Source organism: Syzygium oleosum, unplaced genomic scaffold (assembly GCF_021117445.2).
Source record: "Syzygium oleosum isolate NSW1041296 unplaced genomic scaffold, Sole_v2.1 Sole_v2.34, whole genome shotgun sequence".
Classification (NCBI taxonomy): Eukaryota; Viridiplantae; Streptophyta; class Magnoliopsida; order Myrtales; family Myrtaceae; genus Syzygium; species Syzygium oleosum.
The window spans coordinates 400461-471485 of NW_026607518.1; the positions used below are offsets into that span (position 1 = coordinate 400461).

The 71025-nt window shown below is 38.4% G+C and overlaps 4 protein-coding genes across 10 annotated transcripts; 1 reads left to right on the forward strand and 3 right to left on the reverse strand.

Annotated features, from left to right (window-relative positions):
- Positions 1–3265: 3265 nt before the first annotated feature.
- Positions 3266–16570, forward strand: LOC115685680 (uncharacterized). Of its 6 annotated transcripts, none has more exons than XM_056305045.1 (20): positions 3269–3491; positions 3627–3699; positions 3826–3948; positions 5582–5751; positions 6569–6730; positions 6951–7094; positions 7850–7910; positions 9146–9459; positions 10819–10950; positions 11478–11591; positions 11784–11870; positions 12131–12253; positions 12427–12547; positions 12629–12754; positions 13290–13424; positions 13506–13657; positions 13840–13980; positions 14451–14774; positions 15133–15268; positions 16214–16570. In XM_056305045.1, exons 1-19 carry the CDS (start codon positions 3435–3437, stop codon positions 15244–15246), a joined length of 2673 nt encoding a protein of 890 aa, XP_056161020.1. In that variant the 5' UTR covers positions 3269–3434; the 3' UTR covers positions 15247–15268; positions 16214–16570. The 6 variants fall into 6 exon arrangements, with proteins under 6 accessions (XP_056161022.1, XP_056161020.1, XP_030466626.2 ...); XM_030610766.2 differs by having other exon boundaries at positions 3270–3491; positions 13503–13657; XM_056305046.1 differs by having other exon boundaries at positions 3270–3491; positions 10819–10932; positions 13503–13657.
- Positions 16571–31449: 14879 nt separating this feature from the next.
- Positions 31450–32599, reverse strand: LOC115667085 (cyclin-dependent kinase inhibitor 6-like). Of its 2 annotated transcripts, none has more exons than XM_056305061.1 (4): positions 32233–32599; positions 32023–32069; positions 31660–31851; positions 31450–31533 (listed from the first exon to the last, which is right to left on the reverse strand). In XM_056305061.1, exons 1-4 carry the CDS (start codon positions 32569–32571, stop codon positions 31464–31466), a joined length of 648 nt encoding a protein of 215 aa, XP_056161036.1. In that variant the 5' UTR covers positions 32572–32599; the 3' UTR covers positions 31450–31463. The 2 variants fall into 2 exon arrangements, with proteins under 2 accessions (XP_056161036.1, XP_056161035.1); XM_056305060.1 differs by having other exon boundaries at positions 31660–31854; positions 32233–32597.
- Positions 32600–36654: 4055 nt separating this feature from the next.
- Positions 36655–47569, reverse strand: LOC115685691 (presequence protease 1, chloroplastic/mitochondrial-like). Its single transcript, XM_030610778.2, has 19 exons — positions 47240–47569; positions 46921–47104; positions 45269–45443; positions 45052–45184; positions 44865–44935; positions 43719–43802; positions 43345–43435; positions 42401–42921; positions 42116–42280; positions 41823–42041; positions 41611–41738; positions 41118–41307; positions 39540–39623; positions 39370–39467; positions 38179–38443; positions 37936–38098; positions 37674–37854; positions 37474–37545; positions 36655–36996 (listed from the first exon to the last, which is right to left on the reverse strand). Exons 1-19 carry the CDS (start codon positions 47532–47534, stop codon positions 36855–36857), a joined length of 3261 nt encoding a protein of 1086 aa, XP_030466638.2. The 5' UTR covers positions 47535–47569; the 3' UTR covers positions 36655–36854.
- A 14935-nt stretch (positions 47570–62504) lies between these two features.
- Positions 62505–64743, reverse strand: LOC115685696 (probable carboxylesterase 12). Its single transcript, XM_030610789.2, has 2 exons — positions 64189–64743; positions 62505–63090 (listed from the first exon to the last, which is right to left on the reverse strand). The coding sequence occupies exons 1-2, from the start codon at positions 64648–64650 to the stop codon at positions 62605–62607; spliced, it is 948 nt and encodes a 315-aa protein (XP_030466649.2). The 5' UTR covers positions 64651–64743; the 3' UTR covers positions 62505–62604.
- Positions 64744–71025: the final 6282 nt, after the last annotated feature.

Consider the following 71025-nt stretch of genomic DNA (forward strand, 5'->3'; position numbering starts at 1 on the left):
GCGGGATTGGATCTCTTATTCTAGGAAAAGAGATATTGTCAATATTGTATTTTTTATCTTACTACCTATTTAGGAGTGTTTTCCTATTTCAGGTTGCTTGTTACCTTTGTTGTAGCAACCTAATTCTGTATAAAAAGAAAGAATAATGGCAAAGCAAAACTCACGACAAAAAGGAGAGAAACACCGTGAGAGATTTGTCCGAGGACGTAAGCTTATTGCTGAACCTTGTTAATTCTTGTGTGTTATTTCTTTTGTGATTGTCTAAAATTCAATAGTAATGAACGCAACAACAAACCTAACGAACGGTCCTAGGAAAAGCTTGAGATTAAGAATCAATTGACTTGAATCGAGAGTATAGAGAAGCACATCTCTTCAGCAGAGACGAAGACCTCGTTGTCCTTCTTTTCTGCATCCTAACGGATGAATCTGACCATCTATGGATGAATCGAGGATTGGGGTGGAGGAAGGAGAGATGGGCCCTGTGGAAGAAGGCATCGATTGGGAGGGTTTCACAATCTGAAAGTGAGTGGGTCTAATTTACTAAAAACCCTCAATTTTAGGTTCTATCCTAATTTTGTTCCGAACTTTTTTTCTCTAAAAAAAATCCCAAACTTTAGCTTCGGTCCTAATTCTGCTCCAAACTTTTTTTGTCTGAAAAAAACCTAAATTCTAATTCCAGTCCCAAAATTTGCCCCGAACTATTTTTTTGTCTAAATAAAAATCAATCACCAACTTTCGATTTAATCTCAAATCTATCCCTGTTAACCCTTCATCTATAAATTGTCATTAGTTGTTTGAAGTGGCATTTCCACGTCGGTTACAAATCCACATTAGTAAGGTGACGTGGAAAATTATTTTCAAAATGAAACCATTCTTTGATATGAAAATTACGGAAATTAGGGATGACTAACGACGATTTTTGGACAGGGGTTACCGATGGTAGATTTTGGACTAGAGTCAAACTCAGTGATTTATTTTTAGACAAAAAAAACGTTCGGGCAGAATTGAGACTGAACCTAAAGTTGAATATTTTTAGGGAATTAGGCCTATGAAAGTGTGTTTCGGTTTGTTTGAGTTTGACCCCGAACCGGATTGAATTTTCTTAACACATTAGCCGAACCGGAAAGAGACCCAAAATTTTCAAGGTCAGTTAGTTCGATTAGGGTTTTTTTGACACGCCAAGAAAGCCACAACCAAAGAGCCCAGGTCATAAATTATAACAAGTATGCATTGGATTACACCTTGTTTTGGCCCAAGTTCAAAAGCCCATGTCACAAGACTAGTTTGCATTTGGTTCAACTTTTTCAAGTGGTTCCGGGAAAATGCAAAGGACTTTAACCTAAAGGGCTATTATTAAAAAAATTGTGTATTAGGAAACAACTTTGAGAGAAATGCCATTTAGTAAAAACACATTTGAAAAGTGGACAAAACATAATGTTTAAAATTGAAAAAAATAATGTCTGCAACTTTAATAATTTAAATGTGGACAAGAATGTTAAAGATATGTATTAAAAAATTTATAAATAAAAAATAACATTTGAATATTTTTGCTAAAAAAACTTCAAATGGAAAAAATTCACATCAAAGTGAACTCTTCAATTAAAAAGAGAGTACTACAATAAGTATGGTAACATATGCCCCAAGAAAAACATTTCTTTTTTCGCTAAAAAAATTCAAATGGAAAAAATTCACATCAAAGTAGACTCTTTCTCAATTAAAAAGAGAGTACCTTCAATACAATAAATGTGTTAACATATGCCCCAAGAAAAGAAATTCATTATCCTTAAAAATTGTAAAAATCCTTAAATATTTCCTAAACTTATGGGTCATAAACGTGCCATTCAAACGTTACAGTTACAGTGCCCTTCTCATTTACATCATCCAGATCCACCGTATATAAATTGGGATCCAAATCTACTCTCGCAAAATCTATATCTTCATGGCATTTCTTTGTATATGAGCTATCAGAATTTTCACTTGTTTTTCATCGCCATCCAAGTTTATGAAGATTTGCCTATTGTTTTTCTTTTCCGCAAAATGAGTGAGTGCAAAAAAGTATAACTTTCGGTATTGCTTAATTTCAGGTATGGCTTTTAACGTCTCTATGATTTTCTTGTAAAGATCAAACTCCTTTCTCAAGAGTTGCCGCAGTGCTCCTATTATCAATAGTTGAAGTCAATTTGAATTGTTGGCTTAGTAGCTGTAGTCAATTTCTTTTCTTTCCTTGAGCTTGCCACACCGAACTCTGTGTCGCTCTTTTGTGGCTTCGAGCCTCAATTGGCTCTATAATTTTTTCATCTATATTACACTTTATATTATCATTAGTAGATCCTGCACCATCAGCGAAATCTAGTTGCGTGGCCATAATATCCTCATCAACACGTAAATCTTGTGCAGGATTTCATGTGATACTTCCAATAACAACGTAACTTTGAACATTCTATCCAACAAAACTTCAAGATCCGGATATATGCCTTTCGTTCTAAAACTCTAAGCGTATGATTGGCCTATTATAATAAATATGTTCATGAGTTGTATCATAAAACACGAACTTTAAAAAAGTAACAAAAGAAGGAGAAAAATCTGAATTTTCCTCTCCCATCATTTATCACTTGCATAAATAGCTTTCTTCTTTGGATCCCATCCTAATTCTATTTCCTTCTGAACCAATGCTTCCATTTTTTCCATTTTTCCCGCCACTTACTCTTTATTTGATTTTATCATACTTTTTGCCCTTGAACTCTTTAAACTTGTTAATTATGGCTGTCCATCCTTCTCTTTTGTTGTTTGCAGGATGATTGCCTTTTTCAATGTGTTCAATGCACAACTTACAAAAGGTTTCCACATCTTCCAAGTTTCAAAATGCCTTTTCTTCTGATGAACTTGCCATCTGCTAATACAGTGAACAAATTTGAGAAGTACAAACAAACGAGATTAATAACGAACCAATTCGAATGAACACATGCATTTCTTAACACACAAATAAAGTCCTAAGATACTATTGCAATCGACAATTAACCAGTCAGTTAACTCCCCCTCCTCATATTCAGGCTGTGTTTGGTTTAGCTTTTCGAAGGGAGATGTTAATTTTTTCTTAGACCCCTTTGCTCAAATGCTGGCATTGGCAAAATCGAAAGCTGCTTTGGGCTCTCAGAATTTTCGGAAGGCAGTTCCCATCGATTAATTAAATTTGGTAAATTACCCTTTTGCCCTCAAAACCTTACTAAAATTCCGGAAGCAAAAATTGACTCGTGCTGCTTTGAGTGTTTCTAGTGCTCTAGGGTTTCGCAGAGGGGCGGGGTTTCTGGTAAACCCCCTAGCTCGATCCACCTCCACTGTATCGGCTCCATCGTCGCCTCTCGTCGCATTCGAAGATCAATTCCTCGGTCGTCGGAGCAAGCCGATTCTGTCCTCTCCGGCGAGTTGCAGCGAAGATGGTGCGCCCCAAGGCTCCGTCGAAGAAGCAGCAGAAGAAGGGCATCGACTTCAAAGTAAGAAACAGGCTTCTGAATCCGCACGAGCGCGCCGATACGCGCACGCGATCAAGCGCGCGCGCGCGTTCGTTTTCGATGTTGAATCCCGGCCGTGCTCTGTAATGACGTTGATCAATGCAATGTTTGCTGCAGAAAATCAAGCGCAAGGTCGGGAGGAAGCTGCCGCCGGCTAAGAATGCTACGAACACCGAGATCAAATCCAAAGGTATGGGAGCTTTTTCGCCCTGGAGTTTCGCAGTTTCCATGTGGCGTGCGCCGCGGGTCTGTCGGAAAGGGACTCGGTGGCCTATTGAGTAACCCATTGAAATTTGATGTGTTTTTTCCGCCGCAGCAATCGTTCTTCCCGAGCAAAGCGTGGCGTCGGATAGGGCGGGGTTAGCTGTGAACAAGAAAGGTCTGACTTTGAAGGAGCTTCTCCAGCAGACGTCCCACCACAATCCGAAAGTTCGTCGGGGTAACTTACTAGCAATTGAATACTCTCGCTAGTTGGGAGAATGCAAGTGATCTTGACTTTTGGCGTTGGATTTAGAGGGAGAGTTTTGTGCTAAGTGCCAGTCGCACGTCCTAACACACTGCGGAGCTCCTTTGATAAAAGGGCAGATTGAAACATGTCAAGATTGTTCTTTTAACGATTATGTATGCCATCTAGGACAGGGATACGTAGATGATTGGATCAGACTTTAGAACCTGAATCCAGCTGAGCTGGACTGTTGGCATTGTATTCAAGGGGACACTTTGGAATGGTAGAAGTGAATCACTTAGCATTTCGTCGTGAAACACGTATAGTTATTAGAGTACTCCGGTTGATGTTGATGTCAAGTCTACTGAGTTTTTGCTATTGTTTCGTTAAAGTTTTTGCTGTGGGTGATCAATTGTAGCAAATTGTTCTCCTCTTTCTTATGGCACTTTAATCAAAGCTCTATTGAGCCGATGGCTTTGTGAGATTAGCTTCTGTAGGCGGGTTCTCTTTGGGTGAAAGTTGTCGAAGCAAAATATAACGATGATCTCAATGGTTGGTGCACCAAGGTTGTCTGTTCTGCTTATATGAGGTTTGAGTTTGGAAATAAATTAGAAATAAGGGGAGCTCTTTTATCTGGTGGATTAAATTTGAAATTGGACAAGGTAGAAGAGTTTACTTTTGGAATGATGTTGTGGTGTAGTGAAGTGCCTTTTAAGTCAGTTTTCCTTACAGCTGACAAGGATACCATGGTTTCTGACTCTATGTCTCTGAAGGATGGTTCAGATTATTGGTTATCGGAATCCAGTTTCATAAGGAGTTTTAATGAGTGGGAACTTCCCTCGATTGACTCCTTTTTAGCTCTTCTTTATTCTGTTAAAGTTCGCGGCTCTGGGGATGACAAGATGGTTTGGGACTCAGCTAATAACAAGACCTTCAGTGTTAAGTCTTGTTATAATGGGGAATTCTTCTGCTTGCTCGTACCCTCAAGAGCAATCTGACTGTTCAATATTTCTCCTAGAATTTTTTCATTTGCTGCACGGTAGCTTGGAATGAGATTTTTACAATTGACAATCTCAGAAAATGGAATTCCATTGTTACGCATTACTGTTGGATGTGTAAGCATTCAGGTGAATCTGTTGCCCATCTCTTTCTTTATTGTAACTTTGCCCTCAAGCTTTGGAATCGTATCTCTAGTTTGTCTTAGGTAGTATGGGTCATAAGAAGACATGCCATCCAGCTTTTTAGTTGTTGGCATGCCTATGTAGGAGACTCAATTTGTAAAATGTCATGGATGTTGTACCTCTTTGTCTCATGTGATGGATTTGTAAAGAACGCAATAAGAGATTGTTTGTGACAGTTTTCTATTCTTTAATTGGGCTTTGGTCTTCTTGTTTTGATTCTAGATATTCTTATAATCTTTTCCTTTTGCTTGGTTTTGCCAGGTTATTTTCCTTTATCTTGGTCTTTGTACATTTCTAATGTACTAAAAGTTTTCTCTTTATCCTTTACTATCTATAAACAGCTCTAACATCATAATTAGCTCATGAGCTACTTGTTTCTTCTGCTATAATGTTTATGTCTTATCTAATGCTTATCTTAACTCAATTTACATTTATTGTTGGTATAGATGCGTTGATGGGCATAAAAGATTTATTCCTGAAGCATCCTGATGAGTTGAGGCTACACATGTATGCTGTTATAGAGAAATTGCGCGAGCGAATTGGTGATGATGATAAGTTGGTTAGAGAGGCACTGTATCAACTTTTTAAGTCTGTAATATTTCCCAGTTGTAAAGAGGTAGGCTGTGAGTTCCCTTGCATCATTTTGATGTTTGCTGCATAATGCAAGAGAAAGCACTATCCTAAATAGGTGAAAGAGTTCCATTTATCATAGCTAGCAAATCTTTGATTCTTCCATATATTTGGACTGTAGGTTAAGATGTGACATTAAAAATGTGAATGACCAGTGGAAGTTCGAAGTTAGATATGGAGGGATGCACATTGTCTGACTTTTGTTTTCTGCACCTTATGACCTCATTGATAGTTGACAGACGTTTCGACTTTCTATTCTATATTAATTGTAGTTGCATGAAACTTGTATTTACAACTAAATGAACTTGTTTTATCTTTGGATTTTCTTAGAATGTAGTAAGTTCTTAACTGAAGAATGTGTGCTTTTGTGGTTGTCATGCCTTATGAGATGTTATTATGGTCTTCATGATTTGACTGTCTATTGTATGCCAACAGCATGCATTTTCATGGCATATGGCCATATGATAGGGGAAGATGACCTTAGTGTAACGATTAGGATATTGTGATCGAAAGGTCACGTGGTTCAGTGGTGTAAACAGTCTTTTTGCCAAAAAAAGTAAGGGGGAAGGCTGTGTATGATAGACAACCATCCTCCACAGAGGAGCTTCGTGTGTAGGGGGATGAAGTAGGGATCCCTCTTATTCTAATACCTGAGTAGTGAACTCTTTGGATTAGATTGGACCTAACTCTTATTCAATAGTTGTTAATAAGGGAGAAAGTTACTTCCAAGTTCAAATATTCTCTTTGAAAAGTGACAATTTGTCTAGAGTTTATTGGTGCATTCTCTTATGGAACTTGTTCAGTTGACATCGCAGGGCAATCAAGGGCCTTTCGTTTCTCTCATGATGGCGTATATTTTCAATGCAATGACACATCTGGCAGTAGATGTGCGGTTGATGGCTTTCAGATTTCTTGGCCTCGTTGTTCTGCACTATCCCCCAACGTTTCTTTTGTATGCTGAGAAGGTATTTCAATATACCACTCCCAATAGAGTGGAAGAAAACAAAAAACGTGTATGAGAGGGAGAGAAGGTCATACTGTAGCTGCTATGTCAGGATATTACTGTTGGAGTGTATTTTACTTATTGTTAGTATCCATTAGAACATTAGGTGTTGCTCAATAATTTGTTTTCCTTTAATCCTGGATTTTTTTGTGGACTCCTAAAAGTTTCGCATTTATTGGCAGATTCTGCAAAACTATGAGGATATACTTTGTAAGCATCAACTTTTTGCCCAAGATAGGAGCAAGCTGAAGACTGCCCTTGCTGGACTTATGTGCTGCTTGTCATTATTGCCATGCAACGACCAAGAGGATGATTCATCTGAAAAGGTATCTTCCATTTATTTACTTTAAATTGTTCAGCTATATGTCTTTCTCTGTGGATGTCTGTTGGTTTTTGGTGGAGAAAAAGCTAGCTGAATCATTTTAAGTTTATTATCATCTCCTGTGTCAAAAGTAGCTACTTTCTTGATGCTTTATGTTTTAAGCATTACTGATCTGTGACTGGATGCTTAAGTTGGCTTTATTTTTCTGAAGCTTGCTTATTGGGGGAGTTATCTTATTAATTGTATGTCCTGGTTTATGTGGACATTAGGATTTTGAAGTGAGGATACAGAGAGGTGAAGTGGAAGTTTGGAAGAATATGGTTTCATAGTGCCATTAATGTTATTATTTTTGTATTTTTTAAACAATTATTGAGGTCGGTTTGGGCTAATTGGGCTTCATTGTCTCAGGCTGGTTAGCCCAGACCAGCCTGTATCATAACCATATCAGGCCCGAAAGACTGGCCCGATCATATCTCGGACAAAAACGGTCTGGGCTTTTTGGGTTTTCAGGATTACTCTTACACCGCTACTAATATGTATAAGTGGCCCAAACAAGAATCTTGAGTGAAGTACTTTCTGAGAGAAGCAAAACAAATGTTCCTCTTGTAGGTCAACGCATTTTTCTTCAAATGACCATGTCTTTATTCTCTTAAGTGTTTCGGGGGTGCAACTTACTAGCGATTATGTTAAGGCTTGTTTCAATTTTGAATATGCACAGACATTATCTTTGGTTCCTAACATCTCTGTAACATTGATCAGAAAACAGCTGGAAAAAGGTTATTGCATGGGTTTGAGCAGGATGTGAATGCAAGTTCTTCCGGTTGGTAAATGTCTTTTGCCCAGCCTTTAGTTTCTCATTCCTTTATTTGGATGCAAGCAGATTTTGATAGTATGTTGTAGGGGTACTTAATCTTGCACCTGTTGGAGCTTTTGCATTGAAGTGTCAACATTCTCTTAATGATTAGTGAGTCTTTCATAGGATCTAGAGAAACATTCTTACAATGTCTGAGCACACTGGTTGTCAATGCTTGTCAAGGTGGCTCCTGGTGCTATAAATGGTAAAGGAGGGAATAGTATTCTTTTCTTTTCTTTTTTTTTTTTTGGGGGGGTGGGGTTGCTCAAGTGTCTTTTGTTTAGATGGTGAAATCGTGGATCTGTCATGTACATATCACCTCCAAGAAATTGAGGTGTTAGACATTTTCTTCTTTAGAAGTTTATTTCTACTTGAGTGTCTTGGGTTGGAGTTAACTTGAGTTTAAAATTTACTTTTAGTTGCGCATCTTGGATTCGGGTTTGAGTTTAAGGGATTCATAAAGGACAGGGAAGTGTTAATGAACTTTGGTTCGTCTAACTTTTGCGTGATTTCATTTCTGTCCCTGCATTGTGAACTTTCACCATTTCCTAGCCACACTTCGTCGGTTATCTAGTTTTGATTCTTCGGAAAACTAGATTTAAGATTGCTAACTGATATGCAGAGTTAGCTCAGTTAAGAGGACCAATGATGGAACGCTAAAATTGCTTCAAGGATTGAGAGTAATGCTAAAATACTTGATAGACTAAAGTATACTAGATTATGCTCAAGGTACTGGAATGAAATAGTCCACTTGCATTTTGTGTGGCTGCTGATATATGACCTCGGAAAGGACTGGTCGGAATTCTAGGGAATTAATTTGACGAGATTTGCAGTGGGAAACAAACAATGAGGAGTAATAAAAAGGAATCACGTGTAAATGCCGAGAGACCTAGGTTTTTCCCCGCTGTATTATGTTAGTAATTTTTGCATGTACTTATCCATCATAGTTTTCAACCCTTTTTGGGATTCATGTTATTAGTTCAGACCCACGCCTTCTGATATTCTTATTGTGAAAGTGATCTAGAAAAATTGTCTATGAAAAAAGAATAATAATAATTTAGTCATAATGAGAAGACATCAGTGACTCTGTCCATACTGTGTATTTAGATGTCGTTTTTGTTTTTATCTTTTCTCTTTCTGTTATTGCGATTTAGTTATTGTAATTGTAAGTGGTAACACCAACCCTTACGTTTTTCTTGTAGGATACGCTCTTGTCCTGGAGAAATTAAAGGATCTGGTGCCAGTTTTGATCAATTGCCTCAGGGAGATTTTATCTGTGGTTAATTCGATGCCTTCACTGGAGTTCCAATCATTTGATTGTATGCTGTGCATACTTCAGAGCATAGATCTTGCTGTTAAGTTTTTTATTTCTAGGATTGGTAAGGCCGAGTCTGATTTACAAGCTACTCTTGGAGGAGCCACCTTGACCACATTGGATCAAGGTGTGGCATCGGTTATATTGAAGAGGCTATGTGTACTGTTTCCGCTGAATGCAGCCCACTGTGTTTCGCAGAAGGTAAGACTCATACATCGAACATAATTTTCCCATCCCAAGTGAGTGTGTGTTTTTCTACTTTGTTAAGTTTGATTCACATTTGATGAATAATTTCAGATTCTTTCTGTTACTGAGTTCAACAACAGAATTAAAGCAGTTAAAAATTTGGTGGCACTGGGAAATCTATAAATGTAATTTAGTGGGATCATCGAACGATATATTTGGCAGATGAATGGTTTTTGCAACACTGGAATGTCAGATAACACTGCATATAATAACATGACAGAGAACTCAACCATCCAATTAGGGGAAACTGTGATATGACCTTTTGAGCTATCACATTTAGTCCAAGCTTAGTCAGATTTTCATTGATAAATTCCTCTGAGGTTAGTCAGCTTCACTAGCTAAGTAGCTCACTGACTAAGTAAATGATACATTATCAAACGATATCCAACTAGGATTAAATATCTTTATATGCTTTGCATGGTATAATAACCAAATGTGTCTCTTGGGCCGTACCGGTTTATGCTCTTTAGAGCTACTTGCACATCATATCTCTTGCCATCATGTCTAGATTATGTATTCAAATTAATAGAGTGAGTATCACAATACAATAATCAGTTTATCATGTCCACAGTAAAGGGAATTGCTTTACTTTTACACTAGATGATAAATAAGAAATGCTTATGGTTTTAGCCGAAAGTATCAAAAAATGGAAAACCATTTAGACCATAGATTAGCCACTATTGAAACTAATGCTCTCAATTTGAATTATTTATCCCACCTTGGATTTCTGACATGTATTCGGGCCAAATCCATCTTGTCGTCCACCAATCACTGTGTAAAGCCAAATCGATGTGCCCATGGCTTGGACATGTCTATTGTCCCCATTCCACAAAATCCTTACTTTTGGAATCTAATAAGCCATATGAAGGAAATGGAGAGAGAATTGACTAAATAAGCTTGTTTCCAGATTGTCAAGCTGATGAGGGGCTTTGCAAAAGACATCCGAGCCCAAGTTAGACAACACTTCTAAGCCCAATGCCAGAAATCTAGTTTTTTCCAAGTATTTAAATTTTCTCCTTGGATCTCAAGTAATACATTCGCAGATCTAAGTTGTTACAGGAAGTTGCTCTTTTCTACTTGGATTTGATTAATGCGTATTGTGCCCTCTGCCTTAACCTTCTACTCTAACATAAGCAGGGCCCTATTCCAAGCTTTTAATACATATCAAGAGACTCAATTAGTTAAATAGCTTCAAAATATAGGTTGTCTTTTCATCTGATGACATTTCTCATGTGAGTGTACTCATGACTGATGTTGCATCGTTGCTAAAATTATCTTCAGGCACTACATTTTAAGTTCTCTTGTGGTTGGCAGGACAGTGATAGGTACTTCACTCTGAATGTTGTGATTGCCGACATATTTCTGAGCTGTAGCGAATGGATCTCTCCTCCCGATGATCTGTCAGAGAGATTTCTTGAATTTGTAGAAGTAATGCTGCTTGGGAAGGTTTGATTGTTTCATTATTTCATTCCTTGGTTTACTAATTTTGATCTGTGTCTAATTTTCTGTCAATGTATCTTACACTTGTAATATACTATACAGGGGTCGCATAAAGTAACTTGTTTGGTTGCCAAGATTGGTATTTTGTTGGCCTGGAGTGGGGTTATCCTGTATGACAATTGAGTAACAAAAAATGTGATTGTGTTGGGTCTTCATCACTTCTGTGGATGGGCATTTTTGTAAGTAGGTCATATTCAACATTTAATCAAGGGTTGGCACATTATTCCATATACCAATTTTAGACCACTATCAATATACCGAACATTATTCTTTTGGGAATGAAGGATTGTATAGAATAACTCTGGTCATGAAGTGAGCTAGAATCTAATTAGAGAGTGAAGGAAACCACCTATCATTTTGCAGAATTCTTAACCACAATCTTATATTATTGATCCATCTTTCCTCTTATGTTGCTTGGACTTCGATGAAATGTCTGTTACTGATTTTGAAGGAAACCACCTATCATTTTGCAGATAAGTGACGATGTAAAGAGTGAAGCAACAGTCAGCGACAAGCACTTGCTTCTCCCCTTTATACCAAAACTTTTGGCGCAGGTTCCTAATAATTGGAAGTCTCGCCTTCTTCAGGTTGGTTGATTACATGCTTTTAGGATCTTGTCTCCTGCAACTACATAACAAACGAGTTTTCCCTCTTATTTCCTTCCTATGATTCATTTCCTGTCCAAGAGCATCCTATTCTTTTGAACCAAAGCTTTACTGATGATATGGGGAAATTTGGAAAAATGAATGCTGCTGACCCCCTTGTTATGGAAAATTCAGGCATTTACGAGGGCATTCAGAGATTGCAATCATCAGTCTTCTCTGAAATTGGCCTTCCTTTCCATTGTCGAGGAAATAATGATACCTGTGAGTTTTTATTATTGCTCCCCCTTTGCTGAAACATTTATGTTTGGTACAAGTTCCTTGCGTAAACTCAAGCGTATTTTAGATTGAACTGTTTTGAGTAAACTCTTGCATCCATATAATAGTACACACATTGATGTCCACAGAGCATGTGAGAAACTGTGTTGTCTTCTGTTGTAGATTTGTTCTGTTGACTAAGTCACATGTTCTGTTTCCTGCGTCCCTTACTCTGCATAATAGAAAGAAATCTTGCTTGTTGGCAGGGACAAAACATGATATATTTAGATGTGAGTGATCCGGAACTGTTGGACCATCAGATTGCTTGGATAAGAGAGCTTCCTACATTGCTAGTCGTGCTGGGTGAAAAACATCAGTCGGTTACCCAGGTACTTCATAAAGCTATTTACGGTAATATTTTTTTCTTTAATGATCTAAATGGGTTGAATCTTGCATTGTTAAAAGAAATATCAGCTATTACTAGCAGCATGCAGAAGTTACCGTTTCTTCTAAAATTACCTTATTCATCAATGAAGTACTTTGTGAATTTGCCTTCTTGTAGGTGGTGTTACGTCTTATTCTTCGCGTGGGACAATCTGCTTCATCAAGACCCGCCTTACAGTGGGAATATGATAACTTACAATATGGACTTCAGGATTTTTTCTGCGAATGTCAGGATGAGAGTGAGGCTTAGTGCACAAAGTTTTCATGACTAATAGTTACTTGTGTAGCAGACATCTGACTTTTTGTAATGTCAAATGCAGGCAGTGTTAGTTATGGACCATTCATAAGGCTTTCTCAAGATTGTCAGGAACTTGCGGTTTGTTGCCTTTATTATTTCTCTCATTTGGATTCTGCTTTGCTGAAGGCAATAGCCAAATGCTGTCTATGTACGTTTCTCTAACCATAAAATGTCTGAGATTGAATTCGAGATGCAATCATTATGCACTATTAGATACTTGAATGCTTGATAAATTATTTGTGCATCAACATGATATTCTTGCTATTTTTAATGATGAATTTAAGTGAAGAAATCATCTTTAGATACTCCATCGATAGATGTCCTTGCACTTAAATAAAGAATAGCATCTACCAGAGAAGCAGCTTATGAATATGGTCACTAAAACATCATTAGGCTGAGTTCAGTGTTGATTTGCTTTCAGGCACTGTTATGGTCTTTTAAGCTCAAGTATGTCCGAATTTGTTGGTATGTTTTGGCCAAGGAGAGCTAAATTGCATCAATGCAAGTCAGTAACACATGAGAAGACAATTTTTGCACTTTGACAGTCTTAATCTTTTCTGTGGATGCATATTTTTATAAAACACGTTGAAACACGTGGTATACCGCACAAGCAACTCATGAGATTCCTCTATTTTCCATTTTACTATGCTCATCTTCTGGTCTTTATCGCCAATTCATTTCAGGCAATGATCTGGAACCTTCAGTGTTATTCCGCACGATAGAGGTTCTTGATTCAGCCTACACTGCTGGACATATATGGATATCTGACATCATCAGTTTGTTCATCACATTACTTTCGCATTTCAAAGTTTCTCCTGGTAATCTCCAACATTTTTCTTCTGTGGGTAGTTCCTTGTGGTTGCTTCCTTTCCTGATGAAACTACTTTTTTCGACAGATAATAATACCCTTTCAGTTAAAGAACACGAGCCAAAGATTTCGAACTGCGGAACACTTAAATTATTGACGAGTGTTGTTTGCTCGTGCCTTATGCATATTGGTGATGAATCTACAGTCCTTCAGATGATAGAGAAAGTGATAATTGATCAGATAGTGAGTCATCTTAACTGACTGCCTGTGATTGAGTTATTGCAACTTATGATAATTGATTTTTCATCTATTTATTCTTGAACAAAGTTCTTATGCATCTACTGTAATTAACAGTTCATTCCAGCAAGTACTCGGTAAATATATTCCGGATAGACTGAGCTCTTATGTAGTTTGTTTCTTTTCAGAAATTAAAACCATTTCGTGACAATGCATGTGCCTTGCTCCGACTGCTTGTCACATTGGATTCTAAGCCAACCAGACTCTCTGAGCAGACTATTGACAGTCTGGCCAGTTTTCTTGCTCTATATCTGATTGATCATTTTTCTGTAAGCTCTCTCTCTTTCTCTCTCTCTCTATACATTTCACAAAAGCATGCATCGATCTTCTGTTTGTTCAGTTCATCTTCAATCACTTGATTCTTCGATTGCAACAAAATTCAGGTTAGAACTAATGCTAATGATATTTTGCTTGAATAATCTCTGAATTGGGCTTCCATATGGTACATACGAGTGTGGCGTGGTTTTTAGTAATAGTTCAATTTGGCTTGGAACTAATGTTAATGATATTTTGCTCGAATTATCCAGGAAACAGTCTTTCATGTGGTTACAAACATGTGTCCCATGGTTCTTACTAATATTTGTTATGATTGGGTAATCTACTGGTTTTCTATCTGATAACTATTGGTCTATACTTAAGTTGCTTAGGAAAGTCGGTTGCCCATTTCTTTTTCTGATCAGCAGGCTCAAGAGTCAAATTTTTGTTGTTATCTAATCAGACGTTTTATTCATATATTCAGGTCGTAATCCCCAACATTTCAGGAGATGATGATGAAGCTGCTGTTGCTGTTCTTGAGCGCATGACCCATTATTATGTCATACCTTGCTTATTCTTGTTTGATCGAAGTCGCAAACTTCTGAAACTAGTTTTAAACAAGATGGAATCATTGATATCTGATAGGAGTTCATTGTCTTGTTCCGAAAATGGTAGCCATTGGACAGATCATTCAACTAATGTTATCACCATTGTTTATGTCCTTCAAATGATGCACAAGGACTTTAAGATTCGACAGATTCTATCTTCGTTCAAGGCAGAGATTGAATGCATGCTAAGATCATTACAGGTTTGATTTTGCGTTCTAGTTTATATCAATTATTTCTCGCCGTGCTTGTTTTAGTTGTTCACAGGCTTTCCCATTTCTTTCACTTGATATGATCCTTTTGGAATTTCTGAGGGGGACCGATTAAGAATTGGAATGATGCTTGACAGTAAAAACGTTCTGGTTAGATGTGCTCATACTGTATTGTGCAGTGTTGAACTGTTAATCCATGCGGAAAGGTCATCATGAAACTTCATTATTCTAATACTCGTACTTTGATTATGCTCTACTTTTATTTCTTATAAAGAATGCATCTATGAGCTTGCAGTCATTACTTTGGCTTTGTAGTTTAATCATGGGTCTCCTCTCTTCTCCTTTACAGGCTTTAGTGGAAAATAGTACAACCTTGGAGGAAAGACACAAACTACAGTGTGCATATGTTCGAGTACATAGGATGTTGGGTAATCTGCAAGAAGGGACGCCTTGCTTGTTGTAGATAATGGAACATGCATTAGCAGGTCTTGAGTCGCTTCTAAATTTAAATGCCGTTTTTTTCTTTTTCTCCGTCTTTGGTTAATACGTCCACTCAATGAGAGTTACTGCATTGCATTAATCATTCTTTAAGTCTTCGTTCTTCAAGTTTTAAAAAAGTAGCTTCAATGCATGCAATTCTTTACTTATAGGTATTGCTTTTGATTTCTTTTTTTATCTACATGATGAATATCTAAAACAAATGGTGGAACTGGGTATGTCGAAAAAAAAATAAAAATTCTCTCGTTATGCAGCAGTTAAGACTCTAGTGACATCTTTCTACAACATATGAATCACATTCGTAAAGGTGGGTTTTGAATTTGTTTTTCCCAACAAGCTTGCCTGTGATTTTTGTAAGTTGCATTATGGCAAATGAATGAGTAGATTCTGCTGATTGAGGGGAAAAGAAAGAGACTGCAGCTGTGATTTTTGTAAGTTGCATTATGGCAAATGAATGAGTAGATTCTGCTGATTGAGGGGAAAAGAAAGAGACTGCAGTGGGCTAAAATCAGTTCTCTTTGTTTAGGTCTTTATTGGGGGTGATAATGGATGGTGGTATAATTCATGTTCTAAGGCTATTGTCCTGACTGCTACCAAGTACCAAAAAGTAGTAATCATTAGGAGGGGATTTCATGGATGAATGCTGAAAAAGTTTTCCCTATACTTTCTGCAGACTAGGTTACATTAGGTGCTTTTTTCTTTTTGGCTTATCAGTTTCTGCTAAAAATAATCGATGCCGTTTCTCTACCTCGTAAGATGCACTGTTATAATAGTAAAAGAAACTTCAAAATGATATCGGTATAGTGGAGACAGTGTGGCATTCGATAAATTCAGTAGGTTTTGATTTGAAGTTAGCTCATCTAACTGCACTAGAATTTCTCTTGAAGCTTTACTCTCGGTAATGATACATCTGTTCGCTTAACGTGTTGCAGCGCTTCTCCTGATGGTGAAGCAAAAAAGACTGAAAGAATACAAGTCGCCGACCGGTCGAAAGCGGAGTCTTGACCATCGCTTGGAAACAAATTGTTCAAATTCGTGCTGATCTAAGCTTTGTCTGCTCGCGCACGGGGGAGGGCCCCTGTTATGGAGAGGAGAGCTCGCTGCAAGTTCTTGGCAATGTTCCCATGGGAAATATCGTTCTGGATATGAAATTTTGTAGCTCGAGTCATTAGGCAATTTCCTTTGTTTTTGTGCTTTTCAATTTTCTCATATTTATATGTGGGAAAAGGAAAGTTTGTATGTGCGAAATTAGCTTCTAATTTTATAGTAGCAGCATCTGTTTTCCTAAACTGCCTATTGCATATTGCAACAAAAAAATTACGACGGCTTAAACGGGAGAGATGGAGAGAGCAAGAGACAAACGTTCAATCAAAACCTGAACCAAGCACATGAATAACAGCTCAAAAGCCAAGTCCACATATCAAGCTCAGTATAGATTTTTACTTGGGTAAACTCCAAAATCTCGATGAAAGGAAGGTTATTTTCTGAAAGTACATGTGACTTTGTCTCAGGTAGCCCTGAACTTGAGAGATTTGTATCTATGGCCCCCTTGAGTTCGTTGCCGATCAACGATCACGTGCTTGTCACATGTTAAAATACATGATTGCGCAGAGAGAGAGAGATAGAGAGAGGGGGAGGTCGAGCGCCTCTCGAGCACCGAGGGTCCGTGTACCCCGCTATGGTGCCCCCCCAGGGCAATTTGCAAGTTGAGATAGCTCAATTCGTTTAGGCTGAACATTGACCATGGGGGCTTCACTAATGGAGGAAGATAAAAGAGAGGAAGAGAGGCGGATGAACGCTAGCGGCAGCTTCCGAGCGCCAGAAAGGTTCCTACATTCTCTTGCGGGGTCAAATGAGTCGGGCCATAGCCAGACAAATTGTCTGCTCAAACAAACTGCTGAAGCAGCACGTTTTAAGCCTTCCGATGCTTCATCGAAGCTCATAAACCCATTTCCTCGCCCTCACCTTATGCGTGGGGCGACTTATTTGAACCCATCTCCCATCTCAAAATCCTTTTTATCTCTCCCATTAGGGGCAGGGCGGTGCGAATGTTTGCTAGGGTGAGTCAAATTGCTATCCCTAAATGGACATAAATGCTAATAAATGTTGCTCATTTCAATGGTCTACGATGTCGATGTACTTTAATCTTTAGTCTTGCATCTTGTATACCTTAGGTCCCTCTTTGTCATGTTTGAGCTTCTTTTCCTAGGTTATGGAGTATAAAAAAAGGAGCTTTTCATGCGATATTGAGGCAGGGTCAACTGTCAATTACCGTTGATGCAACTTCTAACTTTTTTTTGGCTCATTATTTACCTTCCAGAGCCTTGAAAAACTTAAACAAGTAAATTCACAGAAATTACAGGAAATTATATATGATATTGCATGTCAATATATACTTTGAAAAGATTTAGATTGTTCCATGTAAATTAGTTGTCAAACTATGAAACTGATAATCCTTGGGAAAAGGTTGAAAGGTATAATTTAAAAGGATTTTTGTTAGGTCCACTGTGTGTGTAAAATATAAATTACATATTCACCGCTGAATGATTGACATATGAAGAAATTCGGGTAGAAAACTAACTACAAAACACACATGTTACTTACCTATCAATGAATATGTAAAAATATTTCTACACTGCCGAATAATAATCCCAACTCAAAATCAAAAACCATTTCAATTAGGCTAGATCGAAGTACGAAATTACGAATGCTTGGTGCGCTACACACGAGGATGATGGGAGCTCTAAAAGCGTTCTCCTCGTGCTTTTGATTGAATGTGATTGGCTAGAGCATGTGCACAAAGTTGTCCAGTCAAGTTGATTATATACACGAATACATCGTATCATATGATAAGGACATTAATAAGACATTAGTCAAATTCAGCGACGTGGCAGTTTATGTGAACAATTCCTGAAAGATCCAATACAAACATAAAGACCATAATATAGGGATCTGATTGGACAAACAAAAACAGATTATACGGAAAAAAGTTCGATGAGGCAATTTTCTCTACTAAGCCCCGTTTTTTTATGCTTGTATGCACTAAATTGACTGATTTAAGTTATAGTTACCTTCACGGTCAAATTTTTGCGATCTTTTAAACTCGGGCAATTCGGTTAGCTCAATATGAAAGAAATCCAAACATGCCGCCCCCCTCCCCCCTCACTTCCGCCTTAGATACCACGGTGTCGCTAGGCGCGCACCACCATTGGGCCGTCTTGCCACCGTCACACTCAATCTTCCAAATATGGTCCCTCCCCCGACCACTTTGCGCGCAAAATGGCCATCCCATCCATGAGCAGCAACGCTAGGTTTGAGTCGTTTGAAGTTAGGAATTGCAGACTTCAAGTCACGCCCTACACTCGCGGAAGGCATCGAGGTTCGTAGAGAGAGAGAGAGAGAGAGAGAGAGAGAGGGAGAGAGAGGGGAGTGAGCGCGCACTGAAGGCACGAATGTAAAAATGAAAAAAGAAAAGAAAAGAAAAGAACAAAAAGGGAAATAAATCCAGGCCACTCGATAACACATGCAGTGAAGTATATTCATCTCTCTCTCTATTAACTTTAGAAGGTCTCAATTTCACGAGGCAAAGTTTTTGACTTTAGTCCAAAAAATTCAGAATAGGCAATCCATCTGCCCAACGTTTACTAACTATCCTGCTTGACAAAAGGGAAGTCCCTTTTAAAATAGGGAAAATTTCATTTTGGTACCCAAAGTGGGGCCTTTTAGAGGGTCACCCTCGCCGGCGTCGGGCGAGGGCCGACCCAGGCGAGGGTGGCCCTCGCCCGACGCAGGTGAGGGCGACCCTCGCCAGCCCAAGCGAGGGCGGCCCTCGCCCGATGCCGTCGACCTCCGCTAGCCATGGCTATGGCCGGCGGAGGGAAGAAGGAAAAAAAAAAAGAAAAGGAAAAGGAAAAGAAAAAAAAAGTAAAAAAATCGTTCCGGTAGATTGAACAAGTAAATTTCTTGTTTGGCCGGTGAGCATTTGACCGGCCGGCGAACTCAGGTACCAAATTGAGACTGATGGGCACTTTGGGTACCAAATTGAGACTGAATGGACACTTTGGATACTAATTTGGGACTATGTCCACTTTGGGTACCAAATTGAGAAAAAGGCCCCACTTTGAGTACCAAAATGAAATTTTCCCTTTAAAATAAGGGCCCGTTTAGTTCAACTTTACAAATGAGCATCGGAGGAATGCAAATATCCTTAGGTTAAAGCCTCTTAAGGAAATGCAAATGGCGTTTGGTAAAAAATTCTTTGTAAAGCTACTTTGATCCAAGTAGTGTTTGATTATTTTGTTTTTGCAAAGGGCTTTGGGACCCTTTTTCTATTAAAAAAAAATACCCTTCCCTGGAGCCGGCGAAGGGCTACGGCCGTCAGTGAGCCAGCGGCCGTCAATGAGCCAGCGGCCGTCGCCTGGAGCCGTGCGACCCAGGCGCGTCGCCTGAGGCCGCGCGACCCAGGCGCGACGCCTGAGGCCGCGCGACCCAGGCGCGTCGCCTGAGGCCGCGCAACCCAGGCGATGTCCGCCTGGGGTCGCGCGACCCAGGCCGATGACGCTTGGGTCGCGCGACCTCAAGCCTCGTCGCCTAGGTGGCACGACCTCAGCCGGCCCCTCGCCGGCCCTTTGTCGTCCAGATCCGGTGTCATCGGCCACTCTCGCCGGTCGCCCTCACGAAGAAAATGAACAGTAATAAGAGGGGCAAAACCGAAATAAGCTAGAACAAGTCATGGTAGTTTGGAGAGAAAAAAGTTGGTTTCAGCATTCCAAATGCTAGCATTTGACCAATGAAGTCTCAAAATGACTTGCCAAACACCTCATGCCGAAAGTCCATTGAGAAAGCTGAACCAAACATGGCCTTAAGTCCCTCGTGAGCTCCTCCACAATCAGCTTCGTGAAGCGTGAAAAAGAGAGAGAGAGAGGCAAGAAGAAGAAGGCATCAAGATCGAAACCCCATCTCCTCCTCCTCTCTCCTTCATTAATAATAGAAAACAAAAGGCGACATTCTTTCCCCCACCCCCAACACTCTCTCATCATCACTCCCCATCCCCATCTTAATTTTTTATCACTCACTAAAGTTGCACCAGATCCAAAGCAAAGGACTCTTGTTTGCCTGGAGACCCACCTCTTCCCCAATACACGTGCACGACCCCTTCCTCTTTCTTGAATATCATTACAATTTTCGGGATTCACACAATAAACTCCTCGGACCTCGTTCGTTCGCGTGAGATCCGTTAACGTACCCTACATCATTTATCTACTTTATGTATAAGCCGCATTAGAAACGATACTGTGGAATTTGAAGAACGAGGGGGTGCACATGAAGTAAATTGGAGCAAACCCTAATTCTGATACCACCTTAGATTATTTAACCGAAAATCTTGAGTTTATAGGTGGAGAAAAATTATATGTATAAACTATGTAGACATGCGAAACATTTAATCCAATATATATAGGGGGCAGACACGAAGTAAATTGGGGCAAACCCCAACTCTGATATCATATTAGATTATCCAACCAAAAAATGTGAGTTTATAGATGGAAAGATATCATATGTATAAACCATGAAGACATGCAATACATTCAACCAATATATATATGGTATCAGAGCCAAGGGGTAGATAAAGATATTCTTTATAAATTCATTCTCAGTAAAGGCGATTTCCTTCGTGGAGATCTTTTCAAGTGATTTCTGGATGTGTTCCAGGCAGTAAAGCCCAGAGGGGTAGTAAGACCGTTGGTAAGCATTGTCGAAATCTATTGAAAAGAAGAAAGTAGTCTTTTGAAATGAACTTATTAAGGAGATCTGAGTCTTCTTCTAGTTCTTTATCACAAATGTCCCCAGATCAAGGACCAATAAATAGAGAAGAAATTAATATAGAAGATTTCAATAAATCTATTGAAAATTGGTTTATTCCAAAAGTCAAGTTGGATAAAATTTATGAACATTCTAAATTTAGACTCTTTGGAAACAATGATTATGTCATTGTTACTGAAGAAAGAGATATTCCACTTTCTAACTCCTTTGCTTCAATACAACTTTTGAATAAGGATTCTATAAAAAAGCATTCCCAGAAATGGAATTACATGCACATAGGATTGGTACAGGTCGGTGCAAAGCCCCTTACCAAAGAAGGATTAGATACTTCTTTACTCCTTGTTTTAAGAGATGCTAGACTTTTAAAATATGAAGAATCTATTCTTGGTGCTGTCGAGACCAGTCTTTGCAGCGGTCCAATTCATTTTGATAGTCATCCTGGTCTTACTGTCTCTCTCAAAGACAAAAATATTTTAAAATCTCTCACTCTTCAAATAAAAACCCATAATTATTCCATAGCTGAAGGTTCTATTCCCATAGCTCTCATCTACAGAGTTTATTACAAAGTAATGAATTCTGCTTTTGGTAGCAAAGCTTTTAAATTGAATTCCAATAGAGAAACCCTTCTTTTACAAACTGATATTTCTAAAGCAAATGTTACCATTCCCAGGACCATTCCTTGGAATCAGATAACCCTTCCTGATCAATGGGAATTAGAGAACCGAATTCCCCAGCCAATCATTCAAAATTCTGATCCTACCAATATCATTCAACATCCTGAAGGAAGAGTAACTATTCAATTTTCCAGAAAATCTATAGATATTCCTAGAAGATCTTGCGACATTAGATCAATTCCTTCTTGGCATTCTACTTCTTCTCAAAGGTCAGTAGATACTATTCCTAATATTCCTTTGAATATCCCTTTGAATAATACTGAGGAAGCATCTGTTGGTGCTCCTCCTCTTCCAAACATCAGTGGCTTAGATAACAGGTCAGGAATTTCCAGGCCAGTTTATCAACATACTCCCGATTTCCCTGACCCAACTCCTTCCAAAATGGAAGATTCTGAAATCAATGTTTTGGAAATAGCTTTTGAACCTGACAGAATCATTTTGAATAAAGAATTCAATTCCTTTGAAAATAAACATATCAGAGAATGGTTCTTTGCAAATTTTCAAAAACAAGCACTTGAAATAAAAAAAGAATATTATGATTACATGTATCAACATGAAGTCGAAGTATTCTTCTTTGATTGGTTTGAAAAAGTATTTCTAAAAGAAAAACAAGTTTTTGTCTTGGATCAATTTTATAAATGGAGATTAGACGATGGCCATATGATCGAATCTAATCATCCTCCTCTGAGAAAAATTAAATTTGATCATCGGGAGACTGAAATTATAGCTTCCCCTTTCAAAGCTGCCTCAGAAATAGATGGTATAGGAATCAAAAAGATTGTTGAACAAAATAACTTTTCTAATCAACATCTGCATACCATAGGAAAGCAGCTTGATCGAATTGAAAATCTTACTCAGAATAGTTTCTCATCTTCTTCCATAACTGTTCCGAAAAAGGATTTAAAACCGCCTCTCTTTAGGAATTTTGAAATTCCAAAAAATCCTAGTCTTGATTTTGCCAAAGCCTTAGAGGATAGGAGAAGGCTCCTCAAAGGAAAAACAGTTTTAATTCCTAAAAATCCTATAATTTTGGATACCCCTTTAATACAAAATTTGAGTGTCAAGGATACTCCGGATCGCATTGAATCCTCCAATCAGATCAATCTTTTAGATAAATCCGATACCGAATCACTTCCAGAAATAAATCGTATCACTTGGAAGGATCCTCAGCAATTATATTACTCTCGTGCGACTCCCCCTGATATTCTCACAGAAGAAACCTTTTCTAGAGTCCAGAACAAATATTCTTCTGATGCTATCTATGAATGGAATATAGATGGTGTTTCTGAACAAAACCTTATAAATATTCTGACTCAGATGGTCATGCTTGCTAATACTTATAAGACCATCCCTGATACTTCCGATCATTCTGTTGCATATCTTTTAATAGCCGGATTTACAGGCCAGCTCAAAGGATGGTGGGATAACTACCTGAATGATGAGCAAAGGTCTCAAATTTTAAATGCCTTTAAACTCGACCCTTTTGGTCAAAATATTCTTGATGAAAATGATCAACCTATCCAAGATGCTGTTAATACTTTGATATTCTCTATATCCCAACATTTTCTAGGAGATTCTTCTCATATTCTCGATAAAAATCAAGATCTTTTATCCAATATGAAATGTAGATCTTTAGGAGAATTCCGAGAATATAAAGAAATATTTTTGCAAAGAGTTTTCCAAAGAAGATCGCAATCGCCTTTTTGGAAAGAAAAATTTCTTGCTGGTTTACCAAAACTCATAGGAGAACAAGTTCGTGGTAAGATAAGAGAAGAATATGGAAATCAAATTCCATATGACCTTCTTTCTTATGGTGAACTAACTTCTTATATTTATAAAATAGGAACACAATTGTGCACTAACATTCGTCTCCAAAAACAAATCAAGAAAGAACAAAAACTTTCTAAAAAAGGACTAAGAGATTTTTGTGCCCAATATGATCCATCTTTTGAATCCTTTGAAAAAGCCAAATGTTCAGGAAAATGCCCTTCTAAACAAAAAGATAAAAAGAAGTTTTATAAGAAGCCTTATAAACCTTATAAGAAGAAGTTTGATAAAAAGTTTTCTAAGAAAAAAGAAAATGATGATTTTGATAAAACCAAAAAACCCAAAAGGGATTTTAAAAATATCACTTGTTATAACTGTGGCAAGAAAGGCCACACCTCTCGATTTTGCAAACTCAGCAAAAAGGTTAATGAGTTAGATTTAGATGAAGATACTATTAATCAACTCAATCAATTAATGATTGAAACTGATAGTAGTTCTTCTGATGAATTTAGTTTTGAAAAAGGTTTGCAAATTTGCGATTTAGAAACCTCTTCATCATCAAGTTCAGTAAGTGAAGATGAAGAAGCCACCAGTTTTGAAATAAATGTTTTGACAAAAGAAGAAGAAATTCTTCTACAAACTTTTGACGAAATTTCTAACCCTGAAACAAAGATTAAATATTTGAATAAATTTCAAAATCCCAAACCAGTTTCTAAGCCCACTTTTCAAACTGATAGTCCTTACAATATTTCAACCATTCTTGGCAAAACCAAAAAAGCAAATTTTAAACCCATTTCTATAAGTGACCTAACTCAAGAGATCAATAAACAAAAACAAGAAATCCAGGATCTCAAGGCCACTCTGATAATTGTGCAAAAAGACATTTTGGATATTAAAATGAAAAATTTAAGAGGAAAACAAAAAGATGAAGATTTTGAAGAAAATATCCCTCAACCTCCCTCTTCCTTTGATACAAACTTCCTTTTAATGCTTTCTGAAATTACCACCAGAAAATGGATTATCAATATTTCTATCAGAATCCAAAATGAAATTATTTTGGAAACAACAGCCCTTTTTGATACTGGTGCAGACCTTAATTGTATAAAGGAAGGTCTCATACCAACCAAATATTTTGAGAAAACTTCCCAGTCTCTCAAATCAGCATCCGGGGATAAACTAATGATTAATTACAAAATTCCTGAGGCCGAGATTGTGAAAGACCAAATTTCTTTCAAAACTCCCTTTCTACTTGTTAAGAATATCAAACAAAATGTTATTTTGGGATCACCTTTATCAATTTACTTCAGCCTTTTAAAGTTTCGAAAAGGAATTGAAAGCGAAACCTTGGGCAAAAGGATTTGCTTTGATTTCATTTTAAAACCCCAAACCAGAAATTTGAATACTCTTCAAGAACATTCCATTTCTGAGATCAATTGCATAATCCAAGATAAAGAAACTCATCTTCAGTTTCTTAAAGAGGATCTTGAATACAAAAAGGATTGACAAAAATCTTTCTGAAACCAGTCTTCAGAAAAGGATTTCCAATCTTGAAAGTCAAATAAAAAATTCCATATGTTCTAATATTCCTAATGCTTTCTGGTCTCGTAAGTGTCACATAGTTGATCTTCCTTATGAACCAGAGTTTTCAGAAAAGGACATTCCTACTAAAGCAAGACCTTCTCAAATGAATCACGAAGTTTTAAATTTCTGTCAAAAAGAAATACAGGAACTTCTTGAGAAGAAGCTTATTAGGAAAAGCCAATCCCCTTGGAGTTGCTCTGCTTTCTATGTCAACAAAAATGCTGAACTAGAAAGAGGAGTCCCAAGATTGGTAATAAATTATAAGCCCTTGAATACAGCTTTAAAATGGATAAGATATCCAATTCCTAATAAAAAAGATTTGTTAAATAGGCTTTGCAATGCAAAGATCTTTTCCAAATTTGATATGAAATCAGGCTTCTGGCAAATTCAAATTAGTGAAAAGGACAGGTACAAGACAGCCTTTACTGTCCCTTTTGGCCAATATGAATGGAATGTCATGCCTTTTGGATTGAAAAATGCCCCATATGAATTTCAAAGAATAATGAATGATATTTTTAATCATTGTTCTGATTATATTATTGTCTATATTGATGATGTTTTAATATTTTCTACGTCCATAGAAAAGCATTTTAAACACATCAATCATTTTATCAACATTGTGAAGAAAAATGGTTTAGTAGTTTCACATACTAAAATATCTCTTTTCAAAACAAAGATTCGTTTTCTAGGACATTACATCTATCAGGGAACCATCATTCCTATTGAGAGATCAATAATATTTTCTGAAAAATTTCCTGATGAAATCAGAGACAAAAACCAATTGCAAAGATTTCTAGGAAGTCTGAATTACATTATTGAATTCTTTCCCCGCATCAATATAATTTGCAAACCACTCCATCAGAGGCTCAAAAAAGATCCTCCACCATGGACTCAAGTTCATACTGATATTGTAAGACAGATCAAGCGAATTGTCAAGGAAATTCCTTGTTTACATCTTGCTGATCCTTTTGCTTTTAAAATTGTTGAAACTGATGCTTCTGATATTGGATATGGAGGAATCCTTAAGCAATCCAAGGACAACAAAGAACAAATTGTTCAGTTTGTCTCCAAACACTGGAATGATTGCCAAAAGAATTACTCTACTATTAAGAAAGAAATTCTTGCTATTGTACTTTCTATTTCTAAATTTCAAGGAGATCTTTTAAATCAAAAATTCCTTTTACGCATTGATTGCAAATCTGCAAAAGATGTTTTGCAAAAGGATGTTCAAAATATTGCATCCAAACAGATTTTTGCCAGATGGCAAGCCATTTTATCTGTTTTTGATTTTGATATAGAATTCATAAACGGTTCTTCAAATTCTCTCCCAGATTTTCTCACAAGAGAATTTTTACAAGGAAAATGCCTCCCAAACCACCAAACAAACCCACAAGGAGAGACAAAGGAAAACAAGTTGCAGAATCGTCTTCCGAAAAGAAAACCCCAGGAATGACTAATCTCAAAACCTGGCTCAAGGCTGTTCAGCAACCATTGAATATTACTACCATTTCTAGCCAAGTCAAAAAGGAACCTGTTCCCTTTACAGGAAATCCTTCGGATAAACTCTCCCAATTTGATATAACACAGTTATCTCAGGAAGAAGCATTACAGCTTCTCCAACAAGCCTTCAATAGTCAGCCACAACCATCCATGGCGATGGTAAGTCCTGATCCTTCTCCCATAGCCACTCAAAAGGCAAAGGGAAAAACAATTTCTAGTGAGGTGGTCATTCAGTCTACTCAGACAGCTCCTCCAAAATCAAAATTTTTTCATAAAACAATATTTCAAAATATCTGCAATGTTGAAAATGGTTTTTATAACGCAGATCCATATGTATTTGCTAAAAACATGTTTTCTGAGAAATTTTTATATACTCCTCATGACATTTACAAAACAAATGAGTTTTATGAGAAAATTCTGGAAGAAACAAAATCTGTTACTTTCAGACATTTTTCACAAGGAGGTCATGTGAACTACTCCACAGCCAGGATTCATAGGGTCATTCACCCTTCCCAGTGGAAACCTGATCCACTAGCCTTGCAAAAACTCGCCACCAAAACAAATGAAGCCCTTCCATACAGGACATCCTTTTCATATTTTGACTATCAACAAGCTTGGTGGAACACTTTCTGGAGAAAGAATGCCAATAATTCCCATACTTGGCTATTCTTTTTTGAAGACTTTGATATCAAAACCATTCCTTATTGGTTTATTCGCTGGTGGGAATATTTGGGACCTACTGACGAATTGATCCACCCAAAAATCCATCCCAGTTATGAGCTTTTTCTAGAAAAATTCACCCCACTTCCATTTGAGAAAAATTTCCCCAAATTGATGCTCTTTTTCTATTATTTCGGAGTATCATGGGTCCTTGGATGGTATTTTGATTATAGGAAAGCCCCTGAAACTGGCATCCCCATTCTCATAAGACGATTCAAAGTCAAATGGTGGGATGGTTTCAAGTTTTTTGATAGGGTCTCCAAGCAAGCCGTCTCAGAATGGCTGTTTTTAAGGAGCAATGCTCCAAACACTTCTGAAGATATCACCCCCTTTCTACATGACAAAGGGTTTGTACTTTCTAAATTAGCATCTGCTAAGTCTCATCAGCAGCTAGCCGGGATGCTAAAACAAGCCCTTTCAGAAATTGAAGAAACCAGGTTCTTCTCATTCCAATCATAGTGGCAATTCAAATGAAGATGACTGCTATGGGATCCCAGGATTTACTCCCATTCCTCACAACTGGGCAAGTGTGAAGGACGAAGAAGAAGAAGAGGAGCCTGAACCAGTGGAAGATCTCTCCAGATTCTCCTAAGGACAAGGCGCCGAAAGACTCCTGGCTGTTTTCATAATTTCTAAGCCGAAAGAAGTCTGTCAACTTTTTCTTTTCTCAAAACTTTCATAATTATGTTCGGTCACTGTTCACTGTAACACTGTGCACTTACTACTATTCGCTACAGTACTACCCGTGAACTATTTCTACAGGAACCCAGTTTGCTTATATAAACAGACCTCACTCACTTGAGAAGGCAGAACTTCTTCAGACCCTTTCTCTCTGAGTTCAAAACCTCTCCATCTTCCCCAAATCTCTCGAAGCCTCCTTAGAGCGAATAAGAGATCATACATCTCAAATCTTTCTATAACCTTCCATAACCAGTAAGTTTCTGATCCCTGCTCAGAATCTTGATATCACTCTCCGGATCTTAGTTTCCTTCAGAGAAATATAGTCTGCAGACATCTGCTAGAACTATTCTCAGGAAACACAAAGTTTCATTCGAAACTCTATAAGATCCATCACTTTCTACCAAAGAAATTTCTTTACTACTGCACTTGTACTTCAATATCTACATTCTGTAACCTTTCAATACTGTTGTTGTAATCTTTCAATATTAATTATATACCAGTTGTTTCTTTAATTTCCCTCTTGCATTTACATACTACATACCCCACAAACGGCAGGTCGAGCCGCCTGTGGAAGGTCTGTACTTTAAATTAAAGCAGTTCTCTGAAATTGTTATATATCCTTACTTCTTCTTACCGTTTTACCCTTTTCTTCCTTGCTTAGCAATACCACCTACATGGTTGGTCTAGAATTTCTAGCCATTCTTCTTATAGTTTTATATATTGCTTACAGACTCTTTATTATTTATAATGCTCGCGCTTTTATTTAATTTTATTTATTTAATAGTTTTCTGTGTAGAAATCTGCACTTTTATACTAGGTTATATTTTTAACGTTGCTAGAACCACGAGCATATCTCACATCCATTACTTATTTTCTCAATATATTAGATATTTTAATTATTGGGAACGACGGTTAAATATAACATATATCTTTGTTGCACTTTTCTTTTTATTGCAATTTCCAGGATTTTTCCCTATATTCTTTTCTAACAAACGTACAAGAAACGATTAAATCATTTTCTTCCATTCATTGATTTTCTTCTATAATATTTCACTCTAATTATAATCCTCAGATCCTTGGACACTTATGGTATCAAAGCAGATCATATATATATACGTGGAGAGAGATCATATACATAAAGAGCGTATAAATTGGCAAGTAGTGCGATACTTCAATAAAATTTACGACCATGCAAGAGAGCCGGAAGTTATTCTTCGATACATTCTATTCTAACTTCTTGATTTATTCTCTTTCTTTCCTTTTGTGCAAATCGTGTATTGATCCTCACTTCACGTCGAGATCGTGATTCGCCCAAATCACCGTCGATCTTGATTAGCAAACAATGCATGACAAAGCCCGCCTGTTTGGGGGGCAGATTATTGCTATTGCACTTTCCAATCTAAATATTCAGAAACGAATTAACTAATACTTCATAATATTTATGTAATTCCAAAGGTCAGAAATATTTTGACTAAACAAAAGCTAAATTGCAAAAGCAACGAGATCTACAAAAAATGCAAAACCACAAAAAAAAAAATCAAGAAGAGATCAATTTTTCTAACTCTTATTGGGTCCACCGACGGTGTAAAGGAATTTATCACCGTTTGTGCGCGATTTTTCGATTCCGACAATTGTATCCGACGTATCGTTAGCAGATGAATGTTTCTATTTCGCGATTGTTTGTCTCAGAAATGATTTTATGCGCGTGGTATTTCACAAAATTAAAAAAAAAGTCGAATTTTCATGTCCGGAAAAGAAGTTCCAGAAAATGAGTTGCCATTTGATGCTCGTGATGTGAAAAATATGAAAGGGGGGAAGCATGTGAACTTGAGTAATATAATTCAGAAAGCTCTGTCTTAAAAACAGAGAACAAAAACCATGCCCTAATATATAAAGTTGCTTGCTTCTGGATCAGGCATGTGCCTGGTTTAATCCCCACCCTTTTTCACTAATTACCATGTTGTAACTTTAATTATCTCCCGTTGTTGTTGTTATCCTTTACAAGTATTCAATCCACTTGACATATTAACCTACTAAATAATACACAAACATATGGAAAAAAAAAATAACCATGCTCCTTCAGAGATCTTAATTAAGCATGCGTAATTATACTCAGGCAATGATGTAATGCTCACCCTGCGAAATATAATTGATAAAACAACATTGATCGTGAGTCATTTCCACTCTATCAAAGTAACCTGCATTACTTATCTACGTGACTTTATGTGTTCTTTATAGACAAGCGTCTCTCTCTCCACTTATAAGTTCAAGTTTTTGGTTTAAACTTTCGAACATTCTCAAAAAAAAAAAAAAAGGAAATGCTACTAACTGGGTAATAATTCTGATTTTAGCTAACAATACATGAAGATCAATGTGATGTGCCTTGCTGCTGCTGCAGACAATCGAAGCATTTCACGTCGCTTGTTCGCGGGATTATTACGGTCTCGCTCACCAATTAGACCGAACATTCCGAAATGATATCGGGGGAGCTGGATTCCGCTCCGGTTCACTTTCGCGTGCGCGGGGGCCTCTCTCTCTCTCTCTCTCCCCCGCGTCACTCCGCGCCCCGTTCTCGAGGCGGCGTCAAAGTATATCCCCCACGCCGCGAATCTACGAGGTTCATACCCTCTTAGCGCACACGTACCGCCCGCGTGTCGAGAGGCATGTTGCAAAAAAGGGAGGAGCGGGGGGGAAGGAGGGGAAGGAAGGGAAGGGAAGGGAAGGGAAGGGAAGGAAGGAGTTACGTGCGTGGGTTTTACGTTTTGGGGGGTGGAAATCAATGCGCGGGGAATGGGGTCCCCCAGCTGCGAGGCATGTGCGCAGTTTCTTGCCTGTCCGATGCCCCAAAAAAACAGATGATATTCCGAGAAGCAACACGCATTCATGATGACGGACAAAATCTACAACAGCCACAAAAAAGAAAAAAAAAAAAGAAGAGAGAGTGAAAGTGTATATTCTCACCTGTTTTTTTGGGTCGAATGGTATATCCTCACTTTATTAGCAGGAATATTTGTGAATAGCAATTATTAATTAGATAGATATAATTCTCAGGGGGAGCGGGACCGAAATTCGCAATTTCATATAAAATCCGGGGGACCGAAACGGGAAATAAAAAGAAGAGGGGCTTGTTTTGCACCTCGTAGAAAACGGAGAAGAAATTACAGATATAATTCTCTTTTGTGTTTTATTCGTAATTCTCGACTGGGATTTTCTTCTCCTTTTCTTTTTTTTTTTTTGGGCATTTTTCCGGCGAAGGGAGAGAGAGAGAGAGAGAGAGAGAGACGAGGGGTGTACGCGTCACCGAATTCCAACCGCTTTCCAATTCCGTCCCACGCTCCTTTTGCTTGGCTTCGCTTCTCTCTCTCTCTGAGACGTCGCCAGCTGACCTCGGTCGCGTCACCTCCGCGTCACTCTCTCTCTCTCTCCTCTCCGTCCTCCGTCACGGCTTCAAGGGGATCCACTCGTAGCGACCTTCGAGGGGGGCGTCCATGGCGACGTCGTAGTTGTACCTGCGAATTCGGTAAGAAGACGACGACGAAGGAGGAGAAGAAGGAGCAGATGCATCACATAGGCAATCTCTCTCTCTCTCTACTACAACGAATGAAGGGAGAAACGTTCGAAGAATTCACACTCACTTGTCCGCGAATCGCTGCCGCTCGCGCTTCTCCGCCGCCGAGAAGAACGATTCCAGCTCCGCTCGCGACGGCATCTCCGCCCCCCCCGCTGGAGGCCTCCCTCCGCTCGCCGCCGCCGCCGGTTTCGCCATCGTCGCCGATTTGGCGGCGGCGGCGGCTTCCTCCTCGCCGCTCCTCGACGCGGTGGTTTCTCTGCTGCGATTTGGAGGACGATTGACAGAGAGTTCGCCGGCGGCGCAGAAGACGACAAAAGACAAGATTTCTCGTGTCCGGAGCGAGTTAAATAGAATCGAGAGAAAGAAACGCGAGGGGAGGAATTCAAGAGGGGATGGAAAATCGAAGAATGAATGAACGTGGAGTAACCTGAAATCGCCGTTGCATGTCGACGCTTCGGTTTCGAAACTCTTCGCCTGCGATTGCACCGTTCGAGATCTTCAGTTAATTTAGCAACGGAGGTGGCGAAACGGTAGGAAATTCTCTCTCTGTCTCTCTCTCTCGCGAACGCGCGCAGACGATGGAATTCGCACGAGGAAACGGAGAGAGAGAGAGAGGGCGATCGAGCTCGAAATTCACCTGCTGCTGACGATCGACGGCGTCGGCGCCGAGCTTCTCCTTCGCAGCGCCGACGGACTCCTCGTCGCTCCCCGCCGAGGAACGAGGCGGTTCCGAAGGTCCGGAGCTCGAGGCGGAGTCTCCGAACACGATCTCTCCGGACCCGGACGTCGGCGCGCTGATCTTCTCCGACGAGTCCGGACGCGGAGGGAGCGGAGGAAGAGGCGGCTCGCCGGCCCCGCGCTCCTCCGGCCGCGGCTCGAGCGGCTCCTCGCGGGCGGCGGCGGCGGCGGCCGCCGGAGTCGGAGCTCCGGTGAGCTCCGCTTGCTTGAGTCGTCGCGCCGAGCGATGCTCTTCCATTGCCAGCGTAGTGTCTCGACCTGCGGTGGCGATTTGAAGTAGAGACGGGGGAGAGCGCGCGACCGAGATGGACGGCTGAGATTCGTTTTGTATTTCGAAGGCGATGGTGTGGGCTCCCCCCCAAGCTTGGATTTGCACGCCCTACCCTAAGGCCTAGCTGAGCTCGAAGCGGGAATGCTTTTCCACCTCGTTCAATGTGGCGGCGTGCTTAATTTTTATCGGAGGAAAAATGATACAAATAGTCCCTGAATTTTGACTTAATGTGTAATTTGGTCCATGAATTTTTAATTTATTCAATGTAGTCCTTGAACTTTAACCCAATGTTCAATGTGCTCCCTGAACTTTCAATTTGTTCAATGTGGTCCATGAACTTTCGGTACATGTTCAATATAGTCCCTGAACTTTATAAAAATGTTCAATGTAGTCCTTCCATTGATTCAAGTTCAAGGACTATATTGAACATTTTTATAAAGTTCAGGGACTATATTGAGCATGTACCCTGAAAGTTCAGGGACCACATTGAACAAATTGAAAGTTCAGGGACCACATTGAACATTAGGTTAAAGTTCAGGGACTACATTGAACAAATTAAAAGTTCAGGGATCAAATTGCACATTGAGTCAAAGTTCATGGACTATTTGTGTCATTATCCCATTTTTAGATTACGCAAAAGACTTATCTACCGATGTAACGGTCTAATGTTAGGCGACGTGAGGACTAGAGGCGTATTTAAGATGGCCCGCTTTGACCCGATATCCACCCCAGTCGCTTCTCTCGCCCGTGTCATAAGGAACGCCGTGCTGGCCGTGTTTAGGATTGCCCGAGGCTCGTGTATCGACGCAATGGCCTGTGATTAAGCGGCACGAGGTCGACGATGGCCACTGCAAGAGGCGGCCGCGATCACCTCGAGAGAGAGAGAGAGAGATGAGGTCATAATCGCTCCGTCACGGAAATTATATGTCATCAGCTCCATTGTCAGGAAAATTCGATATTAGGTTCTTCTAAGGGACGGACGGTGATTGATTTTATACAGGTACGTGGATCATTGTAAACCAAGGAAAAAGGTGGTGGTGAAATGTGTTCTGATGGTTTTATGAGAAGGTGTATCGTATATAGTAAACTAATGTTAGCTAGCTTCAGATTTTACCACTATTTCATAGGGGAGGTTGTTTTCTAGTTTGGTTCCAGTCTAGTTCCAGTCCGGTTTCAAGGTGGAATCGGGAACCGGACAGGGAGGATCGGTTCCCAATTTTGTGAATCGAGGACCGGGAATCGGACTAAACTGGTCTAGTCCAATGGAACCATTGGACGTGGGTTTAGTTCACATTTTACTATTTCTTTTTGCAAAAATAAAAAATAAAAAAAGTATATATTGTCGGTCTCGTCAAGTCCGGTTTCCGGGTTTCCCTTGGAACTGAGAACCGGATCGGACTGCCCGGATATCGGTCCCACTTTTAGGAACCAAGAACTAGACCAAACCGGGCGGTCTGATCTGGGCGGTCCGTTTTGGCATACCCATACTATTTCAAATGGGAATCATTCGAGAACGAATTCAATCTCTATTTGGTAACCCTGCAAGTCGGGCTCAAGTATCAATTGGAGTTACAGTGTGGCCTTTTCTTTTCTTTTTGAGAATCGGAAAAAACATGGGGGAAATGTACTTAAGCCACAAGTCGAAAAAGGAGGTTGTTGTACTTAACCTAGACGCGTAGATAAGTTACTAATCAGCAGACAAGCAAAAGTATAGTTATCTACTCATTCTTAACATAACACGAACGGAGATTCTCAATCTGGCTCGGTGCCTCTTTTGGCGTCTCGCGGAATCTCAACCGTTGATGCATTAGGAGTTATTTTCAAAACCAAGCGATTGGGATTATTGCGACACGTGTGCAAGCACGTATGGGGGGATAATTACAGAACCTATTGTATTTATGCCAATTCAGTTCTAAACTTTTCAATTTGGCCAATTTGACTCTAGACGTTTTCACAATTTGTCAATTCAATCCATCCCGCAAATTTTGGCCGGAAGTCGCTGACGTGGACGCTGCCCATCTTACATGGTATGACCGGCGCTAACGTTGACAATTTTTTTCAATTTTTTTAAAACTTTTTTTTTTATTTTCTTCTCTTTTCCTTCTTTTTGTTTTATTTCCTTTCATCTGTCAATGGCCGCGAGCCAAAAGAAAAAGAAATGAACAATTCGAAAAATTGAAACAAATTGTCTTACGTTGGACAGCTGGCGTTCATATCAGCGATTTCCAACCAAAATTGACTGGATTGACTAAATTGGCACATTATTAAAAGGTTTAGGACTAAATTGGCGAAATTGAAAGATTTGGGTCTGAATCGGCACAAATACAATAGATTTATGGCTTTTCGGGTAATTTTCCCCGTAAATGGAACAGAGGACCCTCGTTCCTCTTACACACCCGCACGCCTCCGAGTCTAAGTGGAAATAAGATTTAATGCGTCCAAAATCCAGACTTTTACACCTCCTATGCACTATAATGCAAATCACCCAAGTTCCTCCTCCTCCTCCTCCTCCTCCTCCTCATCACATCATCATCATCATCAGCAAGAAGAAGTAGATAGGACAACTTTGGGACAGGAATCAGCAAGTGGGCATCAGCAACCTTGACATGTTAATTCACAGGGACCTACCAAGCAAAGACACAGCAATCAAATGGCCCCCTCCTCCTCCTCCTCCTTAACAGATTGGCATACATCCTTCCAAATTGGAAGGTCTTGGAAGGAAGGAAGGAAGGAAGCATCATAAATGGGGGCTCTCCTTGAGTCTGACAACAAAGTCTTCTTACTCGAAGCTGGACATCTTCTTCGGTTGCTGTAGAGGGGCGGTGTGGTCCTAGCCTCCTAGGAACCTGCTTTCGATTACGAGTACGGTTTCCTAGAACAACCCGAGGAAGGACAAAGCTTTCTCTATCTGAAGAAGGCATCTCATGAATGAGAGGCAACGTCGTTATCGAGTTAAAAGTAATTCTCGACATGCGGTGATCTCGTTGTTCAGTAACTATGAACAACGACACGACGAAAACATTGCTATTCGCTTTTCTTTGTTGTCGCTCCTTTTCGGTTTTCTTGGGGTTGAAAGGATTTCGATCGTGAAAGTTTGAACTGCCGAGTTGCGAGAACATTGAAGCATTTCTAAGCCGGTCCCGATCTCATGTGTGGGGAATGTGGAACTTCGACCCACAACGTGCTAGGTGGTCGGCGGGCTCGTCGGAGTCGAGAATCTTCGAAGAGGATGTATGTATCAAATGATTACCGATTGGTGTCTATTTGATACAATCAGCCTCTTGGACCCCTACATGGTACCACTTTAGTATCTGGAGTACATTGTTATTGATACAACCTGAAGATGTTTGTCTGAGAAAAGCACATGCACACCCTGAGTATAACCCAAATCATTAGTACAAAACACTGCAAAAATGAAGTAACAGAAGGATAATTTTCATAGAAAAACACGAGCCCCACCACAGCTTTCTTCACTCACCGTGATTGATTCTGTTCGTGGACGTGCGTTGAATTGGGCTGCACTGGTTACGGAACGAGAGAGTTGGTTAAGATGTATTGCTGTCTGATTTGATGTTTCACACATGTAATGAACCTGACAACTGAACCACCCGGGACCGTGATCCCGGTGTATGCATGTTACTGTTTAGGCAAAGAAGCGTACCGAATTCGGTTGCATCAGGTTACACAACTGAAGGTCATACTTCGCACAGCGACAACGATTCCCACGTAAGAGATCAACTCTTTGTACTCCAGAATCAATCATATGCATAAGTCGTTCAATGCCTAGAGAAGTATTTCATAGTATGTTGCCCCTTGCAAGCCTGTAATCTCACTTCACTTACTTTCCAAGTATGTCATAAGCATTTCTTTTATTGAACTGAATGGTGTTAAAGTGTTAATCTCTCTTTGTTCATCGAGTACAACTCCGCCCAATCTCTCTATCGGAATATCTAGGCCCGCCTTGCTTATGTTCTTAAACTCAAAGATCACAATAATTACCAGACAAAGCTGATTAAAACAGGTAAAGAGAATTCACAATCAGTGGTGTCAAAAGGTATAATATGCGCCTTTCCTTTACTTGAGATGTATGAATACAAAGTCACGTTACATCGACTCTCCTCGTTGCATTGCCTGTTATAACTTGATTTAAAATGCGACAGAAACACTGAAACAATCCTACAAGCATCGCAAGTATAACAATGGGGTAAAAACATACCCCTTCCTTTCCGTCTTGTGCCACTTGTATCCATTTAAAGCACATTCTTCACTTGAAAGAAGTTTGGACGCTCCTTATTTGCAGCTTCAACATCATCAGGAGATGCCACTGACGCCACAACTCCCTTATCTTTAACCGATTCAATTACATCAGCAAAATCTCTGAAATCCTTCAAGCTGCGAAACAAAAAGGGAAGGTTAAAAGAAAATATCGGAAGAAAGGTGAAAATTACTCATGCCAAGCAATGGATCCCGGATGGTAACGAGAAAATCAGCAGAGTCTGGCCTGCTACATTAATTAAGTATATGATAATTTTAACCTAGTTTATCAGTCATAAAAAAGATCATGGTTTTTCCTGTTAGCAATTAGATTCTTCAATTGTTTAACGTTTTGGCTATTGATACTACTGAAACTATTTTCATTCAAGTGCATGTATAGACCTTCAAAACTTATGACTGCAAAAGATTTTCATGAGTAGAACACCGCCTGATTGGAGGGTCTCTTCCAAACGATAATGAAGCACTGACTATGACTATGATCACTTCGTAGTCTGTTCATCTGAATCTTAAACAAGTATCCCCAGGACAGTATCAGCAGGATTTAAGTCAAAAATGTTCCACTCTCATTGGAGGAAGATGGAAAAAAATCTTTACCTAGTGGACAGTATTTCCTTGCGCCGCCTTTGCCGCTCTTCCTCTGTAATTCCCAAGAGGTACCGTAACAAGCTGAAAGAAAGGATCAATCACAAGTTACAACAAATACTGAATAACTAAGTTAACTTACTCTTTTCTCCCCTGCATCTTGAATGAAAGCAAACAAATACAAAAGGAAGCAGAATGTGCCATCAGCATACCTGCTATAACCTTTGGCATCAGGTAACTGGTAAGAGTCTACATCTCCAATGGTCCCAATAATTGCTTTGTTTAGGGTATCATCATCCATTTCCAGCTCTCTTAGAAAAGCTCCAGTTGCATCGTAAATGTCAAGTGTTTTTAACAAGTTTGGATCTCGATAAGATAAAAAAGAGAAGACTCCTGGGTATGAAAACCGTAAGTTTAATGTAAAGCTCCAGCAAAGATATATGTAGCCAACAAGATAACAATGTAAAGCCTCACCTGAGTGTGTATCAAAGTCACAGAAACCTCCATAAGCCCCACCACTGACACGCACACGGTCCCACAACCATGTATTACTAATGTATTTTGAGATGACATATGCACTACCATCAAGTTGATATCCCGTTTCGTAGATGTTAGCTGCTTTTCCAACATAATTAACCTGCAGAGTGCCAGGTCATATGTCAGTGAGTCGGAAAAGAAGCCAAGGCCAACAGAGTTACTCAAACAAGTGATTCTAACCTGAGTGGGTATCACAATAGCTTCATTTTCCTGAGAAAGGCATGCCCTCCAGGTATTGGCCCCAATATTTGAATTGCTGGGAAGCATATCAAGAAATTTGCTGACAAACTTCTCTGAATTTTTCAGGTTCCCCCCATCAGCAGTCATATTTATCAAGCAACCATCCCTGGAAAGCAATGACTTGCGAATCTCCTCAAGAGATGAAGAAATTCCATCCCAGTCCCGATCAACTCTCTCTTCGAGATCTCGTAGAAATTCCAGGTAACTAAATGTATAATAAGAATGCCATAACTTCCATTAGACAATAGCTTTAACATCAAATTTCTTACAGCAGTTATGGCAACTACAAGATCCTTGATGCAGAAGGGAAGGAAAAAGATTGCAACTCATGTACGCTTATTCTTTTTATTCTTTTCCTTTTTCTTTTTCTGTTTTTTTTTTTGGGGGGGGGGGGGGGATGGTGAGGGACAATTAGGCAAAAAAACAAAGAACACTTCCAACACAATAACAAATTAAAAGTTACAGATGATGCACATACAATCAACAGCTGCACGTCCATCCATGTTCCAGGCAAAGAAACAAAAGAAAGCAGTTCAAAAACCGAGACATATCTAGAATAGTATCCACTTGTCAATAATTTAGAGAAGGTACAGATTATTCACATATATGTTACGCTGCAATCATGGGATTTTTGTGGTTCAGAAAGTCAAGAGGAGGAGGAATATACTGGTAGATTTACAGCCAAAGCATGATCTCCCATCCAAGGCCATGGAAGGGCTTATACCTAGTCTCACAGGAAAGGACTGTAGCTCCTCAACTTTTATGAGCTAAGGCTCAAAGAAATGCAATCAGCGATCAGTCAGGATTTTAGGAAATGTGCACTAAACTCAACGAATGGAGTGTCTATCAGCATCAAACTCCTCCAAGTTACTCTACCTTTTATCCTTATGTCACTGCTCAATCTGTCATAGGATGAGAATATCTTGCTTTGAATGAAATCATACAATCTCTGTGTAAAAGGTGTTTTCTTATTTACTCAAATGCAGTTCGTAGATTTCTTTGGCTGTTCTATTATATACGTTATCATTACCACTTCTCAGTGTAGATTAATAGAATGGAAGAAACACAGCCAAATAAGAAGACAGAACCGCGGGATGGAAGTAAGTTAAGGAAAAATCCCAGTTGCACCACCTGACACCACCCATTTGCTCAGAAATCCACCCAGCAACATTCAGCTTTGCATCCATCCTAGCAGCTGCAATTCCGTGGCCACTGCCTCTCAGTCGATTCTGTGCATAAAAACCACATCTGAGCAAACTCACAAATGGTGATATGCGTTGTCCATCTTAATAAAAATCTACCTCCATTCTTGCTTTGCTCTGGGACACAAACTGCTTAAACCTCTGCTGATCCGTAAATTGAACTTCTTGAAGAGTGCAATTAACCTTAAAGGTAAATAGAAATATAAGCCATTTATCAAGATTACATACTAAACTGAAATGATAAAAAAAGTATTAGCAAAAGTCAAAGCCCAAGGAGGAATGAGCATTAGAATAATAAAGTAATAACATATAAACTAAATCCATTCTTATCACATCAACAGGCAAACATTGAGGTTTCTCACTTACGTTTTTAAGATAACAAGGCTACCTTGGCATGAGCATAATCAAGTCTATGGACATATTCCAGTCAACTGTAAATGTTAGAATCAAATGTCAAATGAAACAGACAACTTGTCAGATCTCCAGATTCAAATAAGAGGGATAGATGGACGGATCTCCTTCTTTGTTCATACATAACAAAAAGGATTACCCTTTCATTTCTTGCATAGCCAGAAAGCCTCTTCGAGACACTTACTGAACTAAAGACTCTCCCAATCCCCTTAGGCAACAGGGCCCCCTCAGCATTACTTCTATGATCTTAGGAGCAATCCCAAGCCCGACTCTAATAGCTTTACCCCACGATATCCTCTGGAAGATGAGAACCAATTTTAGACAATCTGCATGCAGCATTCCGTGTTTATATGCCGTTAGTTTGGTCCTCTTGTAGAAACTATCCTTTCTCTTTTTAGGCACTCCCTCCAATCTTCACTCATAAAGCTGAGTAAGAGAGAGGAGGAGGCGCATCACAAATTCATGATTGACTGCTTTTTGTCCACTTAGTAGCATCAACCTCTGCTATCATCTTTTTTTTTTCGTCTTTATATGTAACGAGAAATCCCTCTAGGGCATGAACCAGCTGCAAACCCATATGAAGAAGGGCTAAATTACAGGACAAAGCATCCACATTGTCAACCAATGAATTTACATCCGCCAATAATTTTCCACTACACTGAAAGAGTAAGGGTTTGACTATTGTTCCATAATTACAAACACAGAAGACTCCTCTCCCTCATAGGCACTTGTGTTTCACTATTTCCAAACCAACCAAAATCCAGACAGGAATCAAACGCATCCTACTTTTTGCAGCGCACAGCAAATGAATCCACCTCTGTTGTCTAATTTAACAAGTATAAAATCATTTAAATTTCTGACCTCTTCATCAGTTATCCTCCTCTTTGGCCTCACCCAAAAAGGGCTCTTACAAATAACAAGAGAAAATGCACAGCTGTTGGATAATCCAAACTGGCTAAAAGCTATAAAAATTTGAGAACTCTCCTTGTATGTCTCTGTATGCTACATTATTTGTAACTTTAGGACAGCTCATTTTTTTCATATATTTGGGGCTCTTGCTATCATCGTGACCTTATTAATCAGGTAACCACACATCTTCTGACACCTAGCATGCCTCAGGGTGCAAGAGCTTTCAAAGCAAAGACTAGACAAGCATTCAAAGCAACTATAGGCCAACCAGAAAGAGCACTTCAACCAGTAAAAATTATCTACTGCACGGAAGTGAAGCACATTGTCACAAAGAGTAAAAAATTAGAACCAATATACCAGATTGAAGAGGTCTTCGGTGTGTCCAGCCATGGCTTTGCCACGGACAATGATATGGCTACAAGGATCCTCCTTGCCGCGAACTGATGATGTTAATGGATAAACAGATATGCCTCCAGTTTTCCTTCCAATTAATTGATTAAGTTGCACAAAAGTCAAGTCCTTTGTCCCCATCTCCAGCAACGACTGGCTGTAAGAGTGTTAAGTTCAGCAAAAGAATCAAATTAAAATCCCGTTCACTGACAAAGAAAGCATTTCAAAGAGAAATTGACATGTATATTAGATTGATCACTGCAGCCACCAAGATCAACAGCATAGCAGAAGAATACTTTCTCTATTTGTGCTTTCAAGGCATATCTAACACATGATGATATCAGATTTGAATAGAACCTAATCAAGCCTGAGCACCTATCTGAGTCTTGGCGGCTGTGTTAACTTTTACCATCTTTATGAAGTGATGAGAATAACATGCTCTCTCTTTAATAAAACTTACCAGAAAAGAGGTACCAATTGAAGAAGTTCTTGCTTCAGAGAACTCATATTGAACACAACCTCAGTGTAAAGAACATCATTTGTGAAGAGATCGTGTTGCAGAACTTTCACACCATTAATATCTCCAACCTGCATTACCATGTGAATGTTAAGAAGCCTGGCAATATGATACATAGCTTGGCATCACAAAGTTAACATGGTAAATAGGTTGACCTCTGTAGGTACACGTATAGGCTCTTTAGGAATGTCATGCAGAGAAAGGCTTGGGACAGTTCTCAAAGCTTCTGGTGGGTCTGGAGTTTCCTGCTTCAAACGTAGCTCCTGCGTGGCACGTGCTAACTCAGCTAAATCTTCTTCTGTCATACTTGCTTTGACTTTCTCTAGAATTTCTTTCTCAGCAGCTTCGTCGCGGGAAGCTTTCTCTGGATCAGGCTGAAACAGATGATGCTTGTCACAATCTGACATGTCAAATATGGAAGCGTTATGGACTCTGTAAAGTTCCATACCTGCATTTCAACAGTAACAAGATGCGGATTGTTCAAGATGAACTTCTCTATCAGTGGAGAGAAAACAGCCTTGGAACCTTCCTTGGCTATTCTTGCTTTCAAGGCCATCAAGGGCTCCTCATATTTTAGTGGCTCAAAAGGATCCATGTCGTATATCCATTTGCCCTATAGATACGGAAACAGGTCAAATAATTGAACCAAGGAAGACAATAACTAAACACGATTGCAAAATCCAGCAGCAAGAAATGGAAAGGTGGAAGAAAATTAAAAAGCCTTCTTGCTTACAATGGACCGAAGCATCAAAGACAAGCCGCGGGGAAATGATCCGGTGTTGTTCTCTCTGAGAGAAAACTCAATGGTATTCATAGATGCCTCTACAGCTTCTGTATCAAAACCTTCCTCTGCTAACTTTTTCAGGGTACTCATAATCAATTCTTGTACCTTTGGAATGTCATCTTCGGAAACACCCTTTAAACCAATACTGAACTGAGGCTGAAGGAGCTCGTCCTCAATCCCACCTCCAACAATAGCTTCCCCCAGACCACTTTCTAACAAAATTTTCCTCAGCGGAGAAGCAGGAAATCCCAGCATGAGATGATCCAAAAACCCAAGCGTAAGTTCAGTCTCCAAGTCTAAGGGTTTATCTGACAGCAACCAATTAAGGCATACCATGTGCTTCTTCTTCAACTCACCACCTTCACCAGCAGGGTATTTTTCAACAATCCTAACTGGCTTGGAAAACAATTTTTGGGTTTGCACTTTTGATTCATTTGCAGCGGGACTTGCATCAAACATGTCAAGGTACTCTGCAATAAAGGTTTGTGAGATTCTCTGCTCATCACCATCATCACTTTAAAAAGACTAGCTAAGCATTACCATTCCTAGAAGTGACCTACATAGACAAAATTCAGTGCAATTTACTGAACAATTAATTCAAAGCACATATAAACAGAAACCACACACCAGATTTTTCCATAAAACAATAGAAATGATTGATCTATTTAGTGCGCATAACCTTTGCCTAACACCATTTAAAAACCAAATCCAGTTTCCATGACATACGACAATGAGATCAATACTGCTAAGTAATCTTTGCCAGCTTCTACTACCATATCATTCAGCAAGAAAGAGCTATTCTACTTCTAGGACATGAGATAGAAAAGTCGATATCTAATTCAAAGGTATACATCGCACTTGCAGTAATAGCATGAGTAAAATTGTCAAATTACCGCTAAGGATGCGTAGGCGCTCATTTGGATCATCATCCCCATAAAACCATATCCTAGCGTTGCTGGGATGGTAATACTTGCGATGGAACTCCTGTATGGTTCAAAAAAGAAATAGAGAATTTAGGGACCAATAGAAGAAATCCTTTAGAAGTATCATCATCAGAGCAATCACTACCATGGTTAGTTTCATTCTTTTCCATTCTAGGCATTCAAACTTTTAGAAGGTTCACTATATTATGATGCTGACTCTCATGAAATAGGTAAATGTTTGTCACTATAGAAGCTTACAAGCAGTAGCATCATGATTCCATCCGTAAAAACACTAATTGGGTCGGAACAAAATCAATAGGGAACAAATGGAACTAAGTGCGAACCTTGAATTCCTCAAATGTCAGTTTAGGAATAACTTGTGGATCGCCTCCGCTGTCAACACCATAAGTATTGTCTGGAAAAAGAGCCTGCCATATATTACGGTAAGGTGATAAATGAGGTGTGGATTTAGATGCCAACTGTTAGTGAACTTAGATCAACAATCGAGTGCCTTCAAACAAATTAAATCTTTAGCATGCTAGTAGTGTCAGCCGCATAGCCAAAATATGATGGTCTCAAAAGCAATAATATCAATAACAGGATGAGGGAGTTTACAGCATGAAGAATATTTATAGACATAGAAAAAAGGATCAAGCCAGATTCAGGAATTTATAAAACCAACTGGACCGAATAAAATTGTCATCTGCTCTCCATAAGCAGGTCAAACAGATTCTAGTTTAGGGAAAAAAAGAAATCGTATTAATGGAACTTAGTGGATGTTGATGTCAATATGATGGCGCGTTAAGGGCTTAAATGCCTTCTAGCCCGAAAACCAAACTAAGGAGGGTGCTAAAATTGACTTCAGACACCAGGGATACATTAAGAAAAGAAATTACACAAATATCAGGAAAAACAATTATAAAATTCATTAAAACACCTCAAAGGATATACTGGTTATTTTTTTATTAATTTTCACATAGGTCTTACAAATTAATCAGCTCTAAACTACAGCCATATTCTGGCCAAAAAAAAAAAAATTAAGTCATATCAAAATGTTCTGCTATACATGGGGAAAAGAAGTCATCTATATAGAAAATCCTAGTATGTATAGAATCTGCCAGGATATTTAAATCACGAATTACATTCCATATAAGTCAACAGCTATCCTTTAGCTTTGCTCTATCTCTCAGCATAGGAAAAACATTCTGAATTTAAAACAGTCAAATAAGTACATCTCCGGTCATCTTAAAATGAAAGTGGAAAAATGAATAAGGGGTGGAGAGACTGCACATTGGTCTGTTAGAGCGAATACGTTTGTTAGATGTTTCATCTATACTCGGACTTGGAAAACCTGGCAGAAATATAAAAAGACAGTAGGATATGCAAAGCGAAAAGCAAAATACCAACATGTACCAAGACGTTCTATGCTTCAGATTGAAGATTGAATAGTCTTCTGAATTTACAGGTATACAATGCACAAAAAAACTTGCCTGCTGTGAAGCTCGACCCAAGATACTATCAGGCTGGGAGTAGACACCTTTCATCTCATTGAAGACGACACCTGATATTCAGCATACCTTCGATTAGTTACCAAGAAGGCACATTAGTAAAAACCTATACTATTAGTAAGATTATATTCAATTGATTGAGTTTCACTTGCACATCATTTATAGAAACCTTTATAAGAAATTTCTTCTGAAGGATTGTTGAGTTCATAATGCCAACCCTCCTGTTGAAACGTTTGAATGTCGTCTATGCATTTAGGGAAGAAGACAGCATCCAAGTACACATCAACCAAATTATAGAAATCCTGTTCCAATCACAACGGTCAAGCATCAGAATCAGCACTAGGTTCATTTGAACAGATCTCAAGTATCAACAACCTACTCCTCACCTTCATATTAGTGGAAGCAACAGGGTAGCAGGTCCTATCAGGATATGTAAATGCATTCAGGAAAGTATGTAAGCTGCCTTTCAGTAACTCAACAAATGGCTCTTTCAAAGGATACTTCCGGGACCCACACAGGACACTGTGTTCAAGAATATGTGGAATACCAGCGGAATTGTTTCTGCATGAAGAATTCAGTAAAGCAAAGGTTGTAAGATATTGAGTACTGTTAGGGGATAAAGGAAAAGACAATGCACATATGACAATCATCCAGAACCTTGAACTTAAAGAACAAATTAAATTTCAACTGACATGATTCAAAAACAGAAAAAGAACTTATTTCTCTTCTTTGCTAGTGTATTTCAATATAAGGAAGAAAAAGGGTACCCTTGGTTAAGCCTCAATTAAAAGATACGGCACATTAAAACCGTTTTGTACATTATCCACCACATCTTTCCACCTATGGCTTATGGCCCAGGAGATATCTAGTTCTATAAACTTCTTTCTAGATTTTCTTATGCCATACCATGTCTAGCGGGGAGGTTAGAATCACTGAATCTCAACTAATCAAAGAAATGGACCACAAAATGGGCAACTAAAGGGGATTCTATTGTCAGGTAGTGCCCTAAAAGAATCTTGACAAGAAGCCTTCCGTAGCATTATATGAGAAATGTAATTTAGCTCACCCTGTCATCCCTTGCCTAATTAAAAATAGTTTCGTAACATTAGAGTCGGGATCTTTTATATAAATTGACCTAAAACTATGCTCGACAAATCTTAAGTGCCAAATATAAGCGACATCCATAAAATAATTAAATGTCATCAAGCAATACTCCTCTCTGGTTGGAAACACCAGAAAACTAAGAAAGAATAATGTTCAAAGGCAACCCCTGGTCCAAACATGACAGCAGAGGAGATTTTGACAAGTATGATCACAACAACAGGACATCTCAACCCGTCACTATACTCCCCTACCTATATCCTGTAGCATTTTCCTTGAGGTGCTGGAATAGGACTGACAGTATGAATAAGAATGATCCATCAACATGCCATAATTTCGACACTCTAACCAAGACTTGTCAGCAAAAACCACCAATACTCTTTCGGGGTGATATTTAAAGAAGGAATCACAGAGAGACAAATACACATAAACTAATAATCCAGTTAACCAGGTAACCTGACAAGCTCGTACCTGCTAGAATTTAATATTTATATTACACAAGTTCATGCACAAGCATAAATGAAGAAAAGGTAAAGGAGTCCATCTACAGTTTACGCCTAATCTATATGTAAAGGATCGTCCTTTACATATCCACCTTTCTGTGGAGCAAGCGATTCTTGTCTACAAGCTTCTTGTCCATAAGCAAGGTATGTAATGATGAAAAGAGGTGGATGAAATGATAGCCAGATATGAGAAAAGACACATAAAATGGAAGGCAACGACTCCACTAAAGAAATTAACAACTCCAAAAAAAAACAAAAGGAGAAGAAGGTCACAGAATCATCAACGCAATCTTCTCATATTAACTCCATGTAACAACTCAACCAATGGAGTAAAACGATAGATTTGGCAATTTTAGCTACTGCTAACCCACTCCAAAGTACCGCGCGCCCCCCTCTGCGGATGCCAAATAGAACTCGGTATAAAGAGCACTCACGGCGGGGTCCGGAAAACAATCCCAAAGACTTTGTTCTCGTCGTCGTTCGACACGGACATCACTTCGGCACCAGTCTTCTTATGCCTGAAGAGAGCCGCCCCGGATTTACACTCCTTGACGAACTCTTCCGACACCTTCTCGAATCCGTACTTCTCGGCAACCCCGTCCTGGACACCAGCAACCTCTGCAATCCCCCCAAGCACCAGTCAGAACCCAAATGCCAACCCAACTACAGACCACCAGCAGCGCCGCGGCGTTAAGCGCGCGACATCCACCGCAGCAGCTCGGGAGGAGCGGGACTCGGCGAGCGGAGTTTTACCTGGAGAAGGCTGAGTCGGGGTCGCGATGGCGCGAGGAGAGAGCGCAGAGAAGTTCCGGCCGAACCTGATCGGAGAAGAAGAAGAAGACGACGACGAGGAGGGAAGAAACCGGCACCGCCGGTGGTGCGGGGGACGCCGGGAGGCGCCGTTAACCGGGCGACTGCCGCCGCGAGCAAACGAAGAAGAGGAGGAGGAGGAGGAGTAGGAAGGTCGGTGGAGCCGGCGGGCGTGAGAGGAGCGGGAGAGGAATCTGGCGCAGGAGAGGGAGGAGCGCAGGAGCGCCGTTCCCTCCATCGACACGGCGCTTCGCGAGCGAACTGGAGGTTGTTGCAGAGGGCGAGCGATGATGAAGGCGACGAGGAAGGAAGGATAAAAACCTAAGGAGAGCGGGGGGGTGGGTTTTATCATTTATGGTGTGGATTGGGAGGGAAATGAGTTGAGAACTGGTGGTTTGGGAGTTGCCTCGGCTGCGTAGCTTTTCGACCCCAAAAGAAGGAAAAAAAATTAGTTTGCGTAGCTTGATTTTTGCCCAGAATAATTTGAGGGAAAAATCTCGAGAAAAAACAAAAAAAGGGGATTGATTCATTTGGGGAAAAAAATATAAATGAATGGATATTTGAATATTTTAGATTGTTCAGCAAATTTAAAGGACAAGACACGTGTAGATGAATTTAGAGTGGAAAAGTATGACCGAAACGATGGCCAGTGATGCATCAAAAAGTTACATTTTTTAGGGCCTGATTCTCTTGAAATCTCTCGACTTTAGGTCCAATCTCAATTATGCCTTGAACTCTTTTATTTTTGGCAGAAAAATCACAAACTTCCACTCTGGTCTTAAACCTGCCCTCGTTAACCTTTGGCCATGAAGTTTCTATTGGTTTCTTTAGAATTGTGGACATTAGGGCCGCTCATAGGTTCATTATCAGAACATGCATATTCATCAATATTTTCACTAACAGCAACCTCCCCATGTTGATTACCTTAAAGAAATTGGTGGCGATTTTTGGAGAAAAGGCTAAGGGGTCATATTTCAGATTGGAGTGAAAGCTATTGACCTTTTTTTAGAGAAAAAAAAAGTTGAAGTAGAATTGGAATTTGACCTAAAGTTGGGAGTTCGTTAGGGAATAAGGCCTATTTTGTGTCACCAAAATTTCTTGACAAATATACTCTCCGTCACAATTCCCTCCAAAATTCTACGCAATTGCTTATATAGTGTACAACGGCAAGCAAAGTAATCGACTTGGATCCAACGTGGCTTTAATAAATGACGTTGTTTTGACATGAATTTCCTTATTATAATCTTTGTTATCTTCTAAATCACGGCATTATTTCGCAACACGTTGTAAGACGAGAATTCATTTGAAGAATATACATGAATTTTGCGGATTTATTTGAAGAAGTTAAGAGGTTTAAATTGGTGTGGAGAGACAGGGAGATATATGTGTACGTTTCATGTCAAAATGGCCAAAACCTATATCGAGAAAAGGGCATTGAAGTTTTCTCAGCAATCATTCATGACAATTTGCTTGTTTTGAGAATTGCTTTGTTAATATTATTTTCCATCATAGTTTAATTAAGACCTCTCCGTTTTCTTTTTCTTTTTCCTTTTTTTTTTCCATTTCTTAGCTTTTTCTTGAAGAACAAGCCAGAGAGGATAACAAAAGCATGTTCTCTTGGAATTGGTTCATAGGTAATAAGAAGTTGACCTGCAACTTGTTGGCCTAGTTGATATTTTAGTAAGTCACCGCTAAAATAACGAGAGAAAATAACACAAATGATCCTTTAATTTTAATTTAATGTACAATGTAATATCTAAACTTTCAATTTATCTAATGAGGTCCCTTAACTTTGGCCTAATGTACAGTGTTGTTCCCGAACTTTTAAATTGTTCAATATTGTCCCTGAATTTTTGTTACATATTCAATTTAGTCCTTGTACTATATGAAAATGCTAAACAAATTAAAAAATTATGGATCATATTGTACATTGGGCCAAAAATCATGAATTATTTGTGTCATTATCTCAAATAACAATTATGCCGCTCGTTCGGATGGAAAATGCATACATCCTTTTCTAGTAGTGCCGGTTAATTATTATAACTTACCAACAATATCATTATGTTACCACTATAAAGTTCAATATTAGATTGTTACCCATTCTTCCATTTACTAGTTCCCCAATCTACTTGTCAGTAATATACTAACAAAATAATACCATTTTTAAATACCTCGTAGATTATGAATAGTAGCTCAATATTACGAGCAGTCGCATTTATTTATTAGTAACTTGTCAGATGATATGATGGATTTACTACTGTCAAAGTATTACCAATTTACTTTTAGGTTTTACAAGGGGGCTTGTTTAATGGTTTCTAAGGGTCTGTTTGGTAATGTTTCTGTTTTTCTATTTTTTGTTCTTCGGAATACAAAGTCAGTTAATTTTTCTATTCCTCGGAATAGAAAAGTGGCCAAAGAATAGATTTGGAACAGAAATAAGAAGTAAAAAAAATATACTTTTCTGTTCACGGGAATAAAAAGAGAAACAAGATTAGTTTTCTCTCTTTTTAACAAGATATTTCCGTGCTAAACCCGAAACCCTAAAACCTAAACATTAACCTTAAAACCCTAAACCCGAATACCCAAACCTTAAACACTAAATCCCTAAACCCAAAACCTTAAAACTCGAAACCCTAAACCCAAAATCCGAATACCTAAAACCCCTAAATCTTAAACCCCAAAACCCAACCCCTAAAACCCTAAACCCAAAATCTGAAACACCAAACCCTAAAACCTAAATACCGAAACCCCAAAACCCTAAAACTCGAAACACTAAACCCCAAACCCTTAAAATCCCAAAACCCCAAACCTTAAATCCTAAACCTAAACATTAAACTTCAATTTCCTCGACCACAATCTAGTATTTACTTTGTCTATAAGGAGTAATTTTCTTTATAATTGTATTAAGGCCATCCAATTCTTTATCATAATATATTGTGATTCTATTTCTAGTCCAGTTTTATCCTAATATAAATTGTTAAGTATCTACTGACATTTTTATAATTACATGAAAAAATTGGGAGTAGAAATTTTTAGAGTCGTACCAAACGCATTTCTGTTCTTTTTCTATTCCAGGAATAGAAATTTTATACAGTTACCAAATGTGTTCTTCTACTCAGAAACTCGTTCAAGTAATAGAAATAGAAAAAAATTATTTATGAACAGAAATTGTTCTCACGAACATAGACGTTACCAAATAGACCCTAAGTTACCGAAGTTATAATGAATGGTGTTACTAACTGTCTCTATGTTTTACAACTTAGCTCTCTTATTTATAGGTAAATCATTAATGAAAAAATGGTTTTACTCAAATAAAGTAAAATTGCCACTAGCTATTAAGTTTTATAAATGGGGCCTGTAGTCGATAGTAAAGGGAAAATTCCATTTAAGGGTCTGAAGTGAAGCCGTTTTCATAAAAGAGTATCCATAGTGGCTAATTTAGGGTGCGTATGGTAATGTTTATGTTTCCGGAAATAGTTTATTTTCAAAAATAGTTTTTTTTTATTTCTATCTTCTAGACGAATTTTTGAGCAGAGGATCGCATTTGGTAACTGTACAAAATTTCTTTTCTTAGAAAAGAAAAAGAACATAAAAGTGTTTGGTACGATCGTAAAAAAATTTGTGACGTGGAATTTTTTTTGTTTTTTTAATAATTTTCTAAGATATTTCTAATTTTTTTGAACTTCTTCTTCCTCCTCTAGTTGGTCGCCAAGCCTCGGTGATGGCCAACGACAGGCCAGAGACGTCGGGCGAGCCTCGCCAGCTCCTGACAAAGCTCGACCTCGCCCAGCCACCGCGAAGTTGGCTTTGCCTGGTCATAACGAGGCCAACCACGGCAAGGCTTGACCTCGTCGGCCATTGCGCGGTCGGCTTTTGTTTTTCCTTCCTTCTTCTTCCTCCTCTAGCCGGTCGTTGGATCTTGTCGATGGTCGACAATCGACTAGAGACGAGGACTGGCAAGGTCAAGCCTCACGCAACCACCTTGAGAATGACCTTGTGTCAGAAATTGTTCCCGAGAATAAAAAAGTAGATTTTTTTTTATTTCTTGTCTCTGTTCAAAATCTATTCTCAGGCCACTTTTTAATTTCGGGGAATAAGAAAATTAACTGACGTACACAAACGAATTTCTATTCTTTTTCTGTTACGGAGAATAAAAGAACATAAAAACAGAGAAATAAAAACGTTACTAAACGCGTCCTTAGTCTCAAATAAGGGCTTAGAGTGACTAATTTAGTCTCAAATAAGCGTCCGAGTTCATCGACCGATCAAATCTTATAAAATGTTAGGAGTATTTTTGTCCAAGGATATTTTTTGTTTAATTTTCTTTCCTTTTTATTTCTCTCTTTTTCTTTTTGTGTGTTCTTTCTTTTTTCTTATTATTTCATCTTCCTTACAGCTCCTTCTTGGCTCTACATCACCTCCCTCTTAATTTACAACCGCTAAATAATTGATACTATAGGTGAGCGATTCCAAGTTTTTCACAGGTTTCACCCGGAAGCTAGAACTTACCCATCGAAATAGGTTCTTAATTTTTTGAAATCAGAAACTTACCATGCATATCTTGGAACCTATTTTGTCACAGGTTCCAAGATCTAACAGGTTCCTCTCTTTTTTTCATTTTTAGTTAAGCAAAATGAAAGTGAACACAACAACAAAAATGAAAGTTTCTTGTTTGTCAATAGCAATAATAATCCATAAAAGATGAATACTTAAAATAAAATAAAAAGTTCAAAACACTTGACATAAAATCTAAATTATAGAACTTCAATCCTCAATCATTCATGAAAAATTGCTACAAATTATAACCACCTGAAATCAAAAGAAGTAACAATCATAGTTAATCACTCAATAATGATTTTAAATTAAAATAATTATTAATTTAAAAAATAATTATTATAAAGTCTCACCACATATATTTATATTACTTCAACTCGTAAACCAAGTTTCAAAACGATTAAGTGTGAAGTTGGCTTATTATAGTCCAAATCCAAATGGAGGTTGATATGGAAAATATTAAACATTTATAAGTACTTCTGACCTTGTCTTTTCATCTCACGACCTAATCCAAAATAAAAAATGCCGCTCGACATTTTTATTCAATAGCCTTTTACACTAGGTCAGAGACGTTTCCACATGTCAAAGACATAAACTTAATCAATTTATGGAGCTTGTAGTGTATTCCAAGTAACTAGATGGCTCTCTGTGTCCCTATCCTTAGGCTATCAAAAAGTACTATTTATCTTTTTTGGTTGTACAACTCGTCATCATGCATGTTCCTGTAACAGCGATCTCGAATTCATATAGTTTATAAAGCCGATATGTCCTTAGATTGGGGTTTAAAAACATCAACACCTTGTCTTAAACAAAGAGAGAGAAACTCCTATCTTAAACCTGCCCTCGTTAACCTTTGTCCATGCAGTTGCTATTGGTTTCTTCAGAATTGTGGACATTAGGTCCACTCATAGGTTCATTATCAAAACATGCATATTCATCGACATTTTCACATTTGTATGGAGTGACAACAACCTTCTTATGTTAATTATCTTAAAGAAACTGGTGGCTATTTTTGGACGAAATATTAAGGGGGCATATTTTGAGATTGGAGTGAAAGTTATTGACTTTTTTTTTTAGAGAAAAAAAGTTGAAGTAGAATTGAAATTTGACCTAAAGTTGGGAGTTCATTAGGGAACAAGGCCTATTTTGTGTCACCAAAATTTCTTGACAAATATACTCTCTGTCACAAATCCCTCTCAAATTCTACGCGATTGCTTATAGTGGATATCGGCGGGCAAAGTAATTGACTTGGATCCAACGTGGCTTTTATAAACAACGTCGTTTTGACATGAATTCCCTTATTATAATCTTTGTTATTTTCCCGGTATTATCTCTTAACACTTAGTAAGACGAGAATTCATTCAAAGAATATACATGAATTTTGTGGATTTATTTGAAGAAGTTAAGAGGATAAAAATTGGTGTGGAGAGATAGGGGGATATATGTGCATGTTTCATGTCAAAATGGCAATAACCGAGATCAAGAAAAGGGCATTAGAAGTTTTCTTTGCAATCATCCATGACAATTTGCTTGTTTTGAGAATTGCTTTGGTTATATTATTTCCATCATAGTTTAATTAAGACTTCTCCATTTTCTTTTTCTTTTCTTTTTCCATTTCTTAGCTTTTTCTTGAAGAACAAGCCCGACAGGATAACAAGAGCATGTTCTCTTGGAATTGGTTCATTAGTAATAAGAAGTTGACCGGCAACTTGTTGGCCCAGTTGATATTTTAGTAAGTTACCACCGAAATAATGAGGGAAAATAACACAAACTATCTATGAACTTTAACTCAATGTATAATATAATCCTTCAACTTTTAATTTATCCAATGGGGTCCTTGAACTTTGGCTTAATGTATAATATTGTTCCCGAACTTTTAAATTGTTCAATGTCATTCCTGGATTTTTGTTACATATTCAATTTAGTCCTTGGACTATATGAAAATGCCAAACAAATTAAAATTTATGAATGATATTGCACATTGGGCCAAAATTCATGGATTATTTATGTCATCATCCCAAATAATGATTATACCGCTCATTCGGATGGAAAATGCTTACATCTTTTTCTAGTAGCGTCGGTTAGTTATTATGGCTTACCAACAATATCATTATGTTACCACTATAAAGTTCAATAGTAGATTGCTACCCATTCTACCATTTACTAGTTCCCCAATCTACTTGTCAGTAATATACTAACAAAATAATGAAATATACCGGGTTTAAATACCTCGTAGATTATGAATAGTAGCTCAATATTACAAGCGGTCGCGTTTATTTATTAGTAACTCGTTAGATGATACGATGGATTTACTACCGTCAAAGTATTACCAATTTACTTTTAGGTTTTACAAGGGGGCTTGTTTAATGGTTTCTAAGGGCCCATTTGGTAACGTTTCTGTTTTTCTATTTATTAGTTTCCCGAAATAAAAAAGTGGCCAAAAAATAGATTCAGAACAGAAATAAGAAGTAAAAAAAAATATACTTTTCTATTCAAGGGAATAAAAAGAGAAACAATAGAAAAATAAGGTTAGTTTTCTCTCTTTTTCACAAGATATTTACATGCTAAACCCGAAATCCCAAAACCCTAAATCTTAACCTTAAAACCCTAAACCCTAAATCAAAAACCCGAAACCCTAAATCCAAAACCCAAATCCCTAAAACCTCTAAACCTTAAACCCCAAAACCCAACTCCTAAAACCCCAAACCCAAAACCTGAAACACCAAACCCCAAACTCAAACCCCAAACCCTAATACCTAAACACTAAAACTCCAAAACCCAAAACTTGAAACACTAAACCCTAAAACCACAAACCTTAAACCCCAAATCCTAAAATCCCAAAACCTCAAACCTTAAATCCTAAAGTTCAATTTCCTCGACCACCAATCAGTATTTGCTTTATCTATAATGAGTAATTTTCTTTATGATTGTATTAAGGTTATCTAATTCTATATCATAATATATTCTGATTCTATTTCTAGTCCAGTTTTATCCAAATATAAATTGTTAAGTATCTACTGACATTTTTATAATTACATGAAAAAATTGGGAGTAGAAATTTTTAGGGTTGTACAAACGCATTTATGTTCTTTTTCTATTCCTAGATATAGTTACCAAATGCGTTCTTCTGCTAAAAAATTCATCCAAGGAATAGAAATAGAAAATACTATTTATGAACAGAAATTGTTCTCGGAAACATAAACATTACTAAATAGACCTTAAGTTACCTAAGATATAATGAATGTTGTTACTAACTGTCTCTAAGTTTCGACCAAAAAAAAAATGTCTCTAAGTTTTACAAGTTAGCTCTCTTATTTATAGGTAAATCATTAATGAAAAAATGGTTTTATTCAAATAAAGTAAAATTGCCACTAGCTATTAAGTTTTATAAATGGGTCCTATAGTCGATAGTAAAGGGAAAATTCCATGTAAGGGTCTGAAGTGAAGTCGTTTTCTCAAAAGAATGTCTATAGTAGCTAATTTATGGTGCGTATGGTAACATTTATGTTTCTGGAAATAGTTTATTTTCAGAAATAGTTTTTTTTATTCTATCCCCGAGACGAGTTTCTAAGCAGAAGATTGCGTTTGGTATCCGTACAAAATTTCTTTCCTTAGAATAGAAAAATAATATAAAAGTGTTTGGTGCGATCATAAAAAATTTTGTGAAGTGGAATTTTTTTTTAGTTTTTTAATGATTTTCAAAGATATTTCTAATTTTTTTGAACTTTTTCTTCCTCCTGTAACTGGTCGCCAGGCCTTGGTGACAGGCCAGAGACATCGAGCGAGCTTCGCCAACCCCCGACAAAGCTCGACCTCTCCTAGCCACCACGAGGTTGGCTTTGCCCGACCGCGGCGAGGCCAACCACGACAAGGCTCGACCTTGTCGGCCATTGCGAGGTCAGCTCTTTTTTGGCCTTCCTTCTTCTTCCTCTTCTAGCCAGTTGCTAGGCCTCGTCGATGGCCGACGACCGACCAGAGATGAGAGCCAGCAAGGTTGAGCCTCACGCAACCACCGTGAGAAAGACCTTGTTTCAGAAATTGTTCTCGAGAATAAAAAAGTAGATTTTTTTGATTTCTTATGTCTGTTCAAAATCTATTCCCTGATCACTTTTAATTTCGGGGAATAGAAAAATTAACTGACGTACACAAATGGATTCTATTCTTTTTCTGCTTCGGAGAACAAAAGAACAGAAAAACAGAAAAATACAAACGTTACCAAACGCACCTTTAGTCTCAAATGAGGGTTTAGAGCGACTAATTTAGTCTCAAATAAGCGTCCGAGTTCATCGACCGATCAAATCTTATAAAATGTCAGGAGTATTTTTGTCCAAGGGTATTTTTTTTATAATTATCTTTCCTTTTTTCTCTCTCTTTTTTCTTTTTGTGTGTTTTTTCTTTCTTCTTTTTATTTCATCTTCCTTACGGCTCTTTCTTGGCTCTACATCACCTCCCTCTTAATTTACAATCGCTAAATAGTTGATACTATAGGTGAACGATTCCAAGTTTCTTACGGGTTTCACTTGGAAGCTAGAACCTACTCGTCGGAATAGGTTTTCAATGTTTTGAAACCTGAAACCTACCCTCCATATCCTGGAACCTATTTTGTTACAGGTTCTAGGGTCTAACAGGTTCGTTTCTTTTTTTCATTTTTAGTTAAGCAAAATGAAAGTGAACACAACAACAAAAATGAAAGCTTCTTGTTTGTCGACAGCAATAATAATCCATAAAAGATGAATATGTAAAATAAAATAGAAAGTTCAAAACACTTGACATAAAATCTAAATTATAGAACTTCAATCCTCAATCATTCATGAAAAATTGCTCCAAATTCTAGCAACATGAAATCAAAAGAAGCAACAATCATAGTTAATCATTCAATAATAGTTTTAAATTAAAAAAATTATTAATTAAAAAAATAATTATTAGAAAGCCTCACCACATATATTCATATCACTTCAACTAGTAAACCAAGTTTTAAAACGATTAAGTGTGAAGTTGGCTTGTTACGGTCCAAATCCAAATGGGGGTTAATATGGAAAATATTAAACATTTACAAGTACTTTTGACCTAGTCTTTTCATCTCACGACCTAATGCAAAACAAAAAATGCCGCTTGACATTTTTATTCAATAGCCTTTTACACTAGGTTAGGGCCATTTCCACGGGTCAAAGACATAAACTTAATCAATTTATGGAGCTTGTAATGTATTCCAAGTAACTAGATGGCTCTCTGTGTCCCTATCCTTAGGCTATCAAAAAGTACTATTTATCTTTTTTAGTTGTACAACTCGTCGTCTTGCATGTTCTTACAATCTCGAATTCATATAGTTTATAAAGCCGGTATGTCCTTAGATTGGGAAATTAAAAACATCAACACCTTGTCTTAAACAAAGAGAGAGAGATCAAAAAATTTATAGAATACCAAATGGTTCATGAATATGATCTATCCACAACATCATTGTGATCAAACTATGCCCATCATTTAATGTTATGCAGGTTTCCAATGGAATGGAACGTATACTTCAGTTGCTGTATCAAAAGAAGAATAATTTCTTATAAAATAAAAATTGCTCCATTTTTATTTTAGGATTTTCTCGGTTCCCCGAGCTCGGTTCTCGGTTCCGAGGGAACCCAGTTCCTAAAACAAATGGAACCAAGAATTGATTGGGGCATTGAAACCTAGAACGGAACTGATTCCCACCAGTCCGATTCATGATTCTACCAGGAACCATGCTCACCCCTAGTTGATACATAAGTGGAGATTCGACGACTGAAAATTTATAAAACACTCTAATTAGACATGGCCACGGTTTGGAACCGGCGGTTCCGGTTTGTGGCCATGTATGAACCGAAACCGGCGGTTCCGAGCCGGTTCCGGTTCCGGCCTTGTTCGGAATCGGCCGGTAAAAATTAAAAAAATAAATTATGAAATAAAAAAATAATGAATTATCAAATTATGAAATAATGAATTATTCAATATAAAATGTAATCAAAATGTACATTGTAATCGAAATGCATGTTCCGGTTCGTGCAGGCCCTTCGGCCACAGGCCGGTTCCGGTTCCGAACCGCGGGCCCGGTCAATGGGCCGGTCCCGGGTTTGACCCGGGCCGAAACCGGCCCGTGGCCATGTCTAACTCTAATCACCAAAAACACATAAATTACAAAGGCTCAAACCCCGAGTCAAAAAATTCTCACTCATCTCCACAAACCAGCTGCTATAATCTTTTGCCGATCTTCAATTTAGAGTTTCTTAGAAATGCTCTGTTGGGTTTAGGTTGAAGAAGGACATTTAAATGATCAGTTTGAACTTTGAAGGGATCGAAGAAAACAATCTGGCCACAAAGACCGGTCTCATTGTTGACGAGAGCTTGCTCGTGGGCGAATTTGAGTTCAAGCATTGAGGACGACAGCGAGGAGGATGACGAGCAAATGGCTTACACCTCCAAGCTTCGTCTTCCGCTGTGGCCATGCTCGATCATGAGCACACGTGATCTAGGTCTCAAATCAAGCACAATCATCGGATCTCAGACTGCTCATGCTCGATCTGGGGCTCGGATTGACCTACATCTGATGACGAAGGTGCAGGATTGGCTGTCGAGGGCGGTGGCGGACGATTTTGAGGACGTCGATGGGGAGAGAGTAAGGGACTTTGGAGGAGGAGATCTGCAGAGTAAGATGGAGGCGTGAAGAAGACGATGAAAAAAAGAGAGAGAAAGAAAAGAAAATGAGATTTTTTTAAGAAAAAATACTTAGATGAAAATAATCCTGACTGTATATAAGTTTTTAATGAAGAAAATAATGATTTTACCATTCTCAAATGCAATAGTAGTTTACTAACTACATTTAGATTTTACAATCGGATCATTCCATTGTATCAACTTAATAATGACATCATAGATCTGACAACTCTCGTATTCAATAGGACATTAATTTGACCGTCGTAAGTTCATTGAGTTGTTGGTAACTTTGCTACACGGCGGGCTTACGTTAGTAAATTACACAATTTACTAGTAAGATTTGTTTCCAATGGCAAACAAATAAACATATTGATAATTTCGATTTGATAGATGTTATTGTTTCTTGGGTTGGTCACATACATATGCAAAAGTAAGCATTTTCAGGTAATTAAGCTACCAATTTTTTCAAACAAAAAAAAAGGTAAACTACTAATTGTATTGATAAGTTATAAACTTCAATATACAAGATTTTATTTCCAACTTCTATAACTTACTATTGAATTGAATTTTGGTAAATTCCTTACTTTGGTCGCTAACTTATCACCCTAAATGGCGAGCCTACCTTGGTATTGTAAATTAGTAATTTCTCCAATACATTATTACCATTTATTGTGGATAAAAAAATTTATTGCGGGAAAAGACAAGATTTGGACGAGATGGGGCCTATCTCTCATTGTTGTTGGAATGTGTTGCGACTAACAATGCTGCTTAGAATGGGTCGAATAAGTTGATTTATAAAATCAACAATTTTTCACGGAATAGCTCAAGTTAAGTTCTTATAGGTGTTTTCTAACTCATATTTTTTATGACTGGGTTATACACGGGTTGTAAATATCTAAGGGTTAATACCACGAAAAACCCTAAACTAGTACACCTGTAATAATTTTATCCCAAATTAATTTTTTGATCACTAAAAACCTAAAACTGGTACACCTGTGACAAATTTACTCTTAGTTTGTTTCCGTCAAATTTTATTGTCAAATTGCTTTGTTAAATGACACGTGATAGTTGATTGATGTACCATTTTTATGTTTTACTCTTTGTTTGTCACAGTCTCACGGGTATACCAGTTTGTAATTTTTTGTGGTATTAATCCAATTTATTGGAAACTAACCGAGGGTAAATTTGTCACAAATGTCCCTGTTTGAGATTTTTAGTTGTCAAAAAATTAGTTTGGGGTAAATTGATCACATGTGTACTAATTTGGGGTTTTTCGGGATAAAAAATTAGTATGAGGTAAATTATTACATGTATATCAGTTTGGGCTTTTTCGTGGTATTAACCCAATATTTAAAAGGGCCGGCCTTAGATTGAGGCTAGTCAGGACTCGGGAACCATCCGGCGGTGCATCATTGGCACGCAACCAGCCAGATCTACCCCCTCTTCGACTCCATATTCTTCTAACTTCACTTCTTAATCGATCGCGAAGGTACGAGAGGAATCGCTTCTTTCTTTTTCTTGTTTTGGCTCTTTTGCTGGAGTTATGTGGGTTCAATTCAGTGTCGTGGAGCGGTGATTCAAACGTGGTTGCTTGTGTTACTCTGTTTCAAATGTGGTCCCATGATGATGGAGGTGTCGACCTCGTCTTCCTCTCCCCTCTCCATCCCTCCCCCTTCCCCGCCATCGCTCCCTATTGCTACGAAGCAAGATGCCTCCCGCTCGATTGCTTGTCTCCACCCATTTGCTACCTCTTAGTTTGATAGATGCAAGAACAGTTTGATAATATCGTATGCAATATACTTCTATTAGATAAATAATGTAATAAATAAAGATACGGAAGACAATGCACGCAGAGGTTCGGCTTAAATTAAGCCTACGTCCGTTCTCTTAGACTAACATTGATCAATAAACTAGACTAGTAATCTTGTGAGTAGGTACAACGAAGCATTTGGTACTTCTACCAAAAATTGATAGATCCCACTATCAATACATAAGCATTGCTCACACACTTGTACACTCCTCAAAACAAAGATTACAAGTGAATAAAATCATGCTCGCAACACAGTAATAACAACTCTTAACATAGGAGAACACAAGTGAATAAAATCACGCTCGCAACACAATATGAATGTGACTATACCAATGTTTGTAAATTTCTCAAATTTTCGTTATATATTATCCATTGTGAGTTGACATTCTTGTATAGGCTTCAGTTTTCAAACTAGCCATTGAACAACTTTCAAGAGGATCAATTTGTTGTTAGAAACGATGGACATTATCATCGAATATTTAGTCGTCTATACAATCAAATCTTCCTGATTATGGTGAAGTTTCCTCAAATAGAGTCAGCTATTCTTGGTAATAGTCCTTTACCCAAATAGGTAACAACCAATTAGATTTTGCTTCAAACATTCATCTGGAATTCCAGGCCTGAAGCTAGTTGTTGATTCCTTTAAACCTACCATATTCGTCAAAGGAATATCTGGGTTCTCTTATCCAAATTGCGTACACATGTGAAAAAAAATTTTCTCCACAAATGATATAGTGAGGTGCTTCTATACGCAATCCATTAAATCTATTTAATCTTCCCGCTGTTAGTTGACTCACGTACGATTGTTCATTTGGTCTTCTTGAGTACACTAGTGTTCTAGACCTCACTCAACTATTTACCTTATCACGGTACCTCCAAGTGTTCAAGAACTTCCCGTTCTTCCTAACTTGTTCTCCTTCTATCAAGGTTCATCTAGCTTCTATCAATCTTCTCACTTTGTACTACGGATTCCGTCTATCAAGGTTCATCTAGCTTTTATCAATCTTCTCACTTTGTACTTCGGATTCCGTCAACAGAAGATAGATTATCCCTTATGCCAATATTACCTAAAATAAGACAACATATGTATTTATTAAATAATAATGAGAGATAAATGGTTTTGTCAAATAGGATGTTTTTTCAACATAATGTTTGGTTTAAGGTGTCAATCTTGGACCAATCAACCAACCACCTGATTGGCCAATACATTGCTAACTGCAACGGTAAGATCATATTTCCAATGACAAATTTTTAAACAGCTTGATAACTTAACATTGAATATGGCGTTCGTAAATTCCTCAAAGTTGGTAATTTACTAAAGTTAAAACGGGCCAATGTTGGTAAGTTACTTTTTTGGATGTAAAAAAATTCCTTACTATGTTGGTAACTAACCAACCTGTAAGTGGACCTAGTCAGCAAGATACCATTTTCATCGCTAAAATTTTGTTTTGAGTGGTAAATTCCTACATGAGTAGATAAATTATAGGGTTAATACCACGAAAAACCTCAAATTTGTACACTTGTGACAAATTTATCTCAAACTAATTTTTTGACCACCAAAAACCCCAAACTGATACACTTGTGACAAATTTACCCAAAATTAATTTTTTGACTACCAAAAATCCCAAACTGGTACATTTATGATAAATTTACCTTCCGTTAAATTAGATTAATATTACAAAAAGTCACAAACTGATAAACATATGACAAACAAAGGGTAAAACTTCAAACTGGTACACTCGTCAACTGCCACGTGTTATATTAACTCAGAAATTTGACAGTAAAGTGTAACGGAAACTAACTAAGGGTAAAATTATCAAAGATGTACCGATTTTAAATTTTTTGTAGTATTAACCCTAACTTATATTCTACTTGAAATGAATAATTTCCTTACTCCAGTGGTCACCTACTACATTAAAAGCGGCACTATGTTGGTCAAACATTAATGTCGCAAGAAAATTACTATTTCATCGTCAAGTTTTTGTTTTGAGACGCAAATATTTTCAAAAAAGGTATAAATTACTATTGCATTTGACGTTCGTAAGTAGTGAATATTATCGGTAAATTACCAACAGGTTGCCGGTTAAACGATTTTACCCAAAGGATTTGAAACTTACAAACCATTTAAGAAAATTACCACACACGGAATATGGTTCCTGGCAGAACGGAAACTGAACTTTGTCTTTTAATACAAATAGAGGTAGAGATAACAAGAATTGGCCCCGCACACAAAGGAAGCTACTTATTGACAGGAACACCTTTGACCCTATTTATCCTCATTCATGAAGGAGACCAACTTCTTCATCATGTTCACAGCATTATCGCAGCTAGGATTAATCAAATGAAACACGTGATTCTCCCCCGGTGCTTCCATCACTTCCACAACTCCACTCCATCCGCTCTCACTCAACACCTCCTTGTAATACCAGCCCCTCTGTCTCAACATATCCTTTTCAGCAACACAGATTAGAACCCTGTTGACACCCAAACCCGAGAGCCTTGGGTCAGTCGCTGGGTTCATTAGTGGGTCGTCGCACCCGGTGGTAGTCGGTTTCGCCGCGTGCCAGAGGTCCCTGATCTTGGACCTCTTCTCGGGTTCGGTGGGCTCCAGAGGCAATGGCTCTTCGCCCCAGAAGTAAGGATGCACCATAATAACGCCTGGAAATTCGACTCCACTTAGCTTCTCCTCTCCAAGTCGGATGCTCATGTTGTGAACTATGTTAGCACCGGCACTATCTCCAGACATAAAGACCTACGAAGAGTTTAGAGAATGTTGTATTATTCATGTATGCACATTGCTGAGCATGTCTGAGGATGCTGTGATGAATAGTTCACAACAGGAAATTATTTGGCCATCATAGACATCAAACATTGTTTTTTGAAACCACCAAAATCGAAAGACACATCCAAGTTTTCGTCCAACTGTTTTCAACTGTTTGAGAAAACTCATGAGACCGGTCGATCGCTAGATAGAATAGCGAAACATACAATCTAGCGCCTACGATAGAACTATTAACCATCGTTTCATTATAAATATATTTTAAGAACAATTTAGCAACAAATTTATAGTATGGCTTATTTTTGCTTTTGGCTTATTCTTCTAACTTAGAGTTTGAAATAGATTTTCTTTACTTTTTCAGTGCTGAGAACCTCAAATCTTTAAAATTCGTAAAGAATATTATCTGCAGTGGCCTCACTATTTTTTCATAGTATTCTACAATTGAAGCTGACCTTGTTGTAACATTTATTTTGGAGGCAAATTCAAACGGGTTTTTTTATTTGGTTTCAAGCTCTCTTGATAGTACGAAGGCAAAGATAATGGAAAACGGGTTTTCAGAGAATCTGTGTGGAACAATTTCTTCACAATAACTATTTCTATGAAAAACGGGTGTTGTAACTCTTAGAAGATGTTTGACAAACTTCTCATGACTGTTAGTAACCTCAAAGCTGTCGCAGTCTATAGTAGGGGCACGGGGCAAGGGCACCGGCCCGATGGGTCGGACTTGCCCCGTGCCGGGCACGAGGTGATGACAGGGCAACGACGGGGAAAGTTTTCATTTCACGGAACGGGAATGGGGGACGCGATGCCCGTTCCCGCCCCGCTTCTTGCCCATCACTAGCATACAATAGCTTTTAAATAATCGCCTCACCCAACTTTGCTGGATTGTAATTCTAAAACACATATCACCAAAAGCACCAGATATAACAATTCACTGCGCAGAACCGCTATGTTACAGCCACAACTATACCAAGCACATGTTAGATCTATGTTATGAGTTCGGACGTCATATCTATTATACATCTGTCAATACGTGATCTAAGTAAAAAATGAAAGAACAATTACGATTACCTTCTTGAGATCGGCATGAGAATTCAACCACTCCTCGGGGCCGTTCCCGGCGGAATGAGAGGCCACCCATTTGAGGGCGGTCCACGAATCATCATAAGCCGCCGGAAGAGGATCCTCCGGCGCCCTTCTGTATTCGACGGAGACGACAATGATGTTAGCCTCCGCGGCGAGGGGATTGAGATAGTTGTGGTAAGTCGGCGACCATGCCGTTTCGATTATGAACCCTCCCCCGTGAAAGTACACGAGCACGGGGAGCTTCTGGAGAGAGCCGACCACCGCTTTAGGGATGTAAAGCCTCGCCGACACGGCGGGGTCCGACGAAATGGTGACGTCCTTCGACTGGACGCCGGTTTTCTCGTCGAGCGACGCAGGGACGGTGGCCGTGCTCATGAGTCTCTCCACTCGGCCATCCTTGTAAACCTTTGCCAACGGAGACAAATCATTGACCACTTCGGTTTCCATGAAGTGTTTGAGCGAAAGAGAAGCAAGACTGAGGAGAAGAAGCAAGAGAGTTAATCAGGAGTTCAAGTCCGAGGCTGTCTTCTTGCAGTATTTGCTGTGTTTTTTTATATGCCTCGACATCGTCGTTAGTCTTCTTTGTCATATGCGGAAAAGGAAGAATTTTCATGCGTTGGTTTCGTGCTAGCTGCGTTTGATGTGATGGCCACGGTGTAAGAAATCTGGCAAGACATTTTGTCGGGAAACGTGATATTGACTGGGTGAAGAAATTTGACCAGAAATATTGAGTGGATGAGAAATTTGACAGCTCGGCATTGAAATTTTTTGCTTGTCTTTTGGCTAACCAATGTGGGATTTTTTCTGGTTTCACTGTGTCTTTGGTGAAGCTTCCATTAATGCTTCCCATAAGAAGTCGATTGTGATTTCCCTTCTATGGACATATCCGAAAGATATGAAGTCATGCTATCCTCATATTAATTGATATATAGTATAATGTAGGATAGTGTAATATGGCCTACTACCCTAAAAAAATCTAAACTTTATGTTTGATCCCAATTGTATCCATATAAAATCCTCAACTTTAGGTATAGTCCCAGTTTATCCTAATCTTTTTTTTTTGTCTCATAAATAACCACTAACTTTTATTTAAGTCCCAAATTTGCCACCGTTAACCCTCCGTCCAAAAATTCCCTTGACAACCTAGAAATGAAAAAAACTCTCGAGTGTGAGTCCTGAGTGCGAGCACTTCAACTGCAAGAGATGGAAGACTCTTGAGCACGAGAGATTGAATATTGAGCACGGGAAAAATGGAAGGAAAACTCTCCCAATAGTAAGAGTAGTTGAAAATGGCCAATCCTAATTGCTCTAATTTTTACTCAAATTTCAGATTCAAGAAGGCGTCGTTTGGGTTGAGATGGAAATTCATTATCAAATTTTTTTTTCTTGGATTTGAAATTTGGGAAAAAACTGAAGTAATGACATGGAAATGCCATATCAATAAGGATAATAGTAGACAGAGTGTTAACAGAGGCAAATATGAGAATTAAGCAAAAGTTTGTGGTTTTTTATGAGACAAAAAAAATTTAGGGTGGAATTAGAACTATACCTAAAGTATGTGGTTTTTATGAGATGAAAAAGAGTTTAGGGTAGAATTAGAACTGGATCTAAAGTTGAGGATTTTTTAGGGTATTAGGCCAATGTAATATAATACAATATAAAATAATTAAAGTAATTCATAATTTAGGAGTTTAATTAAAGTTAAGTGTAGAAAATATGTTTCGAGTTTGAACGCATAAAGGAAAGTTGATTCAAGTAGATTTACTTGATCGAATAGGTTTCCTAATTTGAGTAGGTTTCTTAATTAAAGCTTCTTATTTGGATCTAATAGTTATAAGTATGTGTTCCTCAAGTGGAGAAGTGAGAGACGGCTTCTTTTGTCAATTACAACATGAAACAATCCCAAAGTGTTGAAACCAATTAAATTTTGTGGGTGAGATTGTGAATTCTTTTGTGAGTTTGAGAGGAGTTGTGAGGGCCAAATATTGTGTGAGTTCTTCGGATAATTGAGGGTTGGGATGTAAAGTCTTGTGGACATGATGGAGCCTGTTAAAATGGCAACGTCTTTCGATAGGACGCCGGTTTTCTCATCAAGCAACAATGGGACGGTGGCCGTGTCCAGGAGTCTCTCCACTTGGCCATCCTTATAAATCCTTACCAACGGAGACAGATCATTGGCAACTTCTGTTTCCATGAAGTTTTTTGAGTGAAAGAGAAGCGAGATTAATATATGAGTAGAAGAAGCAAGCGAGTTAATCAGGAGTTGTACGTATTGCCTTCTTGCGTTATCCGCTGTTCATTTTGATATGTCTCCATATCGTCGTCAGTCTCCCTTGGTCATATGCGGAAAGGGCGAATTTTCATACGGTGGTGTCGTGCTAACTTCGTTTGATGTGATGGTGACAGGGTAAGAAATTTGACAAAGATATATATTGGGAACCGTGACAATGACTGGGCCAAGAAGTTTATCAGAAATATCGAGCTGATAAGAAATTTGACAGCTCAGCATTGATTTTTTTTAATTAATACCATAAAAAATCTTAAATTCCGTGACAAATTTATTCAAAATTAATTTTCTAATCATTAAAGACTTCAAACTGATACATTTATGATAAATTTACCTTCCACTAAATTGAATTAATACTACGAAAAATCACAAATTGATATACTTAACCTCAAACTGGTATACTCGTTAACTATCACGTGTTATCCAACTTAAAAATTTGATGATAAAATTTAACTGAAACTAACGGAGGGCAAAATTGTCACAGATATACTAATTTGAGATTTTTGGTAATCAAAAAATTAGTTTAGAGAAAATTTATCACAGGTGTATTAATTTGGATTTTTCTGTGGTATTAACCATTTTTCTTCTTTTTGGGTCTTTCGGCCAACGGATGTGTGATATTTACTTGTTTTCATCTTGTTCAACTTTTTTAAAGGATTTTTGGAGAAAATTTTGGATGTGCGGTAAGTTTTTTTGGGACTTCTTTGGCTGAAATGCCGATCTTGACAAAGTTGAAAGCTCAAGATAAGTTGGTATTTTCGAAAGGCCACTTTCATTAATTAATGAAATTTGGCCAATTGCCTTTTTTTACCCTCAAAAGCTTATTAAGAAGTCCAATTTTGCTCCTACCAGAAAAATAAAACCCGACTTCTCATCAATCCCGCCTCTTATCTCTAGACTGCTCCTTTTGCTTTGCTCTGTCTTGCTTGACAGCTCCATTCGCTTCGCTCAGTTTCTCATCGATCGCTCGCTCTCTCACTCGCCGGTAGATCTGCTTTTGATTGTTTACATGCGTGCTTTTCGTGGTCTCTCATTCTTGTCTGTAATGTTTGCCAAATTGGAGTGGCTTGTGCTTAGTCATTAGTCGTGGCCACATTTGTCCTCATTCACCCATTGTCGACGTGGTGAAGTTTAAAACCCCCGTTTTTGCCTCAAGCATGAACAGATTTCCATCCTAAATATTTGCTCTGAGATTATGTCAAGATTCATAATAAACCCTTTTTGTTTTGCTTTTAAAAAATATGAATGATGGCCCCGCCAAGTTTCTTGCTTTAGTCGCTGGAGGATCTGAGTATGTGGAGGATCTATTGATTGGATGAGCTTCTTTGGATGATTATTTCTTTCCATGTGTGGTGTTTTGTGAGGTGTTTTTTCGTGGATTGGATGGGGATTGCATTAGGTTATTGGGTTCGGTTATTTTCGTTTTCTTTTGGTTGCGTTGTGATGTTTGAGCTGAGAAGTTGGTATTTCAAGGGGAAATGTAGTGGATCGGTCCCAATTGAAAGTGAGGAGCCGGAGTTAACTCATGGTGATCGTATCTTAGGGCCTTTGATATTGCTTATTTGTGTGTTAAGTAATACATGTGTTCATTCAAATTGGTCTATGGTTAATCTTGTTTGTTTGTGCCTCTCAAATTTGTTTATGTCATTTTACTAGTAGATAGCAAGTTCATAAAAGGAAAAGGCATTTTGAAGCTTGGAAGATGTAAAAACCTTTTGTTGGAATGGGCGGCATACATCCGGATCTTGAAGTTTTGTAATTAGAATATTCGTGATATAGTTGCTAATGGAAGTATCACATGGAATTATATATAAGGTTTATGTGTTGATGATGATATTGTGGCCACACAACTGCATATCGGTGATGGTGTAAGATCTACTGATGATAATATAGAGTGTAATGTAGGTGAAAAGATTGTTGAACCAATTGAGGCTTGAAGTCATAAAAGAGCAGTGCAGAGTTTAGTGAGGCAAGTTCAAGGAAAGAAAGAAAAGAAACCGACTATAGCTGCTAAGGATGTTTGCAATTTTTAAAGATAATGAATTTCTTTCCTCGGATCTTTTGTTATCACGTTTATCGTAATGAAAATACTCTATTTTGAGAGTCCACTTTTGATATGAATTTTTTTAGCCAAAAAAGAAATGTTATTTTTTTATTTATAAATTTGCTAATACATATTTTTAACATTGTTGTCAACATTTAAATTATAAAAGGTGCATACATTATTTGCTCCAATTTTAAACAAATTAAAAATTAAAAAAAAAACTTAAATTAATCACCCAAGGGGCTTTTCAAATGTGTTTCCACCAAACGGCATTTCTTTCGAAGTTGCTTCTCAAAGCACAACTTACCAAACACTCTTTGCTTTTCATGGAAACCTTTAGGCTAAATTCCTTTGCATTTCCCCAAAGTCTCTTGAAAAAGCCGAATCTTAGTCCCGCCTATCTATTTCTATACAACCCTAGTCATATTGGATAGATAAATATGATAAAGGCTTGACGGCCCATTGGGCCCATCTACGAGTCCTGCCAGTCTTGGACTCACCAGCATTTGGGCATGTTCTGTCTCGGACATGCACAACTTTAACTCTTGGAGATGAATTTTCACGTCAGCGCAAACGAGGTCTTTGTGAATTTGAAACCTGCATAAAAATTTGAGTAATTAGGATTGACTTTCTTCAATTACTCTTACTCTTAATAGAGTCTTCCTTCCATCTCGCTAGGGGATGTTCGATTTTACGTTCAGTCTTCAATCTCTCATGCTCAGGAGTCTTCCACCTCTTGCAGTTGGAGAGCTCGCACTCGAGACACTTAGCTTTGGAAACTCGAACAGCTCGAGCTCGAAAGTTTTCTATCTCTTGATTATCAACGGGAAATTTTGGATGGAGGATTAACGGGGATAAATTTATGACTCAATTTTTTATGAGACAACTAAAAGTTTAGGGTAGAATTGTGACAGTACCTCAAGTTTGGGGTTTTCTATGGGACAAAAAAAAGTTTAGGCTAGGATTGAGACTGGAGTTAAAGTTGAGATTTTTTAGGATATTAGGCGATTGAATTATAGAAGGTCTAGGCAAATTTGGGGACGATGTACACATTGGCACCGGTGATCTTACCCTTTGCAACTCCGATTTGGACTATGACATGAACCAATGTCATATGATACTTGAGATATGTCCCGATTGTCCGCAGATTAATACACCCATCCTTTGGCAGTGATCTTACGAATTTCTACGACGATATACAATGTACAAGTTGGGCACCACTACATAAAGCCCCTGGTTTGCTGAAGAATGTGACGGTGACCGCTTATTAATGACCAAGTGGTAGGAGGATGATATCGTCGACGACGTTTAACTCAAAATGAAATCGACCTAGACCATCATTAGAGTAATTGAGTGATTGCATTGGTACTTCGATATTATTGTCCTAGCAGTCCGACATGGTCGAGCTCATAAGGCTTTAAGTATAGACCAGAGGTCCAACTATTTCTTGTCGCAGCTTCGTTTTGTAAGAATGAAGTCCATGTATCCGAAATAAAGAAGGGAGAGACAATGCTGATGATGCCCTCATTTGGTTGGTTCTTCATCCATTTTAGTCCTAGCTAAAGCATTTCCAGGGTCACATTATCTCTTGAAGCATGTCGTTGCCAACAAAACTCTGGAACCATTTGCTCAATTTCAACCCCAATTTGGCCTTTCTGCTCTCGGACAAGAACCACTGGTGGTTCACTTGTACATAAAAGGCCAGGGCAAACGGTTATCAGAGGCGAGAACCTGAGGGCTCAACACTAGTATCAAGTATCGGCAAGTTTAGGGGAGAAAAAGAAGAGATGGGTTTCTGGTCATTGTTCTGCAAGTTCTCATCATTTGTGTGATGGGAGCTTTTATGGCGACTGGTTGCTGCAGTCTGCTCCCCACCGATACTAGGAAGGCCCCGAACAAGGTAAAAAGCTGAAAAAACCAAGTATAGACTAGCATAGATGGTGTTTGTTTAAGCAGTCAGAAGAGTTAAGTGGTAACTCTGCGTTCCAAGAGTCTGGAATGTTTCATTGTTGGCCAATTTTTCTGCTGAATGCAGATAGTGTTCATCGCCTTCACACCCTCAGCCGATTTTCGCCAGCCTGACCAAGACAGTTACTCTTCAGGATATAATCTCATGGTTAGGCAAACTTGCATCTTCTCACTACTAGCAAATTATGTCCTCATTTCTTTCCTATAAAAGTAGAAGGTGCACATTAGATTTTGTTTTCTCATAGTTTGTTGAGCTGTTTGTGGAGCCTATAAAGTTCCAGATGTATTTGGTCTTTCAACTGTTCTGGACTGCTCGAATTTTGTTGCAAGGTGGTTTATGCCCATCAACATTGGAATTTCCTTCCTCGTTGGAGGGGTTATTGGATGGAAACTCGTAAAAGTATCGAAACCGATGACTCGCCTAGAAGGTCTGATCGTTGCCGCTCGTTCGGCAGGTATTCCTGTCTTAAGAAATATGATGACCCGCTTCCTTGGCATCATCGTTTCACATGAATTGAAAGAC

Excerpts from the sequence above, each read along its gene's own strand:
- LOC115685680 (XM_030610766.2), top strand. The coding sequence starts at position 3,435 with ATGGTGCGCCCCAAGGCTCCGTCGAAGAAGCAGCAGAAGAAGGGCATC. Across the intron at positions 12,254-12,426 it reads AACATCAGTCGGTTACCCAG|GTGGTGTTACGTCTTATTCT; the intron begins GTACTTCATAAA and ends GCCTTCTTGTAG. Across the intron at positions 13,658-13,839 it reads AAGTGATAATTGATCAGATA|AAATTAAAACCATTTCGTGA; the intron begins GTGAGTCATCTT and ends GTTTCTTTTCAG.
- LOC115667085 (XM_056305060.1), bottom strand. The coding sequence starts at position 32,571 with ATGGAAGAGCATCGCTCGGCGCGACGACTCAAGCAAGCGGAGCTCACC. Across the intron at positions 31,855-32,022 it reads ACATGCAACGGCGATTTCAG|CAGAGAAACCACCGCGTCGA; the intron begins GTTACTCCACGT and ends TCCAAATCGCAG. Across the intron at positions 31,534-31,659 it reads CGGCAGCGATTCGCGGACAA|GTACAACTACGACGTCGCCA; the intron begins GTGAGTGTGAAT and ends CCGAATTCGCAG.
- LOC115685691 (XM_030610778.2), bottom strand. The coding sequence starts at position 47,534 with ATGGAGGGAACGGCGCTCCTGCGCTCCTCCCTCTCCTGCGCCAGATTC. Across the intron at positions 47,105-47,239 it reads CCCGACTCAGCCTTCTCCAG|AGGTTGCTGGTGTCCAGGAC; the intron begins GTAAAACTCCGC and ends GGGGGATTGCAG. Across the intron at positions 37,855-37,935 it reads TGACTTTGATACACACTCAG|GAGTCTTCTCTTTTTTATCT; the intron begins GTGAGGCTTTAC and ends TTTCATACCCAG.
- LOC115685696 (XM_030610789.2), bottom strand. The coding sequence starts at position 64,650 with ATGGAAACCGAAGTGGTCAATGATTTGTCTCCGTTGGCAAAGGTTTAC. Across the intron at positions 63,091-64,188 it reads CTCATGCCGATCTCAAGAAG|GTCTTTATGTCTGGAGATAG; the intron begins GTAATCGTAATT and ends AACTCTTCGTAG.